Raw genomic sequence first — 70,908 nt, 5'->3', positions numbered from 1 at the left:
CAACTGAGCGACTAAGCACACATGCACACACATTTATATTAATTTACTATGTGTGTATTAACTTTTCACCTCCAAGGCTATGGATTTCTCAACAACAGTGGCTTTGTTTCACCACCCTAGTACCCTCAGTGCCTAGCATTCATTCTTTATGTATTGGACTACACTCGCTGAACAAGTGAATGCATGAATGAATCAAACATAAAAGTCATCCTGTGTTTGAAACTACTTGGTTTAGTGCTTACAGGACTCAGCCTCTAGGTGGCCTGTGTTTTGGGGGTCTCCCTTGGCCATCAAAACTTGGCTCCTCCCTGCCTCCAGGGAGTCTAGGGAGGAGAGGGGCAACTAATCTCTTCTCTCTCCCATGCGTCACCCGCTTGCACCTGAACCCCACCTTGGGACCCAAGCCTGCGGCCCCCTCTTCATGTGAAGCTGCAGTGCCATCTACTGGTGACTGGAAGACCTGCAGGTCAGGCTGAAGAAGGAAGAAGGGCATTAAGGGGCCCTACGGTTTAATTTGGATATGGAATCTCAGCTATTGAACCCCACACTGGGCAGGTTTGTCCACCTATGTGAGCCCAGACTTGATGGAGGTAGCCTCTTATTTATATTTCTCATTGACCAAAAACTCTCAGGCATGTTTCGGTGGTCAGAGCCCTTTCTTCAAACCTTGAAACTGGTACCCCCACACTCAGTCCTCCCAGAAGCTAGTAGCCCTAACCCCGGAACCCAAAATCCCTCCCTGGTCCTCTCAGAGAGTAGAGCCTCTCACTTGGACTCACTGACCACACTCAAGAGTTTGTGACCAGAGCCTCTTCTTCAGGTGTTGGTGACCGGATGCCTCTGCCAAGCCCCTCAGTAAACAGGGCCACTGACTCAGATGTCTCAGAGATGGGGACCTTTCCTCAGGTCCTCAGTGAGCAGAGCCCAGACTCAGCACTGTCAGTGACCAGGACCCTCACCGAGATCCCTCAGTTATCAGAGCTCTTGTCTCTGTTCCCTTAGCAGCTGGACCCCTCTCTCAGCCCCTCAGTGAGCCAAGGCCCCTCATTCAGATCTCTCCAGTTTTCACTCAGATCTCAGTGGCCAGGCCCCTCCCTCAGATTCTTCAACAGACCCACAAGAAAGACCTTATGGCATTACTAAAGCAAAAACAAAACCAAAACTTTATTTTAAAGAATTCAACATATGCAGAAAAGCATCAGCGGGACCATCATGGGATAAAAAACTGAACTGTAGTGACCTTTGCACTTATTTTGTGGTTTAACTGTTTTTACAGTGAATGACATATGAAGACCAATCATAATTTTTAAGATGTTTAGACCTTTAACTTCCTTGATCCAGCCCCATGCCCTTAGGGGCCCAGTGCCCACTCTCAGGGCTTTGTGGTTGAAGGGGCTTAATTAAGGTCTGGTGACATAACAAGAGCTTAGTGGGTCCCTTAAGGTCACTCGTCCACCTTCTGCTTCCCTCTGGTCCCTGGAGAAGCTTCCAAAGCCTCTTGTCTCCAGGACTTCTGCCTCCTGCATTCCCTGGGCCCCTTGTTCAGACAAGGGCCACAGCTGAGCCCAAGTCTCAGAAGAAGGTGTGGGCCTGCTGGGCTAATTGGTGCAGTCCCAAGGACTGTCCCCCAAAAGGCCAACTTTGGCCACCCTCCCCCCGGCCCACCTGCATCAGGAGTGATTAGCAATAATCCTCTTTGAAATGTTGCTACCACACACTAATCCACGTGAACCATGTAACAAACAAACCAACTTCCACTTTGACTCCAAATCCTCTGAGAACATAGCTTAGGGTCCAAAGTAAATATAATTATGGGAGAAACTGGTGGGTAGGAAATTGTGTCTGAAATTCCCACTCATTCTCAGCCCTCCCAGAGCCATTTATCCCCTCTATTTTGACCCAAGCTGGGCTCCCCTGCCCTTAACCAGGCTACCCATGGGATTCCTTTAAGCATTAACCAGTGCTTTGGTCTCCAACTGCCCCAAGGCCTGCTTTTCCCTTTCACAAACATCTAAGCTTACTAAGGCTTACTTTCAGAGAAACAAAATCATCCCCTGCTTATCAAAGTCATAACTGGTCATTCATTCAGTCTACCAATTCCTGTATTCACTCATTCATTCATTTATTCTTACCACACATTATTAAGATATGCTGTGTATTGGGTTCTGTGATAGATGCTGGGGATTGAGCAGTGAATTAAATAGAGTCCCTGACCTTGTGGAATTTACCTCCAAATGGGAGACACAGATGTTAGACAAACTACACGGTTAGTTTCTTAAAAATCACATCCATGCTGCAAAGGAGATGGGCCTAATCTGACCTAGGCCTGTACTACATTCTCTGGGTGACATTAAAGTGGATAAGACATAAATTACTGTCAAAGAGTCAAAATCTAGATGCAGAGCCAACTTAGAACTCCTGTTGAGGAGAGGAGAGTGTTGGACAAATCTCTCACTCTAAATAAAGCTCTTGAGAATACCTCAGACTCTTGATGACTGGAAAAAATTGAGACTTTTTTTTTTTCTCATTTATCTTAGGATAAAGGAGCGTAAGAAGCAGGACCAAGATGGCAGGCCTGGCAGGCTAGATGAGCACAAACAGGTCACCAGGAAAGCAAACTCAGTTTAGGAAATGTAGCAGCAAAGCAAAAACCTAAGAGACAGGAGTTGAAGGAGGATGGGTTTTTTAGAATCAGAGCAAGATGCAGACAGACTTTACAGCAAAAGGGGATGATTCACTCATTCATGCAATTACTGTCCACTGATCAATGTCGGGCACTGTGCTGAGCACTAAGGATACAGCTACTAGCACATAAGTGTAGTTGGGAAAATAGACATACAACTAAACACAATAATTGCTCTCAAAATATATGCAGGAGACTTAGTGGTGACCACTACTAAGGTTATCCCTATAATAATAATGTCACCCCCACTAATTTGGGTGAAGAAGAGGCAGCATCAGAGCCAGCACTCAGGAATGGCTTCTCCAAAGCCAGTGCTACATGTGCAGCAGACAACAGTGGGCAATCACTAACACACCAACGGTCGTGCTGATTTCAAATCATCATATTGCATGGAGATGTAATGGTTATTTTTACCATTGGCTTTCATTTCCTGCAAAAATCTTCCCAGGTTTAGATAAAATTGGGTTCGACCTTTGAGAGCGTGTGTGAATATGGATGTCATCCATCTCTTGTGGTGGGCAGAGATATGATTGAGAATGGCTGTTGCCTGCAACTGAGGATGAATCACGTTCTTAGACCAGAAAGGGAGCTGAGTGGGAGGCCGAGCGGAAGGGAGCTACAAGTATGAATCTGGGTTTTGCAGCCTGGAGGCAGCAGAGATGTCAGGAGACCTCTCCAGTGGGGAAGGAATCAAGGTTCTCAGATCTAATCAGGTCTGGTACTTGGAGAGGAAGCCAGCCCACAGGCTCAGAAAATCTAGCTGGAGGGGAGGGTCTCCTTACTGTGGAAATTGCTTGCTCTGCTTAGAAATATGACTATTGGTGAATTATTCATATGTTCAATTTTTTCTCTTTCTCAGTTCTTCAGAAAAACTTTCAGAAATGCCAGCTATATGTGTGCTTTCTCCAATGAATATGTATTGCTTGCTTAATTTTTTAAAGATATTTATTAAAAGTCATAGAAAGAAAGACTTTAAAGTGAAAATGCCAGTTTGAGGTGTGTTTCAGAGCAGTGAATGACACTTTTGTTCACATTCCCAGGAGAGTTGTGAAAAACGAACCCGGTTGGGTGTTGGGGGCAAGGGTGGACAGGCAGCTGTTTTTCTTAAATATCTATTTATTTATTCATTCATTCATTTGGCTGCACCAGGTCTTAGCTGTGGCATGGTCAGGCATTCCCTGACCAGACATCCCCTAACCAGGGATCAAACCTGGACCTCCTGCATTGGGAGCACAGAGTATTAGCCACTGGGCCACCAAGGAAGTCCCAGGCAGCTGATTTTTAAGTCAGAAAACTCCAAGGTTGCTACAGTAGATGAGATGGGGAAAGTTGGGGTCCTTGCCCATCTCCCTAAGCCCACAACCACAGAATTCTCCCTTGAGAACATCCCTGTGCTAGGCCTGCCTGAGTTTCCATGGTGGTTTGTTTTCGTGAGTAAAGTCCTTTCCGTTACTAATGGATAACAGTGGTCAGACCGACACTACAGAGACTGCCCAGTTCTCAGCCTCAGAAACCCTGCAAAGTCAAAAGGGAGCCAGGAGAGCCTAGTGAGCAGGAAATGCTTGCCAAGAGTATGCCATCTCCTCTCCATCTCCATAAAGTCCACATCCTCAAACATGCTCACACTCCACCTCACCAGCAAAATCTCCCCAACACTTGAGGCCACCACGGACCTCTGCCTCCTGGAGTTATCTTTCTTTATTAAGGTTGAGCATCATTGCATGTCTTTCCTTTTTGGAAAAACATCTGGTCACATACTATATTTATTCACTGGGGCCTCTGTGTATACTTTTAAAATCGATTTATGAAAGTTCTTGCTGCAGCTGACTGCAAATATTTCCCCAGTGTGTTTGCCTTTTTACTTGGGTTACCTTTTATTTTTTTAACTTGTAAAAGTTTAAAATACTTCGATAATCATCAGTTAACCTTTCCCTTTATGACTGCTTCTATTGCTTCTAAGATGGAAAATTTGCTCTTTCCAGAGATTTGATAAATAGGTTGGTGTTTCCAAAGTTTTTAAGGCTCTTTAGTCCATCTGGAAAGTTCTGGGTGTACAATATGAGAAAAAGATATAGATTATTTTTCTTTGATGCTAGCCAATTTTTCCAGACCATGTACAAAATAAATTTCTGCCTTTACCAATAATTTCTGATTCCAACTTTATGGTATATTGAATTCATTTCTATCAGGACCATCTTCTTTTTCCAGGCAACCTATTCGGTTCCAAACAACAACACTTTTGTCACTTGATGGTACATTCTGTACACTCTGTTAACTATGCTCAAAGTTGTTTAAAGGAAAAAATCATGTATTTTCCTCCCAAATTATTCATTCAACAAATATTTATAAAATGTCAAATACAGCCCAGGCACTTTTTGGTGCTAGAAATAGAGCAGAGGATAAGGTAGGATCAAGTTTCTGCCATTATTTACTTGTGATTGATTAAGCATTGATGATCAAGAGTAGAAAGTGTTGAGTGGCAAGCTGTGCTTCTCAGAGGTGATGAAGGGAAGGGCCCTGGAGGCTTCCTTTGAGACCTGAGGGATGAGCGGGCTCTAATACAAAGAGGAGGAGGCTGGACAATCTGCAATGAGATGGGACCTAGGCCAGGAAACCCCTCCCAGAACCTTGATTCTGGCTTCCTAGAGGAAAAGAAACAGGTGAAGATGGGGAAACCAAAGATTCTAGTTGGGCTGTCATGAGCAGGAGAAGGAAGCTCCTGTTCTACGCCAGGTATCATGACAATACTTCCATACGATTCTTCTTTCATCCTCAGACTCCTCCTTGAGCTGATATGTTATTTATCCCACTGCATACATGGGAGACTAAGGCCTGGAGTGTTTACATTACTCACTTGCTGAGAGCCTGGGTCACAACAAGGTCAGGATGAAGGGAGGCCCTGGAACATGAATCTCCTTCTCTTGGTTTCCTTCTCCTTGGCTGGGGAAACCTTGCCATCCTTGCCCCTTTGTGTGTCTTGGAGTCCTGTCATGCAATCCTAGATCTAAGTCATCCTAAGGCTATGCTGGGTCCTCAGACTGGCAGGGGCCTAGATCAGCCCTTGGAATCTCTGAGCCCATACACAGCGCTGCCTTTTCAAGTCCTAAATTCACTATCCAGACACTGGTAGAGCTCAACAAGCTAAAATACTCATCAGAACCAAAGGGTTGTTGCCAATATTCACTCTGAAGTTCCAAACAGTGCACACAAACGCAGGATCACAGCCTTCCTGGGTATCTTTTGAGACTTCTTTCCCCAAATCTTCCCATTCCTACTTGTTCCACACAAGTCATGCCCAAGGCCCACCCATCTGGCTGCCATCCTTCCTTCCTCTGTACCCTGTGCTCTAGTTGTTCATGCCAGTTGCCTCCCATCCTCTCACTCCCCTGATGCATCACAATAAATATGCAACTATTCTTTATACCTGGGGCTTTCCAGGTGGTGCTAGTGGTGAAGAACCATCTGGCAATGAGGGAGAAGCAAGAGATATAGGCTCAAACCTTGGGTCAAGAAGATCTCCTGGAGGAGAGCATGGCCACCCACTCCAGTATTCCTGCCTGGATAATCCCATGGACAGAGGAACCTGGTGGGCTATGGTCCATAGGATCGCAAATAGTCAGACACTACTGAAGTGACTCAGCACACATGCACACACATTCCTTATTTCAGTGCTACTCGAGGTGCGGCCAACACCCCAGTGCCAGGCCACAGATTATTACCAGTCCATGATGAGATTCAGAGTAAAGGCTTAGACAGGGAACTCTGCTCAATGTTATGTGGCAGCCTGCATGGGACAGGAGTTTGGAGGAGAATGGATACATGTGTATGCATGGCTGAGCCACTCTGCTGCGCACCTTGAACCATCACATTTTTAATTAGCTATGTTCCAGTATAAAAGAAAAAGTTAAAAAAAAGAGAGAGAGAGAGAAAAGAGCAAGTGCTTAGAAACATAGCAATTTGACAGAATAATTATAGGTCATTTGAACCTAATCATAAAAAGTATGCTAAGTACACTGTGATATCTTGGGTTTGATCCTGAAACAGAAAAAGTACATTAGCCAGAAAACTGCTGAACTCCAAAGAGAGTCCATAGTTTAGTTACGGTGCAATGTGAATTTGTTAGTTTTCACAAATATGCTTCAGTTATCTAAGATGTTAGCATTGGGGAAACTGAGTGAGAACTATACAGCAAGTCGCTCTATTCTCTTTGCAACTTTTCTATAGATCTACAATTATTCCAAAATAAAATGTCTTTTTTTAAATATGGGCTTATATTTTATATGATTTTTTTTTCTTTTCCAGCTTTTTTATTCCTTTAACATCTTAACAAAAGATTCCCCAAAGCTAAAATAAAACTTTGAAAAATATACAGTTTCATATTATTTACATGACATATTGAGTACGGATTCCAATATCACCCAGGCATTATGTCAGAAATACAGTGGGAAAGCATAATGTAACTCTCTTTGTATGACTTTTTTCTATTTCATTTTTCTAGCAATATAATTGTACTTTACAAAAGTGTCAGTTTGCAATGGATTCAAAAGGGAAATTTAAAAAATGAAAGTGGTCTTCTATCATAGATAGTTGGTGAAGCAGTGCTTCAGACATTCCGTATCCTCCTCAGCAGTTGTCGCCATGACAGTTACAGATGCTAATCATGAATTCTTGGTGATGACAGCCAGACTCACAGGTGCAGCTTTTGAAACCAGTTTCTGCACTCTCTGAGTAAAGTCACAGCCCAGGGCCCTGTCATCACTCAACTCCAGGCACATTTCAGAGTTTGGTCATGTACCCCATATGTCACAGCTCAGCTGTCACATGGCAGATACTACCACACCTCAGGGCCAAGCACGGGCTGTGACAGGACCTTGGGAAGTGCCAGTGTATAAAGACTGATGGCTCGGGCCCCAGGTTGTTCTATTCCTGAAGGGTGACAGGGCCCTGGGATGTGCCTTTATCTGTGAGGTGGCAGAGCCCTGCTCTGTGACTGTATCTGGGGTATGACAAGGCCCTGGAGTGTGACACGGTTCTGGAAGGTGACCCGGCCCTGTGAGGTATGGTATCAATCAGTTCTGGGCTCTGACCATGACAAGGTGCAGGCTCTATTTCTGTCTGGGTTTCACAGGACACCAAATGCCCTAGGAAACAACCTCTCTAGTGTTCAGGTTGGATCTTGGTGTGTCTTGGATCTGCGGACAGGACGGCTGAACCAATCTAGAGGGGAACGTGTGCAGCCAGATTTGGAGTAGAGTTTGTTCTGAGCTCCGGAGCTGTTCGTCAAACCTGTCCTGGCTCCTGTATGAAACAGACCCAGAACTCCTAACCCACAGCACAGAATCTCGGCTTCCAGGGAAAATGCCTTGGGCCATCACCCCAGGGAGGCTGGCCAGAGTTCACCTGACTCCCCGCCTCCTCCGCTCACCCCCCACAGCTCCTCAAGCTGGTGGAGGAGGCTGCACCTGAGCCCGTCTCCCCCGAGCTTCTCCCCCCTGCCCCCCACCCCCCCGCCCGCAAGGAATGCCTCCGCGAGGCCCCCACAGGGTTGAATTCAGGCCACACGTGAGGCCGCAGTGCCATCTGCTGGCTGTTGCAAGCCATGCTGGTCAGGCCAGGAACATGCTGGACAGATTAGGGGCATCTGGAAGCCTCCCCCACGCACCTCAGCTCAGGATTAATAGAGTGGCCTCCCCCTTAAGCCCTCAATGACCAGGACCCCTCCCTCAGACTTTAGTCATCAGAGGTTCCCCGCCCAGATCCTTTAGTGGCCATAGCACCAGTACAAATCCTCAGAGATCAGGCCCCTCACTCAGCCCCCAATCCTGCCCCCCCAACCCCCTCACCCGCCGCAGTGACCAGGGCCTCCTTCTCAGGCCCCATAATGACTGGAAACCTTCATTTGGGCCTCAGTGGTCAGAACCCTTCACTCAAGCCCCATAGTTACTAAAGCCTCCCTCTCAGTCCACTTAATGACCAGGACCTACAGCTTATGACTCCCAGAGGCCTGTCAAGCCCCAATGACCAGGGCCTGTAGGTGACCTTGAGTCCCCTCATTCAGGGCCCTCTGCCCCTCAGTAACTAGAGACCCTTACTCAGAGCCCAGTGGGCATATACTACTATTACTACATCGCTTCAGTCGTGTCTGAATCTGAGTGACCCTATGGACTGTAGCCCACCAGGCTCCTCTGTCCGTGGGATTCTCCAGGCAAGAATACTGGAGTGGGTTGCCATGCCCTCCTCTAGGGGAATCTTCCAGTGGGGATATAGAGTGGTACTGGGGGGCTCTTGGCCCCCTAAGAGCCGAGCATGTCCCGTCTGGTTCCCTCATCTACCTTCCGCCTCCCACTAGTCTCCAGAGAGGCTGAGACAGAGGCCTCTGGTCACCAGGGCTTCCATCTTGTTCTGCCTGTGCTTCTGGGTCCCTACATCAGACATGGCCATGGCCATGCCCGGGTCTCATGAGGACAGTAGGCTTTGCTGAGGCATTTGATCCCATCCCAGAAACCCTGACCTTAGAAGACCAGATTCTGTCCAGAGCAGGGCAGCCCACTTTCCCCCACCGGGGGCTCAGAACCGCTCACCCTCCAACACTAGGTCACTCTCTGAGTCCATCTCCCTCACAAACAGGGCATCTGTCCCATTGTAGTCCTGTCACACAAGGGCTGAGCACTCCTCAGACCCAGCCTCCCACCAGGCCTGACACCCACCCCAGGCCCTGGTGTCACTTGGCTTTCTCAGACTCTTGGACAGAAATGCCATAGAAATAAGTAGCGCTTCCACAAGATTCTTAGCAAGCAAGTCTTTTTACTAAACTAGATCGCTTGTGCACCAGAAAAAAATGGTGGGGGGAAAAAAAATGCCAGCTCCCCAAGTTGAAAGGGCAAGTTGCCTTTACAATGAAAGAGAAGGTTTGGGGACTTCTCTGGTGGTCCAATGGTTAAGACATTGCCTTTCAGTGCAGGGAGAGTGTGGGTTCAACCCCTGGTCAGGGAGCTAAGATTCCACATGTCTCAAAGCCAAAAACTCAAAACATAAAACAGAAGCAATATTGTAACAAATTCAATAAAGACTTTAAAAAATGTCCACATCAAAAAAAAAAAAAAAAAACTTAAAAAAAATTTTTTTTTTTTACTTTTTTTCCAAAAAAGGGAAGATTTGTCTTGTGATCATTGATAATTTCCAGAAATTGTCAATTTTTTCCATCAGCAGCAGGGGACTCAATGGCGGCTATTGGGAATAAGGAGTGCTTCTGTGAGGGGAAAGAATTGTATGACCATTTTCTACAAAAAGCACAGGAAAGATAAGGTTAAAATTTATAGTTGAGCTTCTTGTCTTGGGGCAACAAGGTATACTGGTATAACAGAGATAAAGTTAATCTTTTACTGCTGCACGCCTGGCTTTTGTCTCTGGGGCTCCAGCCCCCAGAGCCTTTGTTCTTTAGCTCATAAGGCCTGTTTTGCCCGAAGCTGTTCCCCAGTTCTTTCTCAAAATGGCTGTACCTCTGTCTTCCTGTTTCTCCCCATCTCCCTTCCAGACTCCAGCACAATTCAGGCCCTCCTCTCCTCAGTCCTCATACTACTCAGGTCCATATATTTATTCAAACAAACATTAAAGGAACTTCTACATGGCATCACATAAGGAGGGTTAGGGAGCTGAGGTGCAGTGGACAGCAGCACAGAAGAGGCATTTGGGCTGAGATTTGAAGCACACGTAGGAGTTTGCCTAAAGGCCAAAGGACATGAAGGTATTTGAGCCCAGGTACCTCTGTGCAGGTACAAATGCACAGAAATGGCCAGGGGGTGTTTTGAGTGCTCCACAGTCCTGCAGCTGAGCACGAAGTGGAAACAGGCAGAAGGGAGTAGAAAGACTGGGAGAGAACAGCCTGTGGGAAACCTGGGGTTGGGGGCAGTGGTGGAAGTGGGGCCACTTGTTAGGATAGCTTGAAGAAGTCTAAGCAAGAGATGGTAGTGGCTTTGGTTAAGAGAGGAGCTGCAGAGGTACTTAGCTGCAGCAGGTTTTAGGACAGACTTTGGAGGAGAAATAGACATGACTTGGTGATGAATAAAAGTTAGAGATAAAGGGAGATAAGAAGCCAAAGATGACTCAAGTTTCTTCTTCGTTATAAATAATGAAGACTGGAGCACAGCCAAATGCAGGAAACAAGATCAGAAGTTCTATCTTAGACATAGTTAAGTTAGAGATGTCTGAGCTCAGCAGTAGAAACTGGATATGTAAATCTGGAATCAACAGAGAAAAACTGTGTGAGGCCGAAGATGTGGCAGAAATCACCTGGCCCTCAGGGGATGCTGGACTGTCTTGCACTAGGTCAGGTTGACCAAAAGAAGAATCCCAAATAGGCAGCAGATCTTCCTCATCACTTTGTGGACAGTTTGATTCCCCATATCTTCATTGTTTTCTTGATCAGAAGTGAATCTCTGCTTTCTAATATGGCCTTGGTTATTGTTATTGTTGTTGTTCAGTAGCTAAGTGGTGTTCGACTCTTTGTGACCCCGTGGACTGCAGCACACCAGGCTCCTCTATCCTTCACTCTCTCTTGGAGCTTGCTCAGACTCATGTCCGTTGAGTTGATGATGCCAGCCAACCATCTCATCCTCTGCCGCCCCCTTCTCCTTTTGCCCTCAACCTTTCCTAGCATCGGGGTCTTTAGACAATGACCTTTAGATTCCTACAAACAAGGTCCCTGCCCCAACCCCACGACTCGGGGGATCCCTACTTTGGAGGGCCTTGCCCAAAGTTTGCTGTCTCCTCTGGTGCCTGAGGCTGGCTAACACTTTGAGTCACCCCAAACCTGTATCAGGATCTCTGTGCTACAATCCTTATTTTCTCCCTTCAGAAAAAAGCACAGGATTTCTCTAAAATGAATCCTGGGGTATGAAAGATCTTTCTAGGTAGGTCCCAAAAATCATACCTAAAAGAAAAGATTAAAGTTTTCACAATGTAAAACAGAAACTTTATTGCAAAAAACCACTGTAAGCAAAAGAAAAAAGATTAAAAAAAATCAAACTGGAAAAAATCGAAACTTTTAATGGTGACAAAGGCTTCATTTCTCCAATATAGAAGAATTTCCAAGAAATAAATAATACTAATACTAACAGAATAGTGGTAATAATCCAACAGGAAAATGGGCAAAGGAAAAGTGTTCAGATAAAAGAGTATACAACTGGCCCTAAATACAAAAAGATGCTCAATTTTACTCATAAAAGTACAAAGTACAAATTAAAACAACTCTGAAATATTTTTTATCCAATCAGATTAGCAAAAGTAAGGCTTTGTTATGGTGAAATTGTTAAAAGATGGACAGTCCCAGATATTTGTTTTTATATTTGAAGATAATCTCTGGAAAGATAACAAAGAAATTGGTAATAATGTTTGCCTCTGGGAAAGAGAACAGAATAGGGAGAAGATTTATTTTTTTTAACTCTGTATCCTTTTGTCCCTTTTGAATTTTTAACTATGTGAATGTGTTACCTTTTTAAAAATTAATAAAAATTATTTTAATTAATAAAAAATATAGAGACTTACCCAGTGGTTCAGTGCTCCCAATGCGGGGGTCCCGGGTTCAATCCCTGGTCAAGGAAATAAATCCCACATGTCATAACTGAAGATCCTTCATGCCCCAATGAAGATGAAGATCCTGCATGCCACAGCTAAGATCCAGCACAGCCAAATAGACAGATAAGTGAATGTCTTTAAAAATATAAGTTGCAGTAAATAAATACAGTCACTATCTGAGTCCAAATCTAGGTTTGCAAACTTGCTTGGAGGGTGCTGACCCTCTGCTTGTGTGTGTTGGTCACTCAGTCATGTCCAACTCTTTGCGACCCCATGGACTATAGCCCACCAGGCTCCTCTGTCCATGGGATTCTCGAGGCAAGAATACTGGAGTGGGTTGCCATTTCCTTCTCCAGGAGAACTTCCCACCCCAGGGATCAAACCCGGGTCTCCCACATTGCAGGCAGGTTCTTTACCCTCTGAGCAACCAGGGAAGTAAACACTGTGGAGCCTCCGCTTGGTCTATCCAAATCCCGTAAGACCCAGTTCAGGTACTGCTTTCCTCCCAAGTCTTTTTTTTCTAACCACTCCAAGTGGCGAGAAGGATCTCACGATCAGAGATCAAACCCTCGTCCCCTGTGTTGGAAGCAGGCAGTCTTAACCACTGCAGTACCAGGGAAGATTCCCCCTGAAGCCTTTCTTGATCACTTAGCCCACACTGACCTCCCCCTCCCCTGCACACAGTGACCAGACTTATACAGTCTGGATCAGGTAAGTACAAGGAGTTAAACACAGGAAGCTTGAATTCTGATCTAAGCTCAAGCTCTCAAATTTAAAAATTCAGACAATTCTCTGAGGTTATGTGGGCCAGACACTTCGCAGGTGGGTGAGCGCAGAGGGACTATCCAGATAAGTTTAATCAGACCTGACACGGAGGAGCTCCACATTGTGCTCGCCAAGAGCCCTGTTCTCTCCTTCCTTGGCCTGCAGCCAAGCTAGATTCCCCCAGCCTCCTTGTCCCTCTTACTGCCAAGGGAATCTGGGCAGTAAAGCTGGGTACTATTTCCAGACTTGGTGCATGAAAACCACCTCCAAGCCTGGATCCTCTGCGTGATCCTCTCCCCTGCCCCCACGCCCACCCTGCCACCCCTCCCCACCCCATTTGACGTCTGGATTTCAGCATTTACAGCAACTTCAGGAGTCATGAGTTGAATATGATTGAACCTCTATCTACCTGGGTCCACCTCACATCTCTTTTACCACAGACCCACACTGGACAGTGACAACCTGCGTGAAGTCACTGATATTTTAGGATTGTTTCTTAAAGCACATAGCGTTACTTATCCTGACTAACATACGAGGACAGAAATAGAAGCACATTACTGTGCTTCCTGAATCACAGTGTTCCACAGCATTATTTTTTTTTAACTTGCCTCAAATCATTGACTTCCCATCCACATGCTCTTCATTTATGTCTTCATACTACAATGATAGAAATCTGCCTGGCCAAAGAGAGAGAAGCAAAGCCCCATCCTTGAGCTAAGGAATCAGACAGACATCGAGAAGAAACGTGTGGATACCGAGGGGGAAGGGCTTCCCTGGTGGCTCAGTGGTAAAGAACCAACCAGCCAATGCAGGAGACGCAGGTTCAGTCTCTGAGTCAGGAAGATCCCCTGCAGAAGGAAATGGCAACCCACCCCAGTATTCTTGCCTAGAGAATCCCATGGACAGAGAAGCCTGATGGGTTGCAGTTCATGGGATCACAAAAGTGTCGGACGTGACTGAGGGACTAAACAACAACCCAGGGGGAGAGGAGGGGATGGGATGAATTGGGAGATTGGGACTGACATATACACTACTATGAATAAAACAGATGACTGATGAGGACCTGCTATATAGCACCAGGAGCTCTACTCAGCATTCTATGGTGACCTAAATGGGAAGGAAATCCAAAGAAGAGGGGATATATGTATACTTATAGCTGACTCACTTTGCTATTCACTGTGTTAGCAGATCCTAACGCAACATTGTAAAGCAACTCTGTGTGTGTGTGTCCTAAGCAGCTTCAGTCATGTCCGACTCTTTGCCACCTTATGGACCATAGCCCACCAGGCTCCTCTGTCCATAGGATTCTCCTGGTCAGAATACTGGAGTGGTGTCCCCGGATCCTCCAGGGGATCGTCCAGATCCAGGGATGGAATCTGCGTCTCTCTCTCTTTAAGTCTCCTGCATTGGCAGGCAGGCTCTTTACTAGTGCCACCTGAGAAGCCCAAAGCAACTATACTTTAACTGAAAACAAAATTTTTTTTAAAGATTGTAGAGCCCGGCTCTAGAATGTGAATTTGCAATCCCCTCCAGGTTTTGTATATTAAATTTCTGAATGAAGCAAACCAAAATTAGAACTCCACCATTGTGCATCCAAAGAAATGGTGAGAGGGATAAACTGGATTTCAACAGAAAGAATGTCACAGGCCTGACAAGTTCTAGAAGGTCACCTGTGCTGTCCACACTGCACCGCTGCCTAGGTCTGGGCAAGCAGCCAGCTCTGTACTGAGGTGGGGCCCACAGGTTTTTGGCCACAGCGACTCCCAAGTATCTTTGTGTGAATCATGTTAAGGTGTCTGCTTTAACACAGGAAAGTTAAAGCAGGAAGCCTGCTGTTAGCTGGAGTTCTACAGCAGGTAGAAAGCAAAAGAAAGTCAATTATTGGCTCCTGGGAACCTCTCAGTGTCACAAGGAGGAATAGATAAAAGATATTTATTTAAAGAAAGAACTGAAAAGGAAGAAAACAGGGACTAGTTTACTACCTTCTTGGCTTGGATTCAAGAAAGACAAGAAAGATAAGGTAAATACCAAGAGGTACAGTTCTGAGGCAGGCAGGCAAAATACCCTGATATAGGATGTGTCCTTACATTAGACAGTGGGCTTTCTTATACTTCTAGGTGACAGAGGCTGAAATTAACTGCCTTGCTCAAGAGAAAGTGTCCCCTGCCACCCCTCAAGGCAAAAAGCAACTGTATTGAAGGTTGGTTTTGTCAGAATTTGGTGGCCTAAGGAGAAATAGTATAAAGCCAGGAAGTGGGAAAGTGAAAGTGTTCAACTCATTGTGATCCCATTGACTGTAGTTCACCAGGCTTCTCTGTTCAAGGGATTCTCCAGGCAAGAATACTGGAGTGGGTAGTCATTCCCTTCTCCAGGGGATCTTCCCAACCCAGGGATCAAACCCAGGTCTCCCGATTACAGGCAGATTCTTTACTGTCTGAGCCACCAAGGAACCCCCATAAAGCCAACAGGGTCATCCTAGAGAAGGGTAAGACAGGGGACCAAGTGTCAAAATAAGATCTAAAGTTTGTAGTTCTATTTGAAGCTGGGAGCAGAACCATGATTTTGACATCAGCCCAGGTTACTTTTCTTGCGTCTTTAAGTCTCCACTGATGCTAGGCTGGATTAGCAAGGAGCTTGTAAAACCAAGGTCCTTTGACCCCTCAGGTAAAATCCGAATATGGGTGAAGAACACGTGTCACCTTGTGTTTGTAGATCTTTCTGTTCAGCCAGCTTCTTGTGCAAGAACAAGAAGTCAGAGTCGTGAGGGCTCGGGAAGGGGTGAGAGGAGACGCAACAGCAAGGGGCTGAGAAGGATCAGACAAGGAGGGGAAAAGGAGGAATGTGAAAACTGCGGTGACGGAGGAAGAGAGAAGATAGTCCTTGAAGACAGAGGGCTCAAATGTGACCAATTATGGGACTTCCTTGGCAGTTCAGTGGTTAAGACTCCGTGTTCCCAATGCAAGGGGCATGGGTTCAATCCCTGGTCAAGGTACTAAGATCCCACACATCATGTGCCCCCCCCCCCAAAAAGTGTCCAATTCTGCTGGCAGATCCAGAAAAGAAGGACTGAAAGTATCCATTAGCTCTGTTAATGTGGAGGTCACATGTATTAACTGTTTTGGTAGACTGGTGGGGTCTAAATGAGATTGGAGTGTCTTGAAGGACAAATAAGTGAGAAAGTGGAGACAGCACACACGGTGAGTTCTCTTGAGATGCTCCCTGTTTGAGAAATCAGAATAAGGATGGCCAGAGATCAGGTTAGGTCCAGAGAGGGACTGCGTTTGTTTTGTCTGGGTTTGCATCATTTTAATTTTTAAAGTTGGGAGCATCAGTTGGGCTTTCATGAGAAGGAGTTGAAGATGTCAGAGAGGGAATGAAACAGAGTCCCCCTAAAACCTAGTTCCTCTGCCAAGTTTATGATTAACCTCTCTATCCAAAATGTCATTCCCTTTCTTGTCCAACAACTGTTTCTGCAAGATTGAGGAGAATCAATGAAAAGGGAGGATTGACAGCGAGCTAGACTCTGTGGGGACCTCCCAGGCACAAAAGCCTTTCTGTGTTCCCCGTTTCTTATGTGTAGCAAGCAGACTTTAGCCTCCTAGGCCTTCCAAAGGAGAGATTCAAGCAGTTACTAATTAGGAGAGTGGGGGAATGCAGAAAAAAACAATAGTAGTGCAGTGGGGCCTGGTCCTGGCTGCTCTTCAGAGGGTGTGCATAGCAACCTGATGCACATCTCTGAATTCATCTGAAGGAATAAGCGCCCCTGCCCCCAAGGGAGGATGGTAACTTCAGGTTGAGCTCAAGCTCATGGACTCCAGATGGTTGGAACCAGAAGGCTGATGACTGAGATTCCTGGAACACCACACAGTTACTTCACAGCAGTCAACCAGGGGAGGATTACAAACCCTGCAGCTCTTCCCCCAAATTGTGCCTATAATAACTTCCTCCTGGGACTTCCCTGTGGTCCTGTGGCTAAGACACCACGCTTCTAATACAGGGGGCCCAGATTCAACTCCTAATCAGAGAAATAGATCCCATATGCCACAACTAAAGACCTAAATAAATAGATAAAAAAAATAAGTAAATAAAACTTCTTCCCTGAAACCCATGAGGCGTTCAGACTTTTTGAACATGAACCATGGTTCTCCTTGCTTAGCCCTTACAATAAACCTTTCTATGCTCTAAAATCCAACATTTCAGTTTGTTTTGCCTCACTGTTTGTCTGGAACATAAACCTGGGTTCAAAAACAGGAAGAGCATGAGAGTGTGGCTGAAACTGTTATTGTCCTCTGAACCACTCTCCCATAGTCTGTGGTGGTTAAGTCTATAGATAGGATTAGATTTCAGTTCAGTTCAGTCACTCAGTCGTATCCGACTCTTTGCAACCCCATGGACTGTAGCACACCAGGCTTCCCTGTCCATCACCAACTCCTGGAGCTTGCTCAAACTCATGTCCATCAAGTCAGTGATGCCATCCAACCATCTCATCCTCTATCATCCCCTTCTCCTCCTGCCTTCAATCTTTCCTAGCATCAGGGTCTTTTCTAGTGAGTCTGTTCTTCACATCAGGTGGCCAAAGTATTGAGTTTCAGCTTCAGCATCAGTCCTTCCAATGAATATTCAGGACTGGTTTCCTTTAGCATTGACTGGTTGGATCTCCTTGCAGTCCAAGGGACTCTCAAGAGTCTTCTCCAACACCACAGTTCAAAAGCATCAATTCTTCAGCACTCAGCTTTCTTTATAGTCCAACTCTCATATCCCTTACATGACTACTGGAAAAACCATAGCTTTGACTAGACAGACCTTTGTTGGCAAAGTAATGTCTCTGCTTTTTAATATGCTGTCTAGGTTGGTCACAGCTTTTCTTCCAAGGAGCAAGCATCTTTTAATTTTATGGTTGCAGTGATTCTGGAGCCCAAGAAAATAAAGTCTGTCCCTGTTTCCATTGTTTCCCCATCTATTTGACATGAAATGATTGAACCAGATACCATGATCTTAGTTTTCTGAATGTTGAGTTTTAAGCCAACATTTTCACTCTCCTCTTTCAATTTCATTAAGAGGCTCTTTAGTTCTTCTTTGCTTTCTGCCATCAGGGTGGTGTCATCTGTGTATCTGAGGTTATTGATATTTCTCCCAACAATCTTGATTCCAGCTTGTGCTTCATCCAGTCCAGCATTTCTACTCTGCATGCAAGTTAAATAAGCAAGGTGACAATATACAACCTTGACACACTCTTTCCCTATTTGGAGCCAGTCTGTTGTTCCATGTCCAGTTCTAACTGTTGCTTCTTGACCTATATACAGATTTCTCAGGAGGCAGGTAAGGTGGTCTGGTATTCCCATCTCTTTAACAATTTTCCACAGTTTGTTGTGATCTACACAGCCAAAGGCCTTGGCATAGTCAATAAAGCAGAAGTAGATGTTTTTCTGGAACTCTCTTGCTTTTTTGATCATCCAGTGGATGTTGGCAATTTAATCCCTGGTTCAAAAGCCTCAGAACCATTAGAAAAAGCACTGGCCTTTGTTAGAAGGAGAAACACTTCCTCTCTTCAGAACTGGGCTCTATCACTTGCTTGCTGTATGATCTTAGACAAGTTCCTTAACCTCCCTGCACCCAAGTTTCATCATCTCTAAAATAGTGTAAAAGTAGATGCACACAGTAAGAGCTACATAAATATTTGCTGTGGTTGTTAGGACACAACAGAAGGCAGAGGGAGAGGATGGCTACAGATGTGAGTAGACCTCATTTGTTACATCAAAAACAAGGTGTTTCCTTGTGGCTGCTCCTAAATTATTTGTTAAATAGAAGGCAAAATTCTTAAATGCAACTTTGTGATATGGGGGCAGAGGAATCAGAGATATGAGAAGATTAAAGTCCACAAACAATAAATTCTGGAGAGGATGTGGAGAGGATGTGGAAAAAAGAGAACTCTCCTATACTGTCAGTAGGAATATAAGTGGGTTCAGCCACTATGAAGAATAGTATAGAGTTTCCTCAGAAAACTAAAAGTAGAGTTACCGTATGATACAGCAATCCCACTCTTGGGCATATATCCAGACAAAACTGTAATTCATAAAAATATTAATACATGCACCCCTATGTTCATAGCAGCACGATTCACAGTAGCCAAGACATGGAAACAACCTAAATTCCCATCAACAGATGAATGGATAAAGAAGACGTGGTGTATATACACAGTGGAATACCACTAAGCCATAAAAAGGAATGAAACAATGGCATTTGCAGCAACACGGATGGACCCAGAGATAATCATACTAAGTGACGTAAGTCAGAAAGAGAAAGATAAATATCATATGATATTACTTATATGTGGAATCTAAAGTGTGATTCAGATGCCTTATAAGACAGAAACAAACTCATAGACATAGAAAACAAGCTCATAGTTACCAAAGAGGAAAAGAGGGGAGATGGACAAACTAGGAATTTGGCGTTAGCAAATACAGACTACTATATATTAAATAGATAAACAACAAAGACCTACTATGTAGCACAGAGAAAATACTGAGCTATATTCAAAATCTTATAGTATATTGAACTATATTCAAAATCTTGTAATAATCTACATGAAACAGAATATGTATGTAACTGAATCATTTTGCTGTTCACCAGAATCTAACACAATATTGCTAAATCAACCATACTTGAATTTTTTAAAAAAGAGTAACAAAGTTATGAAACAGTTATTATAGAAAAATTGGAACAAGCCAACTAGAGAAGAGCAGAAAAATTGCCAGGCAGCACTGACAGCTTATGTGAAGCTGTGGATTATGAATTTATCATCATATATATCTTCTCACCTATAGAATTTTCTGTAACAATTTCAGCCGCTAGGATTCAGCATTAGAAAAGCCAGATGAAAATGACAGAGGAAAGAGGAGCAAGGGAGCTACAGGTATCTGTGGAGAATCATTGTAGTGTTAGATTACAGAATATGATATAGAAAGGATGTGAAGCCAGGACAGGTGGATAAAAGGGAGAGAAAAAGTGACAGGTTTAAGGTATTGGTGAAGTCAGAGAGTCATTGCAGTGGTGGGGATGGAGAAAAGGGCGCATCCAGGCTCACCACTCACGTGCACATGTCTTCACAACTATACCTGTTGATTTTCTAGGTAAATTCCTGTTTTCTGGCTGAAAAGTGCCACCAGTGCTTTACTTCTATGGATAGTAGAGATGCTAATAAATGTAAATGATCCACTGCTTGTGCAGTGGATTCCACCCCTATTCAACACCACACCAGTACATGATGATCCCTCTGGCATCACACTCCACCCATGGAGTCAAAGGCCTGATCACATGCTTCAGTGGAGTTCAAAATATCTCCATCGTGCAATGTGGTTGGGGTGCAGCCCTGTCTCAGGACACACACAAGTAACCTTCATCATTAGTAACAAGTAAACACAGTGGATAGAGAGCCTCCTCCCAAGAATGACTGGGGGAACATCAGTCAACATTAGTGACGTGGGGTCATCATGTGACTGCTGACAGGCGGTCCAAAGGAAAGCAGACAAAGGAGACCAAACAATAATGGTTTATTCATTGACCAAAGTCAAGGACCTCTGGTTCCTTCTCAAGTGCTATAGATAATATTCTGAGTCATATCCTGTGAGCTGTCTTGTAGGTACTGAAATCCCCACCAGGTGGAAGAAGTTAACTACAAGATGACCAATCTGTGGCCATGTAATAGAAAGTTAAGTCACTCAGTCGTGTCCAACTCCTTGCGACCCCATGGACTATAGCCTACCAGGCTCCTCAGTCCATGGAAATTTTCCAGGCAGGAGTACTGGAGTGGGTTGCCATTTCCTCCTCCAGGGGATCTTCCCAACCCAGGGATTGAACCCAGCTCTCCCACATTGCAGGCAGACACTTTACCAGCTGAGCCACCAGGGAAGCCCATGTAATAAGCTGACACAATTACAGAGAACTGGCCTCAAGGAAGTGGGAACACACTGAACCTGGAACTGAAGACTAACTGTACCTAAAACAATCAAGATGATGGTGGTCAGACCATCAGTGACCAATTTCAGACCATCAGTGACCAATTTCTAAATGACTGTCAGAGCTGACTGTGCTGTTTCTGCATGTAGCCCCTTCTCTCTGTCTATAAAACCTCTTGCCCACTGGTTGTCGGTGGGAGAGAGTCAGCCTTTGGACAGAAGTCTGCCCCCTCTCACCCTAGGTTGCAGGCATCCAAAATAAAGCAAACTTTACTTTCCACCAACCTTACTTCTTTATTGGCTTTTGAGCAATTAGCAGCTGGACCCCACTTTCAGTTACAGATTCAGTGGAGTACAGTCAAGTCTCCGCTTTCTTTCCAACCACAGCCTTCAAACATGCTGTCCTGAATGCCCTATCACACCACCCTCCCCATGATGTCTCAAGTAGATCTCATAGAGTTCTGGTTACCTTCAGATAGAAAATGTCTCAGATTGGCAACTTAAACTCACACTTTGATGTATTAAAATGATTCTGTTCTGCCTAAATCAAAATCCAAAACATTTCCAATTCAGAGCTTTCCTCATTAACCTTGCACTTCCAGCTCAGACCAGTTCTGTGTCCTGGGAACTTGTAGGATGAAAAGAGATGTGAATAGCTCTTTCATACTCCATCCACCTGCTTCACCTCCGGCTGGCTCCTCCAGAGTGTGTTTGGTCATGAGTTTTTTCATGTAGCACTAGCCTGTTGTAACTGAGCTCTTCATATCTTCTGCGTAGATATCTGGCTCTCTCCTGGGGACATTTGCCGATTCCAGAGGCCCAGTAGGGATATCAACCCTGTACTGTTCCCTGGCCTAGGATGTGGCAGAAAAAACAGGCAGGAAGTAGGCTATCCAGATGATCTTCTGAGTCCTCATCTCAGTTCCTCTTCACAATCTACATTCTCTTAATGCGAGTACCAAGTACCCCTTTGGACAAGGCTCCTTCACATTTCATTCTCTTCCACGGCATCCACTTGACTTCACCACAACAAGCTATGAGCATGCAGACTACTGCGCTGCTGCCTCCTCCTTACTCTAACATTGAGGGTCACTCAGCCAGCCTCCCTGCTTGAAAAGCATAGCTGGAAAGAAGGCAGCAGACACTGTGTCACATATCAAGCTCTTCCAAGAACGGTCTCACCATACTTTGCCCTGGTAACTTCATTGGGATTGCCCTGGCTGTATGTTTCTGCAACTCTCCCAAGTCTTTTTCTCCAAGAAAGGTACCAGGTTCCCAATCATTCTGAGTGGTTTTCTTGGAACATCTCCCCCACCCCCACCCTGCATCTGATAGCACTGGTGCTTATCCTTTAACTTTCATAGAATTTCAGACTACTTTTATATAGGCTGAAAGTGGATATTAGAGTAAGGGTCAAAAGATCTGTTCAGATAACTTTTAAGTAATCCTTTGGGTATGTGTATTTTCTAAGGCTAGGGCATTTGTCAAAATACTGAGATATCAGAAGTCACTTTCAACTTTCTGTCACCCACGCAGACACACATACACATATTATGATAGAAACATTCTACCCACACACAGAGATGTAGTCATGGTTCTCTCCAGAGAAAGGCTCAAGAGTATGGGGTAGGAAGAAAGCAACCTTTTTCTTAAAAGTACACCCTTTAAGGTACTTGAAAACAATTTTTAACGTGTGTTCATATTACCTTTTCACTTTTTAAAAAAACTGGGCTTTAAAAACATTGAAATCTTCTCTATTCACTCTTTCATCTCCAAGACAATCTCTGAAACACCTTACTGGGGTGTGGTCCCTACAATGGTGTAACAGAAAAGTGTGGGTGGTATTACACAAAGCCAAGCAATGGCTTTGTTAAAGCAACTTCTCAAACAAGCTAATTTTAAGGAAGGGTCAAAGTTTTATTTCAAGGGATCTAGGCTTCCAAGAAACCAGGTTGAAAAAAATTTTTTTTCTTTGGAGCAAAATGAAGAATATTGATAAAATTATTAGATAAGATGCAAGAAAAAATATGTTTGATTAAAAATCATTTGGCTCATCATAAGACTAATGGGCAATTGGGATGGTTAAATTCTAACTTTCTAAAAGGGACTGTCAATCAGATTGATCTGATCAAACAACAAAGTTCGTTCCCATTTAGTCTATCCAGATGGTTTGACTTGGTTATCTATCTGTGCAGTAGTATAAGATTTCATGTTTTCTCAGATTTTAGATCATTTGTCTTTTTTTTTCAGTTTTATTGAAATATAATTGAAATATAGCTCTGTGTATATCTCTGTGTAAGTTTAAGATGTACAGCATAATGACTTGACTTACATATACTGTGAAATGAATACCAAAATAAGTTTAGTTAACATCCATCAACTCATAGAGATACTAAAAAAGAGAAATAAAAAAAAAATTTTTTCCCCTTGCAGTGAGAACTCTTAGGATCTACTCTTAACAACTCCAAATATCCCAGACAGCAGTGTTAGCTACACTCATCATGCTGTACATGACATCCTCAGTACTTTATCTTATGATTGGAAGTTTGTACCTTTTGACCTGAATTTCCAGTCTTGCTTGTCAAGAAGGTTGGTTGTTTCTCTTTAAATTCTTTGTCATTCTGCTCATCTCTTTGTCAACAGTCTCCTCCATACCCCAGTCCCAGTCCCACTCCTTTCTGGGAAACAAATGAACAGTGAGTGCCATTCCAGGAAGTGGGGACAAAGTGGAGAAACGTAAGCTCCCCTGAAGACCACACTTTGCTCTAGTAGGGCAGACATCTGGTAACTGGGTGTCTGATGGGTGTGTTATGGGAGGAGCATGGGGAGGGGGTGCCCAGTGAGTGTTGGAGTGGCTGAGCCGAAACTTGAAGGATAAGCTGTTAGACAGATTGAGGAAGGAGGCAGTACAGACCAAGACCTGTGTGACCTCAATTCCTAGCTGACAGAGATCACAGGGACTTTGAAATCCCTTCCCTTTCTCTCCTCCTCCTCCCCCTACGTGAGTTTGAAGTATACCACCTTCAGCCTCAGAGAAAGCTGTATCTCTTTTCTTGTCCCAGCCTGACACTTTCACTTGTGCTCCATCCGCCTATCTCCCAAGCCAGAAACCCTGGTGTCTTCGACTATTCACTGTTTTCACTTGTTTTCTTGTGGCTCTGAGGTGGCTACTTGGATGGTGTCAAGAGTCCTCTCCCCACAGCCTACAGTTATTTCTTTTTAGGCCGCTTTCCAAATATCTCTTCTCTCCATATGCTCTGAGGAATACCCCACTTCCATCCCACTTTTCAAAATTCATCATCTCTAACTTGATCTAGCACCATTATTTATTTTTCAATTATTTATTTATTTATTTACGTAGTATTTTGGGTGTGGGCTTTCTCACAAAGCAAGCTGGGAGCTTCTATTGTTGTGGCATGTGGGCTCAACAGTTGTGGCCCACATGGGCTTAGATTCTCCGAGGCATGTGGGATTGTCCCGGACCAGGGATCGAAACATTGTCCTCTGCATTGGCAGGCAGACTCTCAACCACCGGACCACCACAGAAGTCCCCCTATCACCATTCTTTGCCAGCTGATCTCCCTGGCCCTACCTCATTGCATCTCCATACCCCATTAAAAAATCTTTTTAATGACTCAGTTGTTTAGATGGTAACTAAATTCTTCAAGATCTCCCTGCCCACCCACCTCTCTTGCATCTCCTCTCAAATTTCATCTACTCTTCACCTAAACTTTTGAAAAATTTCCCCTCATTATATAATATTTCATACCTTTGGTCTTTTTGTTATACTCTCACTTCTAATTTATTTAAGCAACCATTCTTATAGAGACATTGCCAGACTCCATGGTGAGTACTGGGGATATGTATTAGTGGTAGTGGCTCAGTCGTGTCCAGATCTTTATGACCCCGTGGACTGTGTAGCCTGCCAGGCTCCTTTGCCCTTGGAATTCTCCAGGCAAGAATAGTGGAGTAGGTTGCCATTCCATTCTCCAGGGGATCTTCCTGACTCAGGGGTCAAACCCAGGTCTCCCACATTGCACACAGATTCTTAACCATCTGAGACACCAGAGAAGCCCACAAAATCAGACACAGTCCCCGCCCTCATGAAGCTTACAGTCTACAGGAGAAGACAGGCGTGAATCAAAAAGACACATAAATAAACATAAATTTATAGCTGTAATGGGACCTATGGTAGGGGAAAAAGACAGGAAAGAGAGAAAGGAGAAGGAAGAGAAGGAAAAAGAAGGAAAAGAGAAAAAATAGACCAGGAGAAATGTCCCCAAGGAAATAACAATTTGGCTAAAGAATGAGTCGAAGTTAACTAAGTGAAAGGAGAGAGAAGATCCTTTTAGGCAGAGAGAACAGCACACACAGAGGCCCTGAGAAAGCTGAGAGCATGTTGTGTAAGCTCTGAAAGGTTGCTGCATCTCAAGCACTGAGAAGAAAGGGGAAACGACTTGCCAATTGTGTCCTCCAGACAACTACTCTTATTTCAAGACTGACCTCTTCTGGAAAAAACAGTTCTCATCCCCTCCAACCCTTACTGTCTAGTCAACAGGAATCCACCACTTCTTCCTTTGACCTCTACTGGACCAAGAAGTTTCATTAAAATATCTTTATTGTAAGGCCTGTGTTTCATGTCTGTTTCTTCCCACAGACCCAGGAGCTGTCTGAGGGAGATGCTGACGTCCTAGTCATCTCTGGGTTTCATGGTTCCTGGCACAACACCCAGCACAGAGCAGACATCCAAAAGTGTTTATTACCTTAATGACTGGCTGGCTGGATGAATGAAGGAAGAGAATTAATAATAAATACACCCGGTCCTTTGAGGATTAACACTAAACTCTTTAACGTGATCCTCCTAGTCCCGCTGGTGCCAGCCTCTGCAGCTTCAGCTCTTGGCACTCTCCAACTCCGACTCAGGGCTCCCATCCTCTCTCTCAGTTTCCAAACCTGCCCGGCCCTCTCCCGCCAGAGGACTGTGCAAGAGGTTCCCTGTGTGGGGCATCGGTCCTCCTACATCTAGGCAAACAAATCTCTTTCTCCATGAGGACAGGTGACTCTCCTCTATGCTCCCATGACTCCTCTCAGCAGCTGAAGCACTCATGTGATTGATTATGATTGCTCGGTTACTAACATGCTCCAAATGAAAAAATCACTGCAGATGGTGACTGCAGCCATGAAATTAAAACACACCTACTCCTTGGAAGGAAAGTTATGACCACCCTAGACAACACATTAAAAAGCACAGACATTACTTTGCCAACAAAGGTCCATCTAGTCAAGGCTATGGTTTTTCCAGTGGTAATGTATGGATGTGAGAGTTGAACTATAAAGAAAGCTGAGCACCAAAGAATTGATGCTTTAGAACTGTGGTGTTGGAGAATACTCTTGAGAGTCCCTTGGACTGCAAGGAGATCCCACCAGTCCATCCTAAAGGAGATCAGTCCTGGGTGTTCATTGGAAGGACTGATGCTGAAGCTGAAACTCCAATACTTTGACCACCTGATGCAAAGAGCTGACTCATTGGAAAAGACCCCGATGCTGGGAAAGATCGAGGGCAGGAGGAGAAGGGGACGACAGAGGATGAGATGATTGGATGGCATCACCACCTCAATGGACATGGGTTTGGGTGGACTCCGGGAGTTGGTGATGGACAGGGAGGCCTGGCGTGCTGTGGTCCATGGGGCCACAAAGAGTCGGACACGACTGAGTGACTGAAGTGAACTGAACACAGTCGGCCCTCCCTATCTGCGAGTTGAACATTCATGGAGTCAATCAACTGAGAGGTTGGTTGAATCCACAGATGACAAATCCGAGGAGAGGAGGGCCAACTGTACTCTTTGTGGGATGCCATTTTAAATAAGGGATTTTAAGCATCTGTAGATTTTGGTTTCTACCTAACCAATCCCCTGCGGATACCAACAGATGATAGTATAACAATATATAAAATTTTCTAATTATATTTTTCTTAATGCAGAATTTATCCCTCTCCTTTCAGAGGAAAATTGTTTGTATTGAATGAATCCTTTGATGAGAAGTTCAGGGGTGGGGAGATTGAGGCCCCAGGAAGCTGTATGAATAACAATAGATGACTATACAGTAAGGCTTTTCTAGGGAGGCTGAATTCAATGAGGGTTTTGTTTTGACAAATCAGTGTGTGTGTGTGTGTTTTGAGTGAATGAATGTATGACTGCCTGACAATAAAAGGAGCTGTTTGTTACTGTCTGTTAAATAAATGCTACCTATATCTCAGCGGGGGCAGGCATTTGTTTCCCGCATTCTTTCTTCTGGCCTTCACCTCACTGCAACCAGAGTTCCTTTCCCCTGACAGTGAACACCGTGAATAGGGTGTGGAAAGCCAGGGAGGACAGGAGTCAGACCTCATTAAATTACATCAAGGATCGCCAGTATAAATGGCAGATGCAGACACTACATATTATTCCAACTACTCTTTATCTCTAGTTAGTTTAGTACTGACAAATCTAGACAACATATTAAAAAGCAGAGACATCGCTTTGCCAACAAAGGTCCATCTAGTCAAAGCTATGGTTTTTCCAGTGGTCATGTATGGATGTGAGGGTTGGACCATAAAGAAGGTTGCTGCGGCTGCTGCTGCTAAGTCGCTTCAGTCGTGTCTGACTCTGTGCGACCCCATAGATGGCAGCCCACCAGGCTCCCCCGTCCCTGGGATTCTCCAGGCAAGAACACTGGAGTGGGTTGTCATTTCCTTCTCCAATGCATGAAAGTGAAAAATGAAAGTGAAGCCGCTCAGTCACATCTGACTCTTAGCGACCCCATGGACTGCAGGCTACCAGGCTCCTCTGTCCATGGGATTTTCCAGGCAAGAGTACTGGAGTGGGTTTAAAGAAGGTTGAGTGCCTAAGAATTTATGCTTTTGAACTGTGGTGTTGGAGAAGACTCTTGAGAGTCCCTTGGACTGCAAGGAAATCAAAGCAGTCAATCCTAAAGGAAATCAGTCCTGAATATTCATTGGAAGGACTGATGCTGAAGCTGAAACCCCAACAGTTCGGCCACCTGATGTGAAGAGCTGACTCATTAGAAAAGACCCTGATGCTGGGAAGGATTAAAGGCAGGAGAAGAAGGAGACAACAGAGGATGAGATGGTTGGATGGCATCACCGACTCGATGGACATGAATTTGAGCAAGCTCCAGGATTTGGTGATGGACAGGGAAGCCTGGTGTGCTGCAGTCTGTGGGGTCGCAGAAAGTTGGACATGACTGAGCAACCGAACAACAATGCTTTATCTCATTGAATCTTTACCAAAATTCTGTACTATTATTTCCATGTCACACAGGAAGGAAGAAATGGAAGTTTAGAAGGTGACATGCTTTGCAGGGTCACACAGTTAGCGAGTGGCAGAGCAAGGATTCTAACACAGGAAGCTGATTCTAAAACCCACCCCTTAGCCCTGGAGGGGTCTGTGCACACCTGGTTGGAACTGCCTGTCAGAAGATGCCATTTGTTCAAGGTCTCATGTACTTTCTAGAAATTCCACAAGAGGGAGACCTTTCCCCATCAGTTCTTGGTTGCTGACAACAGATTTAATTTCCAGTTTCACAGGTAGCCCAAGAATTATTATTTCTAGTTATCTGAACAGAATTTGAATAAGTTTCCTAACACAATGGCACATAGGTACCCCAAATTGGATCAGACTTCCCAAATTAACTAGGAAGTTCACAGTCCCAACCCATATTATCCCTCTGCCAATCACTGTTCAAAACTGGAACCCCAACTACCCTGGTGGTCCAGTGAATCTACCTGTCAAGGCAGGGGACATGGGTTTGATCCCTGGTCAGGGAAGATCTCACATGCCAGGAGCCGGTGTGGGGTGGGGGTGGGGGGCAGCACAGACTAGTCCTATGCACCACAGCTACTGAGGGGTTGCCCCAGAGCCCGTGCTCCACAATGAGAAGCCCGTGCACCTCATCTAGAGAGTAGTCCCGAGTCACTGCAGCTAGAGGAAGCTTGCATGTAGCAACAAAGGCACAGCATTGCCAAAAATAAGTAAATAAATAGCATTAAAAAAAAAAAAACTTAAAATTCTCAACTCGAATCCTGATCACAGCAACAAGGGGAGGCAGGATGGAAGGGGCAATTTCCTGGCTGTCCAGTGGTTAGGGCTCTGTGCTTTCATCGCAGAGAGTACAGATTCAATCCCTGGTTGGGGAGCTAAGATCCTGTAAGCTGTGCAGTGTGGTCATAAATAAATAAAGGGAGATAGGATAGCTGTTACCAAAGGAGACATAGGGGGATATGTTTGGCACCAGCTGATTCATTTGGGAGCCTCTTGATACTCTGCTGCTTTGCTCTATTTTGATGGTCATGACAAGTGCAGCAGCTCTGACTTAGGACAGCATGGATACTGGGGCTCAGATTCCTGAAGAGAAAAGTCTGGGTCACACTATCAGGCAAGCCACTGAAATCAACAGAGGTGCTAGCTAGGGGTGAAGGAAATCTAGAAGGTATAGAAGAGGAAAATGATGGGTATCAGTTGCTATTCTGGGATCAGTTACTGGGATTTCCCCAAATTAAGCAAGCCCCTCGCCCTATTTCAGAACAACTCTGAAGGGTCATCTCAGCTTCAAAACTCCCATGAAATCCACTGAAGCCTCTATGGAGACAGCATCACAGTTCAACTTGTCCCTCTGCCCAATGCTGCTACCTTCCCTTTCTTTCCACAGAGCATCTCTTAATAAGCCTCTTACATTATTTGGTTTGTTTGTTTCATTTTTGTTTTTGTTTTTGCTGTGGGATCTTCTTTCCCCCACTGGGGACTCAACCCAGGCCCACAACAGTGAAAGGGCAGAATCTTAACCCTTGGATGACCAGGGAATTCCCAAATCTCTTACATGTTAATCTCTTTCTCCGAATTTGATTTCTGGAGAACAATGTCATCCATATCAGGGAAAGAGAGGTTTTTGATCACGTGTCCATAAGAATAAGGACGTTAAATATGTAGCAAGTGATGGTTCTATCAAAAGCAACAATATATGTGAAATCATTGTGAAAAGGGGGACTGGGCAAATGAAAAAGGAGAGAGTGATCAAAAATGATGTTATTAAGGAGATGAGACACAAGTGAAAGATAAGATTGTCAACTGAAAGAAAAACACACAATGTAAATTTGTGAGTTAAGTTTAATTGGGGATCTTTCTGAGAACTAAAGAGCCTCTTGATGAAATTGAAAAAGTGAAAAATTTGGCTTAAAACTCAACTTTCAGAAAACTAAGATCATGGCATCCGGTCCAATTACTTCATGGCAAATAGATGGGGAAACAATGGAAACAGTGAGAGATTATTTTTTTTGAGCTCCAAAATCACTGCAGATGGTGACTGCAGCCATGAAATTAAAAGATGCTTGCTTCTTAGAAAAAAGGCTATGACCAACCTAGACAGCGTATTAAAAAGCAGAGACATTACTTTGCCAACAAAGGTCCATCTAGTCAAGGCTATGGTTTTTCCAGTGGTCATGTATGGATGTGAGAGTTGGACCATAAAGAAAGTTGAGCACCAAAGAATTGATGCTTTTGAACTGAGGTGTGGGAGAATACTCTTGAGAGTCCCTTGGACTGCAAGGAGATCCAATCAGCCCATCCTAAAGGAGATAAGTCCTAGGTGTTCATTGGAAGGAATGATGTTGAAGCTGAAACTCCAATAGTTTGGCCATCTGATCCAAAGAACTGACTCACAGGAAAAGACCCTGATGCTGGGAAAGACTGAAGGCAGGAGGAGACGGGGGAGACAGAGGATGAGATGGTTGGATGGCATCACTGACACAATGGACATGAGTTTGAGTAAGCTCCGGGAGTTGGTGATGGACAGGGAAGCCTGGTGTGCTGCAGTCCATGGGGTCGCAAAGAGTCGGACACGACTGAGGGGCTGAACTGACTAAACTGAGAGCTATAGCGCAGGAGTCAGAGTCTCAAATAATTCTGAGGAACTGCTCCAAAGAGGTTAGGGAGGAATAAGAATACATATGAGGTTTTTGCTGGGAAAATAGACATTTGGTTGAACATCAAAAGTTCTGCTAATCACAAAGAACAGGTATTTCAAGTTATTTTCATTCTTTTCCATGTATGGGAAGATGCAAGAATATGGACTCATTGAAATTATTCTTTAGCTCTGCTTCTTAACTATGCAGGCAACTGCGATACATGAACCTTGTAGATCTGGAATGATATATATATATATACAACATTTTTTGCTTATAAGACCTTAGAAAATAAGGTCTTGGAGAACAGATAGAATGTGGGCCCTAAGGGTCATCAGTGTCCTCTGTAAGTAAGGACAGAGACTCAGAGCAGAAACAGGTAAGGAGAAATGGGGCTACTTGAACTCCCTTTCTTGATAACCATCTAAAGATATCCACCCGTTGGGATGAGTCCCTCGATTCTCCCATCCGCATCTCCCCATTCTCCTGTTAATTAATATAATGTTTTTATTAGCATCTGTAAGATGGATGAGAAGGGAAGACAACGGATCCAATAAGAATTCTTGGACTGGTGACTGATTATGTAGCAGTAAAGTTACATGGGGCGTCAATGCAACAGTGGTGTCCATGCAAAAGGAGCCTGCTTAACCTTAGCATTTACCGTGTCCTGGGTACTGGGCGTAGTCAGGGTGAGGCAGGGCATGGATGGGCTGCTGGCTGAATACTTTACCTTCTATGGACAGAAACTCCATGAAAACAGGATGATGGAGGAATCTGGGCCCTGCCCAGGTAAGAGATAAAAGACCACATATTTCTCATTCTCGAAGTCAAGGAGACCTCCCCAACTACATATGCACAGAAAGGCTCCTTGGAGGTCAAAAAGGGAGGGGATGTCACTTCACAGTAAGTAATGCCAATTACCCATTAGTCTCTTTACTAGAATCCATCTTGGCAAAGAGATGAATATGCACATATGGGAGACTCCTGAGGTAAACCAAATACGGACTCAGAACCAGTCAAATTGAAATGATTGGCCAAAGGAAACCCAGAAGAAATGCCCCATAAAAGTAATTCAAACTGTCACGAGGGTGCAACTCAGAGACTCTGCAAGTCCTCTCAGGTGTCTATCCTCCTGTACTGTACTTTTCCCCCCCTAATAAATACTTTACTGGTTTCACTACTTTCCATTTTTGTGGGAATTCTTCTCTGCAAAGCTGAAGAGCCAGGGCCTTGTCACTGATCACTGGTCTAGTGGTTAGGATTCAGTGCTCTTACCACTGCGACCCGACCTCAATCTCTGGCTGGGAACCAAAGGCCCACTTTAAGCTGCTGCAGGCCGAGGTCACTCAAGATCAAGGGAGTGAATATCCTGGTCATCGTAAAATCCATTCCACATGGCCTGCACATAAAGCAGATCAGCTTCTTTATCTGAAGTATTCTATTTGACATTTAACGGGGGTTGCTGAATGGTTAACCTTACCAGGGTAAACAAACATTACAGTGGCTTTTATCCAATCCAGCAGGCCGGCCATTTCCTCAGGAACAACTTTCTGTGTGTCTGGATCATGTATAACCACTGGTGATTGTTCCATAGTAAGCTATAGGTCCTGTATCTACCTAAACATGCTCTTTCATTCTGTAGCATTTAAAGAATACTATCCCCAAATTAGTCTTTCTCACAATGCATTTCATTGAAGGCTATTTAAGAAGCTGATGATACTAATCTTTAAAATAAAACAACTCCTTCACATTATATCCCCTGGTTTTAGTAGTTTCTTGGTTTTGTCTTCTCCCAACACAGACTATCTTCTTGGTGACCAGAGTCTTACTCTCTGTTGTCCCCACATAATATTTTCCCTTTGCTGGTAGCTTTGGGGCAGTTGCTGAAGCTCAAATCAATCAAGGTCCAATCCAGCACTCTCTCTTATTTCATTTTAGCTACTACAGATATCAATAAACAAGAGATTGTATAGTTTGCTTTTTTCTTACTAGTTCCCATTTCCTCGAGATTCTAGTGATCAATGCCCCAGGAGTTGGATGTCTCTCTAAATGTCATTGGTAAAATTTACCTTTGGTAATTGATTACAGCACAGCTGCTGTTTCATACCATGAGTGACTATGTGGCCACTCAGAAATCTAAGGTTCCTCATCCCCCGCTCTTCCATTCTATCTCTTCCTGGATCACAAGATTCCATGAGCTAGAGCCAAGCTAGCAAATTGTACTTCTGACACCAATTCTGGAAGAGTTTTCTCTGACACCAACTAATTCTCCAACACCAACTAATTTTACAACAATTCAACTAAATTATAATACTATCTACCTGGAGTTAGGATCAGAGCCCACAAATTAAACAGGTCAGTCCCAGAAGGTTGTCCCCACTCCAGATGTTAGGGAAACACTGACTGAAATCACCTGCCCTGGCCAGGCAAGGTAGTAGCCCCTTGCATGAGTTATCTTAACAACAGGAGGTCCTGGTAAGGAAAGAAGAACTAACAAGCTACCACCAATTAGAATTCAAGAAAGGTCAAAGGGAGAGAAGAGACTCCAGTCCAAATGTCCTACCAATCTCCCAGAATTCTTCTCAATGGAATCCATCTTGGCTCAGGGATGCGCATGCCACCAGAAAAGACCCTGAGTGAGAATGATTGGGCAGAGACAACCTGGAAAGTAACCCAATTACCATAAAGTGAGATGGTGGGCCACGTGGCAGAGCAGTTCTCCTGAGTTCCCTTATCCTGCTGCTCTCCACCCCTTCCCACCCCTTCCCACCCCGTCTTGTTTTGTCAGTACCTGTGTTTCCTCCAACAGTTCTTTTCAGAGTGTTAGACAAGAGCCCACTCTCAAGTCCTTCCTGAAACGTAGCCAGTCACAATGTTACCAGAAAACTCAGTTCAGCTCTTCCTGGGTGTCAAGCCAAAAGATACAAAGGAGACAGAGATTAGGAGAAAAAAAAATTATTACTTGTAACAAGTAAGATGAACATCAGGAATCATTCCCAAAGTAGTATCTCCCTAAACAGCAAAATTGGGGAAGTTTTAAGCTAAGGATGCATACATATACAAGAAGGGGCTTGAGCAGGAGAATTCTGCAGGGAATAGAAGCAGAGCATGACAGAGTTCCAGCTTTAGTTGATTGAAGTCCCAAGGGTCAGAAAAAGTCAGCAACAGCATCATTTAGGTTCCAGTTCATCTAGGAATTGGGTACTCACTCACAGAAAGGGTTTAAATTCTAAAAAACAGCTCAAGAAAGTGCTTCAGGCTAACATTTACCATTGAAACAGAACTGGAAGTCTTTACAACTGGTTTATTACCCTTGCTTTGGTTACTTCTCTTGCTTGAAGTCTGGTGTTTTTTTTTTTTTTCCCTTAAGATCTTTATTGGAGACTTCCCAAGTGGCTCAGCAGGTAAAGAATCCACCTGTCAATGCAGGAGACATGCAGTCAATCCCTGGGTCAAGAAGATCCCCTGGAGAAGGAAATGGCAATCCACTCCAGTGTTCTTGCCTGGAGAATCTCTATGGACAGAGGAGCCTGGTGGACTACAGTCCATGGGGTCACAAACAGTTGCACACAACTTAGCACACAGCACAAGCCCTGTTCAGGGGCAGACGTTGTGTGAGACTAGAGCACAAAATGGCTTAGGCCTAAAATGGCTTCTCTTACGTCTAAAAGCTATATCTGATTCTTTCCTTCTGGGGACCCCCTTCCCTACCTGCTTACAAAATGTCTCAGATTGCCACTTATACTTATGACCAACCAGCTGTGAATTCTAGGATTCTATGACCCTCTACTCAGGTTTGATAATTTGCTAGAACAGTTTCCAGAACTCAGCAAAATACCTTCTTACATGTTCTGATTAATACTGAGAGTACAATGGAGGAGTGGCCAAATGAAAGAGACACACAGGGCAAAGCATGTGAGGGGGACCGCCACAAAACTTCCATGCCCTCTGCAGGTATACCATCCTCTCAACACCTCGATGTTCACCAACCCAGAAGCACTCTGAGAGTTTTTATAGAGCTCAACCCCCAGCCCTCTTCCCCAACCTGGAGACTGAGAGTGAGACCAAAACATCTCACTCTGATCACTAGTTCTTCCCAGTGATCAGCCCCATCCTGAGGCTAATTAGGGGCCCCACCTTAATTCACCTATTGACATAAATTCAGGTGTGATTGAAAAGGGCTTGTAAAAATAACAAAAGACACTCCTATCAGAAAATTCAAAAAGTTTCAGGAGCTCTGTGCCAGAAACTGGACACAAGACCAAATATATTTCCTACTATAATTACTCTATCTGATATGATGCTCATAGAACTTGGGGGCAAGGGTCACTTGGAAAAAAATTCTCAAGACTTCGCTGGTGGTACAGTGGATAGGAATCCACCTGCTAATGCAGGGGACACGTGTTCAATCTCTGGTCTAGAAGGATTCCACATGCAGCAGAGCAACTGGGCTAAAGGGCCACAACTACCAAACCTACTCTCTAGAGTCCATGAGCCAAAACTACCGAATCTGTGTGCTGCAACTGCTGAAGCCGGTGGGCCTAGAGCCTGAGCACCACATCAAAGAGTAGCCCCAACTTGCCACAACTAAATAAAGCCCAGCACAACCAAAAATAAAAATAAATGAATTTTTTTTTTTAAAGAAAAATTTCTCAAAGGCAAGAACTGACAGGAACTTGATAGTTCTGTGGATCTGGAGAAGCACTGAGATACAGTTCAGGTTTTAATCACTATTCTGCCACTTAACTACCCCGTGCCTCAGTTTCCCCATCTGTAAAATGGAGATAATAACAGTATTATACTAACTTTTTAGAGTTGTTGCTAGAACTGAGGATTAGTCATTATAAAATGCCTGTTTCAGTGCCTGGGACATCCTATAGCACCGGTAAATGATAGCTTTCACCATGAAGGATACAGGAAGGTGGAAGACCCAAGTTCTAATTCATGTTCCTGGGTGTATGGTCTTTAATCTGTTCTTAGCCACAGATTGTCGTGTCTTTCTGAGCTACTTCATTTAGTATAATAATCTCTAGATGCATCCATGTTACTGAAAATGAGTCGGACACGACTGAGCGACTGAACTCAACTCAACTCAACTAGCCACTTTACCATCTCTGAGCCTGCGTTTCCTCAAACATATAATGAAGGCATGGGTAAGCCTAGGGTCCCTTCCGCTTAGAGAAGTCTGAGATAGGGCGACTAAAAACAGGGCGACTCACGGGTGCAGGGACTAGTGGCAGAACACAGGAAACTGAGGATTGGCACCTTCTGGGCAGAGGGGTAACAGACAGTGTAAGCATCCCTGCCTCACTGTGCTCCCCGCCACCAACACCAGCTCTTGCCCTCTCCGCTTCGAGTTTAAAGCCCGGTGGGCCTGGCAGTTAGCTATTCCAGGAATTTGAGTGAGAGGAGTTGCCTAAGGGGCCTCGGAGGAGCCTCTCAGCATCCACACTAGATGGGCTCCTTCAGGGGCTGGGCGGCGACAGCGGCCTCCCCCCGCCGTCCGGGCCGGGGTGGGATCGCAGGCGGGAGCCTGGGCAGGTCCCAGGCGCGCCCCGCCCACTCCGCGTCTACTCCGCCTCCCTAGCTGCGCCCTGGCTTCCAGCCACCGCGATCAGCTGCTGCGGAACCCAGAAAGAGGAAGGGGTGGAGCTGCTTTGTGGCTTTTCTCCGAGCAGTCAGCCGACTGCGCGGGGCGGGTAATCGGTGTCCCTGGCACCGCCTGGGATCCCGAGAGCCTACTGGGGCCTACACCAGCCGGGGCCGGGCAGGCGAACCAGCCTGGTTTAAGAAGCCGGGCGATGCCCCGCCCTGGAGTGTCTCCCGGCCAGGGCCGCCCCAGGTCGGGCCGGGAGCGGGCATCGGACAGGTCCTTGGGGGCCCCCTGCCTGAGTTTCCTGTGGTTGGCCTTGGCGCTGGCGCTGGCGCTGCCCGACTCCCTGGTCCTCTGGTCCCCTGTGAAGGCCCACCCTCTTCCTGCCCAAGGCCATCCCGCCAAGTTCATTCGCATAGCGCCCCAGCTCCGGGAGGCCTTTGGCTGGTGGAACCTCACCTGCCCAACCTGCAAAGGACTGTTCACCGCCATCGACTTCGGGCTGAGGGTGAGCGCTACAGGGGCTGCTGGGAGACAGGCCAGAAAGGCAGGCGTAGCTGGGCGTAGGGGCTGGGGCTAAGGCCGGTGCTCTGGGGTTTCCAAGAGCATCCCTGACGGAGAGGCTGTCTTCCACAAGACTTTGCTGAATTTACGCTTTGGCTGCACACCACCACCTCCACCTCCACTGTGACCTTGTGAAGTAAGGAAATAGTGCAAGTTTAATGCTGGGCACTGTGCTAGCCCTTTTATACAGGTTAAATGTAGCCTGCTAGGTGGTTTCATTACTGTTCTCTCTGCTTTACAAATGAATAGAGGCCCCAGAGCTGAAGTCACTTGTAGGAGGGCCAGCAGCTGGTGAGGGCGGGCCTCCCAGTTTGGTGTGCCTGACTGAATCCCTTCCACCTTACACCTAGCACCACCATGCCTAGGGCTAGCTATTACCCAAAAGGGAACCTGAATAAAGGAGTATCCAGAGATGTGGGACTGGTTGGGTCTGGGCTGCCTTGACTGTCCCTCATAGGGTTATGATGAGCGCTGGTTGGTGGGGGGGAGGAGGGGAGTTTTCCTTGGGAAATCAAGGTCCTATCCTCACGTGTGTCCCCAAATCCTAGTCAGGCTGTCATTCTGTCCAGTCCAAATTTCAGGGCCCTCAGCAGACAGTGTCTGAGAAAGTCAGCCGGGCAAGCAAAGGCCTGAACTGCCACTGAGCTTAAAAGGAAGTGCTGGCCTGGTGCTGCTTGAGTCACAGGGCAATGTCTGTGGGAGACAGGTGTGAACTGCTATCTCTTCACCATGGTGGAGTCTGTTCCAGCCCCACTGTGGGTATGGAAGCCCAAAGGGTCTTTCATATCCAGGGTTGGCCTGTTCCCTCAACTCTGTCTCTCACTCCTCACCACTGGTTTTCCCATGGCAGACTCAGGGCAGTGTGGCCTGGGTGGGCTCCGTGGCCATCAAGCTGTGCATACTGCTGAAGATCGCGCCGCCTGCCGTGTGCCAGTCAGCTGTCCATCTCTTCGAGGACGACATGGTGGAGGTGTGGACACGCTCAGTGCTGAGCCCATCGGAGGCCTGTGGTCTGCTGCTGGGCTCTTCCTGCGGGCACTGGGACATCTTCTCCTCTTGGAACATCTCTCTGCCGGCCGTGCCAAAGCCGCCCCCCCAGCCACCCAAGCCCCCAGCCCCAGGGACCCCTGTCAGCCGCGTCCTCTTCCTCACTGACCTGCACTGGGATCACGACTACCTGGAGGGCACAGACCCCAACTGTGAGAACCCACTGTGTTGCCGCCAGGATTCTGGCCAACCGCCTGCCTCCCAGCCCGGTGCTGGGTACTGGGGCGAGTACAGCAAGTGTGACCTGCCCCTGCGAACCCTGGAGAGCCTGTTGGCTGGGCTGGGCCCCGCCGGCCCTTTTGATATGGTGTACTGGACAGGCGACATCCCTGCTCACAACGTCTGGCAGCAGTCTCGTCAGGACCAGCTGCGGGCGCTGACCACCATCACAGCCCTTGTGAAGAAGTTCCTGGGGCCTGTGCCAGTGTACCCTGCTGTGGGCAACCACGAGAGCACACCCGTCAACGGCTTCCCTCCCCCCTTCATAAAGGGCAACCAGTCTTCCCAATGGCTCTATGAGGCAATGGCCAAGGCGTGGGAGCCCTGGCTGCCGGCTGAAGCCCTTTACACCCTCAGGTATTTGAGACCCACGGAAACCCAGGGAGGGAGGAGAAAGATGCATGAAAGCGAAGGGAGTGGGGAACTGGCATTATGCATGAGTGCTCTGCCTGAGCCCTCAGCTCGCTTCACTCCTCTCCCAGTCTGACCCCACTTTCCATTTCCACCCTTATCTCCAGGCACCCTCCTTCACAGGGCTAGCAGCTCCCCTTCTGCATGGCAGTCTATGTGTTTGCTCATGTTGGCCCTCTCTAAGATGCCTTCCCCCTTTAAATCCCAATTTTTCCAGCTCACCTAGGTAGGTCCAGGCCCTCTTCTCTCTGGACGACCTTGGCTTCCTGTTCTAGGCCACTTTCTGTCTCCTCTGAGCTCCTAGAGCCTCTAGTCCTCTGAGCCACTCTCCGGTCTCACAGGCCCTCTAGTCAGTGCTGTCTGACCTTCAGCCAGAATGTGAGCATGAGAGTAGGGATCATCCTGGGTGCCTCTTTCCTTCACCCAAGTTCCTGCACAGGACTAGGCACATAGGGCCATATGAATGCATGCTGACCCGTATTCACTTTGTTTCAGAATTGGAGGGTTCTATGCCCTTTCCCCACGCCCTGGCCTCCGCCTCATCTCTCTCAACATGAATTTTTGTTCCCGTGAGAACTTCTGGCTCTTGATCAACTCCACAGATCCTGCTGGACAGCTCCAGTGGCTGGTGGGGGAGCTTCAGGCCGCTGAGGACCGGGGAGACAAAGTGAGAGGGTGGTGGGAACCCAGCAGGTGGGCAGGTGCCGGGGGATGGGAGGGAAGAGCAGGCCCTTCCCAAGCAGACTCCTGTCTGGTGCTGGAGGACTAGCAGGCAGAGAAGCTCTGTTTTTCTGGCACTCACAACAACAGTGTTCCCTGGGGATTCAGCTCAGCTGTCACCCTTAGAAAGTCCTTTCACTTGCTCCCCCTCTCTCTGGCCAGGAATGCCAGCCCTTGTTGGAGACATGAACACCTGCTATCCTAGCTAGAGCTGCCTGGACCCCTCTTCTCCTGAAAACCTTCCTTAACCCTCCCCACAGGTGCACATAATTGGCCACATTCCCCCAGGGCACTGCCTGAAGAGCTGGAGCTGGAATTATTACAGAATTGTGGAGAGGTAGGAGGGAGGTGTGTTACAGGCAGGAGTGGTTTTCAAGAGTCTAAAGGTCAGAAATTCCCTCGGGCATCTCACCATCCCCCACTGCCCCATGGGGTGGGGAGGCTACATCCTTGAACTGGATGGACAAAGAAAGCACCCTCTCCTGTCAGATCCTCTTCTCCCCCTCACTAGAATCTTCTGAATGTGATTTGTGTCTTCTGGCCAGGTATGAGAACACCTTGGCTGGTCAGTTCTTCGGTCACACCCACGTGGATGAGTTTGAGGTCTTCTATGACGAAGAGACCCTCAGCCGGCCGCTGTCTGTAGCCTTCCTGGCGCCCAGTGCCACCACCTACATCGGCCTTAATCCTGGTGAGTGAGGCGGAAGCAAACTGTTGGGATGAAAGAGGTGGTTGGGAGAGAGGAAGGCGAGCTGGAGCCAGGGCCCCCCGGGGGACAGGCTGCGCCTCCCTGCTGGAGTGGCCTTGCCGTCTCCGTGTCCAGTCAGCCCTCCCTCCTCGCAGGGTACCGCGTCTACCAAATAGACGGCAACTACTCCGGGAGTTCTCACGTGGTCCTGGACCACGAGACCTACATCCTGAATCTGACCGAGGCCAATGAGCCTGGAGCCACGCCGCACTGGCACCTCCTCTATCGGGCTCGGGAAACCTACGGGCTGCCCAATGCGCTGCCCACCGCCTGGCACGACCTGGTGTACCGCATGCGGAGGGACACACAGCTCTTCCAGACCTTCTGGTTTCTCTACCATAAGGGCCACCCGCCCTCGGAGCCCTGCGGCGCGCCCTGCCGCCTCGCCACCCTGTGCGCGCAGCTCTCCGCCCGTGCAGACAGCCCTGCCCTGTGTCGCCACCTGGTGCCGGATGCGAGCCTCCCCGATGTCCAGGGCCTGTGGTCCAGGCCCCTGCTGTGCTAACACCCCGCCTGGGACCCAGAAGCGGGAGAGTGCTTGTGGAAGGAAAGAAGTGAAAACCCCAGAGGACCACTGCGAGGAGAAGAACGTCTGGTGGAAGGGCCAATCTCTGGGCCCAAGCACACCTCGAAAACAAGACCTCCTTTCCTGGAGCTGGTCAGCAAAATACGGGAGGGGGGTTGGCTGCTCTGAGGCTGCTGTCCTTCTGCGGCCAGGGAGCAGGGGTCTAAGTTGGCACTGACCTGGGCAGAGCAGACAGAAGCTGTCGCTCCAGGCCTGTGCTGGTCAGCCGGGAACCCTGTACTGCTGCTGCTGCCTGGCTGCCAGGCTGTTAAAATAAATACCAGGGACTTGGACTCGAGACCCTGCTGTGACTGTCCCAGTTTCTTTTTTTGAGGTGGGGAGGGCAAGGGAGCCCCAGGAACAAGATCCTAACGGAAGGAGGAGGGTTCTTGGAGTGATGGTGTGTTGCGGGCACAGAAAAGCACACAGCTCAGCAGGGCAGACTTTATTAGTGATATCAGTACAGCAGAGGTGCCCGCAGGACAGAGGGGAGAGGACCCATGCCTGGACCAACCCCCCCCCCCCCCCCTTCTGCCCCAGCAGGATCCTATGAAGATGGGGCCTGGCCTCGACCAGTTCCTCCTGCTCCACCTGAAACGTGGGGATGGAGAGCTGGGGCTGGCCTTGCTTCCTCTTCCTGCTCCTCTTCTCTCAATCCAATATTGTCACTTGCAGAATTAGATCTCCCTTCCCAGCCCCCAGGTGAGGAACCCCAGCTACTGGGGAGGGCAGCTCTTGGGTGGGGGACCTGAAGTCCAATAATAGCCTGCAGGGCCCCTCCCCACCCCACACCCTTGAGTTTCCTGGGGCCCAATGCAAGCAGGTGGAGGGAGCATGGACGGCTTCAGGGGGTATGGGCCCCCAGCCGTTTAGGCTTGAGGGAGCCCCACAGCGACTGAACGCCCCGGCGGACGGTCCACCCCACACGCCGGGCAACGGACTCGGCTGGGGGCGCTGGGAGGCAGGAGGTGGAGGCTTGGGAGCGGGCGTCCAGACACTTCTGGTAGCGGAGCTGCAGAGGCAGGAGGCGCAGTCACGCCGCAGCCTGCCCCAAGTGGGCTGGGCGCCACCGCTCCACCACCCTCCCCACTTACCATGCACGCAGCCTGCACGGCCTCCGAGAGGCTGGCAGCATTGGGCTCGCACCAGAACATGTGGCAGCAGAAGGAGGCTGGGCCGGCAGCCATGATGAATGCAAACGTGTGGACGTCTCTGCCCACGGCCAGGAAGGACAGGAAGCGCACCCGGCACTCCCCCAGCACTGCCTCCGTCTGCGGGGAGGGGCACCAGTTAGAAAGGGATGGCCGGACCCTCTTCCACTGGGTGCGTCCATCTTCCTGGCGGCCCTTCCCCTCATTGCCGGCCTTCCCCTCCATGGCAGGGCCCTGCCATACCTGCTCCACCCACATCTTTACCTGCTGGTGCAAGATGGTGAGGGTGGCAGGGGCCACGCTGACGTGACTTGGGGTCCACTGCTCACGGCTACTGGAGGACAGGACGGATTCCAGGGCCCCATTTATCACATCTACCCCTGAAAGATAAGGACATGAACATGGCACTACTAGTGGTGGACAGAGGACACCCCAGCTCTACGCTAGACTGTCCAGCTCTGCCCAACCAAGCCCGGGGTCTCTGCCCCATCCCCTACTTCACCTGCCCACAGCCCTGGACTAGGTGGCACAGATACCCTTCTTTGGTGCACTCCTCCACGGTTTCAGTGACCTGGCACTTTTCTAGTCTTTTCCATCTTGAATCCTAAGCTTGCTTTGCTTCATTGACTGTCTCTTCCTCCAGCCTTCTAAGCAGACTGGCCCCCAAAGCTCTATCCTCCCTATGCCTTGCTCTCCACATTCACACATTGCAGTGCTTTATACGACTCCTAAATCAGCTCCTATAGGCCAGTTCTCGCCAGTCCTTAAGACCCCAAGATGCAAGCTTTGCTTTTGGCTTTGTTTTTTTTTTTTTTTTAAGATTTCCATTAGAGCAATGTTGTCTCAGGTGTCACACCATGTTATGACATTAGCGTGCCCTGTCATACACAATCTTACAACAGATCCCTTTATCACCATTTTACAGCCAAGGAAACTGAAGCTTATATTGAGAAATCAGATAATTGACCTTAGGTCACAACTGAGAAATGAGATCTGAAGACAGGCAGTCTGATTCCAGAGCCTGGGTTCTTAGCCAGGCCTTTCCCCTGCCCCTTGTCTACAGTCCTAGTCTCAGAACCAGAGGGACTGTCAAAATCTTTCCCCACTCAGTAATTTCTATGATTTATGCAAAAGCCAAGGAATCCAAGGTTCCTGGCTTTTAGATCAATCAACTTGCCCTTGTAACAATGTTTCCGTTACCTCCCAATGTTAACTGCCACTAAACACTTCCACCCATAACATTTCCACCCATGCATCCACGCATCCCACTGCCGCTGGTACTCAGCAGAGAACCAGGGCAGGAGCACACGGCATGGGGCACAGGTTCTGCTCCCTACACTGTTCATGAGCTGGCTGTGTCATCTGTGTATGGTTGCAGTGAAGACATTGGAGTGACTGATGCCAACGCAGAAGCACACACGGTGGTCCGCTCTCAGGCCCGCTTGCCCCGTCAGTGCCTCTGGGCTCTCACCAGGAACAGAACACGTGGACCCTTTGAGGTCAGAAAACATGCCTTCCCCCAAAGTCCTCCCTCACCTGGGCCTTGCTCATCTTACCTCTGACTGGATCAAAGCCAAACTTCTCTCCTAGGCATGAAGTCCTCCAAAAACTGGCCTCATCTGACCTGTCAAGCTTCATATTTTACTGCCCCCTGAGCGTCAAATGATTTATGTAGCATTATTAACATCTAATCTTGGCTAATGCCCAGCTAGGCAGATGGGAAATACAAAGTAAAAGAAGAGAATGCCCTCGAGGGACAGACTGTAACTGAGGGAAAGCCCCCCTCCAGAGAGCTCCTCCCCTCTTGACTGTCTGCAAAACTCCCAGTTCTCATGCATCAGGGTTCACGTAGGCCCTCCTGTCTGGGAAGCCTTCCCTGCTGCAGGCAGACAGGGAGCTGCTGAGACAACTCTTGGCACATCTTGTAACTGCTAGGAACTTCTTTACACCAGGCTATGGCCATCTCAAAGACAGAAATCAAGCTTCATTGTTTGTGTCCCCAGTCCTAGCACAGGCCTTATCGACTGAAGGAATTCCAGATGTCTGAGAAAGGCAAATGGGCAAATGTACCCAAACTGGTATAATAACCCAGCAACCCGGAAGCTATAGAGGGTGATGACACAAGAAGGAGTGGGTGGGTGAGGGCAGCCCGCAGAGGGTTCAGATGTGAATGACACTGATGCCAGTCATGTGGAGACCAGACATCAAAGTCAGACTGCCTAATAAGCAGATGGAGCTGTTGGGGTGGCACCTGGCCCCAGAGTAGGGAGGATCACCATGGAGGCGGGGCCAACAGTGGAACTAGGTGACCTAGAAAGAGTCTGTAGTATTTGGTAACAGCTCAGGACTGAAACCTACACCCTGATCCCAGCCCCAAACTCCCAAGCCCCGTTATCCTTGTTCAGTTGCTAAGTCCTTCACTATCTCCCGGAGTTTGCTCAAACTGATGTCCATTGAGTTGGTGATGCTATCCAACCATCTCATCCTCTGTTGCCTCCTTCTCCTGCTGCCCTCAATCTTTCCCAGCATCATGGTCTTTTCTGATGAGTAGGCTCTTCGCTTCATATCTCAACTGTAGCCTTCCAACATACTATATAATTTACTTATTGCCCATCTATTCTGAATAGAATGTCAGCTACTTAAAGGCAGTAATCTTGGTTTAAAAGCAGTTTTGTTCCTTAACATATACCAAGAACCTAGACCAGTGCCTGGCACAAATCAAGCACTGGGTAGTCATTTATTGATGGATGGATGATTAACAAGTGAATATTGCAGCTTCAGGAGGGGTCAATGTTAAACTTGCGCAGGTTAAAAATGGAGCATAAATAAAGCATGATAAAGTGAGTTTAGGGACTACCATGTGAAACTCTTGGTTTCTACAGAGCAGACCTACTAAGCTGATGGACAGCAGAGGATCCATCAGGGGCTGCAGACAGTTTCTTTACCGTACTGAGAGGCTACGTGAATGGCAGGTAGATAGGGGAGTGATGCAATAACTGGAAGAGTCATGAACTTGAGGGTGAAAGGGAGGAGGAAGCAGCACAAAGGGGAGGGCGGAGTCACAAGGCCTTCCTGCTCTCCCACGCGCATTTTCTCACCTCCAGCTCCACAGCTGTGGCAGTGCCTCTGAATCCAGTCTACTCCTCTCTGCAAATCCAGGCCTTCCTTCCACCCAGCTCAATCCCCACCCTAAGAAGGGTTCCCTCACTGAATGTAATGGTGCTGATCATCGGTCAGCATGGTGTAAGGGGAAGAGCAGAGAACTGAAGATGACCAGGGTTAGAGTCCTCAGTCCAGCATCTCTTGGGCTCTCACCTGAGCATTCTTTCGTTTGTGTGTTTGCTTATACATTCACCAAATACTGTTGAGTTCTTCCCGAGTGTCTTTTGGCAGGACACCTGACCATTTCTTGAAGCCATCTCTTTTCCCCTGACCTCACACTTGCTCCTCCCCTGTCCACTAAATGTTGGAGGCGCTCACAGCCAGGCCTAGCCTAATATCCCTTCTCACAGTGGCTGCCTGTGTTCCAGGGTCAATCTTCAGACTCATGGCTTTGATTACCTCTCTAACCCAACGATGCCCACATTTGTATCTCTAGCCCAGTCCTCTCCTCTGTGAATCCAGCTGCCAATTTGAGTTTGCTACGCACCTTCCCAAAGACACACCAAGCTGGAGCATGCCTAAAATTGAATTCAAATCTCCAAACGAAAACTGGCCTCTTCCAGTACCTACTACATTTAGAGAATGGCACCACTATCCAGTTAGTGCCAAAAGCCAGGAAGCCAGGGGTCAACCTTAAGGCCTCTGTCCCTCACCCCACATCCAACCAAGGCATGTTGACTTCAATCATCTAATAACCTTTTGAATCCACACACTCCTCTTCAGCCCCAGTACAGTGCAAGATACTCTCAACACCAGCCACAGCTACTGCAAGGTCCTCCTGAGGTCCCCACATCCGCCTCCACCTGCTGAACATCCTTCTCCATGGTATCACCAAGGTGCGTGCACGTGTGCTTAGTCGTATCCAACTCTATGACCCCAGGGACTGTAGCCACCAGGCTCAACCCATGGAATTTTCCAGGCCAGAATACTGGAGTGGGTTGCCATTTCCTTCTCCAGGGGATCTTCCCAACCTAGGGATCAAACCTATATCTCCAGCATCTCCCGCCTTGGCCAGAGAGTTCTTTGCCAGCTGAGCCACCAGGGAAGCCCTTACAAAATTAAAATGACTATTCCAAGTGCACTCCGGAAAACTCTCTGATAGCTTCTTAACACTTGAGGATGAAGAACAAATCATAAACATGGCCTATGGGGTCCTGCAGGGTCTGACCGCTGCCGAGCTCCTGGCCTCACCTGGCACCGCTTTTCTCAATGCCTTTGAAACACTAACGTGTCTTTCATGATGGATCTTCACACCCAATCTTCACTCTGCCTGGAATGATCTTTCCCCACTTTATTCCTGTCTCCATCCCATTTGGGCACATTAGATCTTATTTATTTTTTGATCTCAGTTCAAATGTCACTTTCTCAAATCTTTTCTGACTTCCCAGACTAAATGAAGCTCCTCTGTTACTTAGTTCCACAGCATCTTGCTACTTTCTTTCAGTAAAATGACTCAAATTGTAATTATACATTTATTTGTGTGACTGTTTGATTTAATCCTCTTTTTTTCTACCGTAATCTCCTCTAACCTCCATGAAAGCAGGGCTGGGGCCATTGTTCTCTCAGGACCTGGTAGATGGTAGGCCTCATAGTTATTTGCTAAGTGGATGAACAAGTAAATAACAGGTACTGTGAAAGTACTAGAAATATCAGAGTGAACCTAACAGTCTCTACCCTCAGTTTCCTTAACTATAAAATGGCTATCATCATAATCCAAAACTCAGGACCCTCAAGAATTAAATGACATATAAGGCAGTACTTAACCAACACAAAGCATGTTGATAAATATGCTCACTGCTTCCTTTCTAGATGATCACAGTCCATAGTTGGTAATACCAAACACAGCTCCTGGATGCTCCGGCGTTTTAGTCACTGAAGACCTACCTCCCAACCTAACCAGAGCTTTACCAGGGGATTCAAGAATGGGTCTCCCTATATGCCTGGTTCACTGGTTCACACTCGGGGAAGCCAGGACACAGAGTGAAGCTGGGACAGAGGCACAGAAGGTGGGATGCGCTCTGAAGAGCAGGGTGACATCAAGCATGAGGAAGGTTTGGTGAAAGAGGTACTGGGAGGCGGAGGGTGGGGGAAGGGCTTTGAGATCAAGGTGGTGGCCCCTGGGTGACAAAGGACACACATACCAACAGGTTTAGCAACAGGCACGTTCCCCAGGTAATAGACTTGGAACTTTTGTACCAATTCATTCTTAGGTGCTGGGAATTCCACTGCAGGAGGAAAGAAGAGGATCAATCACAGGGACAGATCTTGCTTCTCCCAGTCCCCACCACCAGGACATAAGCTGAACACTGACCCAGCCAAGGCCCTACCTCCACCCCTCCCCTGCCTCCCTTTAACCAAAGTCCCTCCACTTATTTGACTCCAAGAATTGAATCTCCACTTTTCTTTTTTTTTTTTGGCCACTCTGCATGGCATGAGGGATCTTAGTTCCCTGACCAGGGGTCTCATTCACACCCCCCTCATTACAAGTATTAAGTCTTAACCACTGGACCACCAGGTTAAGTGCTGAGTCTCCATTTTACTATGGCGACTCTGCCCAGGAACTATTTTTACTCTGCCCAGGAACTTGTGCCTCTTCTTGTGTCCCCCCAACTTTGCCAACAAAACTGAGACAGACGTGGCGGGGTTGTGACACTGACCTTGGAAAGGGACGTCCACAAGTTTCGAGTGGTCCAGGGAGAGTCCGTTTACCAAGCAGCGGGCATTGCGCCTTTCGGCCATGATCTGAGGAAGGGAGGGGATGGGGGAAGAGGGAGGGCGGGTCAGTCAGGGCTTCGTAGCCCCGGAGCCCACCCTCTCCCCACTCAAAGACCCCACCCACGTCCTTGTAGAGCAAAGGTGGCAGCTACTCCAGGGTGCGAAGGGGGCCGTGCCTTAGAGCAGATCTCATGCAGGCTGGTGGCGATGTTCTTGGCGGGTGCCTCACAGCGAAACACGTGGCACTTGAGCATCTGGGTCAGCTTATCACGAGCTACGTAGGCAAAGTCCCTGTTGGGGTAGGGGCGCCTCAGTGTCTCCCAGTGACTTTCAGTCCGGAGCCTCACTCCCGCCCACCCACGCCCTCCGCATCCATGTGCCCTCGGGTTGCTGTCCTGCGGGCACTGCCCTCTGGCCGGAGGATAGACAGGCGAGCATGCCGAGGTCGGGGAGGGTGGGCGAGCACAGCGCGCAGGGAGGGGCGGGGCGGACTAGGGAGACTTGGGCGCTTTGCTGCATCTGGTCCAGGGGTGGGGAGAGGAACGGTCAGGGTAAATTAGGCATAGTACCTCTCTCTGGGTCCGGCAGCACAAGAGAGTCAAACAACAGAGTTAGGGAGGAGAGCCTCGCTCTGACTGCTGGCTGAGCCCCCACCCCAGAGCCCCGGCCCTGCTCCCACCTTCCGCTGTCCCGCCCGACGCCCCACACGCGGATGCTGACGATGGGCTGGGAGTGCAGCAGGGCCTGACTGTGCGGCTCCACCAGCTTCAGCGTCTCATCCTCCAGCTGCAGCAGCAGGTCCTTTCCCTGAAGGCCCAGGAAGCAGATGCTTAGCAGTGCCCCAGCCGGGAAGCTGGCTGATCTTTGCCACTTCCAGCTCGAGGCAGGTGAGCCACTGGTCTGGGGCCCTCGCTTTGGTGTCGGACCAGCTACCCTGCAGGCTTCACTCTAACAAAGCTCACATCTTTCATGTCCAATGTGACTCCTTTTATCAACCCCATCGCTGTTAGATAACCATCTCCCAATCAAGAGTCACACTTCCATCTCGCAGACTGTTGCCTGGTGGGTCTGCACCTCCCTCCCCAGCCCTGGCAGAGGGGCAGCTTGGTTCTCCCAGCTCTCCCAGTTTCTGCACTTCACCGCCGCCCTGCCACCCTGCCAGCTCACCTCCCCCCAACCCCCAGACATGGGGTCGTGCAGATTATTTTTGTGGTAGGAGAGCTGACGGATGCAATTGTTGACTGCCACGCTGCTGCGGCCAGGGGCCAGTTCCTCCTCGGTCATCTCCACCCAGCCTAGGGAGCGCACGGCGAAACACTGCCAGACACAAAAGAGGGGTGGGAGATAAAGGGTCTGGTCCAAACCCAGAAGAGCCCCCAGCCAGGACACAGGGCACTCTGCTGAGACCAGAGGAGTTCCCAACTCAGAGCACGGCAGGTGGGAGGACATTAGAGGCTCTACAAACAGGACAGAATGGCAGGAGGGCTGATGGTCTCAGAGGAGACCCCTAGGCAGGAGGCACCTGAGCCCAGCCAGGAAGGACCCCCTGCCAAGCCACAGGGCTGCCTGAGTTATAAACTGAAGTGCCTCCTGCTCAGACACAAGGGTCTGTGCTGACACAAGAGCTCAGGGCCTGGGGAGCTGTAAGACCAGAGAGACCCCAGAACCTGACCCAAGGGCTTTCCTGTTCAAGGGGGCCCAACTTGGGAAGAGGCATTGCCTTGAACACACCTTGATCCCTGGGTTGGCATTCCGTGGGGGCAGCTTCTCCTCCTCTTGGGGCAATGGCTCCGGGCTGCAGGCAGATGGTAACACTTGGTACAGGCCCCCGAAGAGGGAGCTGTCCCAAGGCCCCTTCCAAGCAGACCCATCCCACTGCCAGCCCACTCACCTGAGGCTCTGAGCTGGGAAAGGCAACATCCCCTCCTCGGGGTCCTTCAGCCCCAAATCCATCGGGGCCTCCTCACTGGGCTCGTCCTGAGGAAGGGGAGAGAGAAATCAGGACCCAAACGATGACCCGTCTCCAGCTCCCCCATCATGAAGGAGGTCCCCTCACTCACTTTCCAAAATTCTCCATCCTCAAAGCGTTCTCCGTGAGTGAAGCCGGTCCAGGTGAGCTAGGAACAGGGATGGGAGCAAGGAGTGGCTGGCTCATCTTGCTCCAGCAGCACCCCCCTCCACCCCAGGTCAGAACCATCAGGCCTGTGGGCTTCACCTGGGACTCCTCTCGGGGGCTGCTCCCCTGTGATGGTGAGGCCCGGCCCGGGGGCTCCCACTGAGTGGTCCCCGTTGGGATGTGCCAGTAGTAGGTCCCTGAGGTGTCCTGGACCCTCATCCATCCAGCCGGCAGGTCGGAATCCGTCTCGAAGGCGTTGGGGTTCCAAAAGGAATCTGCCGGATGGGGGGGGGGGGGTCTTGGTGAGGGTCTGCCTACCTAACAAGAGAATCGTGGGTGCTATGCCCAGTCCCCTCCTGAGACCCAGTGGTGGAGAAGGGGTGAGGGAAGGGCTCCAATGCAAGATTCCTGCTTCCACCTAGAGCCTGAAGTCTGGAGTCACAGCATGGGGGGGCCACCAGCAGGGGATGTGACTCAGGTCTCCTCCTGGGCCCTGCTCCTGGCTAATGTGGCCACACAGAGGGAAGGAGGGAGGCAGAGAGAGGGCAAGGAGGTTGAGTGACCCCAAATGACCTGTCATACATATCCATATCTCAAGTGCACACACTTACCAGCGCCTGCACACACATGCACACAGACACACAACATATACAAGCTCTGCTACACACCTGTGTAGCCCCCACAAACACAAGGGTGTGCACACACAGGAGATACCCACACAGATGGCCGGGATTGTGTTCAGGTACACACACATGTGCAGGGACACACACACACACACACACACACGCCAACTCCATCCACCCTCTAATGCAGCCACCATCCACAAAGGCGTGCGCACACACAGATGTATATTCCAGCCCCTGCCACACACGTGTGCAGAGACCACATCCACGATGCCCCCCAAAACATATGTGGGTACCACACCCACAGTGAATGCACGTTCAGACACGCAACATATGTCAACCTCTGCCACATGTGTGCAGATACCACAGACACCTTGACCCTTGCCACACACACGTGCAGACATTTCATGCACACGTGTACACCACACACCTGTGACATACCCTCCCCGCCCCGAGCAGAGCCACACCATTCCAGCCCCGGAGCCCAGCTCCCGCCTCCACCACGTCCGTGCTCCCGTTCAGCCCCGCCCCACATGGTGCTGTCCCTCACCTGGGCTACTGTCCTGCAGGAGGATTGCCAGGAAAAAGTCCTGGGAGAACATGGCGCTCCTTCCCAGCCCCTCCTGCTCCACCCTGCCTCCTCACAGCCCCTCCAGCCCGGCCAGCTGGGCTCACAGCCTGGTGCTGGGCTGCAGAGAGCAGCTCATCCCGCCCACTTCTCACCAGGGCAGAGCGCCTGCCAGGCAGGATCCTCCCCCACCTGGAGCTCTCCACGGAGGGGCCGGGACCGCAAGGGGAGGGAATCCCCTTGGAGTGGGGATGGAGGGTGCGGCTCGTGAGACCCCAGCCGTCCCTGCTCACATCTCTTCTTTCTGATCCCAGATCCCCTCCCCCAATCCTGAATCTCCATCCCACCTCCCCGCAGCAGTCACCTCAGCACCACAGTCAAGCCCGGCCTTAGGGATGACAGGAGGCTCAACCTCGTGGGAACACCCCGGCCACCTGGGGCCCTCCAAAGCCTAGAGCTCTCTGTGCGAACAGGGTGTGGCTTCCAGGCTCCCAGGGATCCCGCCCCTGCCCAGAATCTGCCAAGCAGTTCAAGCGGGAGAGTGGGCTTCAGGGGCTGGGCCCCAGCAAGCTTGAGGCTGGGCTTGGGGTTTCCCAGAACCAACCCCCCTCACCTGCCAGGGCCCAGCTAGGCTGCAGCGTCTCCTCGGCAACCGCAGCACCAGGACCGGCTGGGAGCGCCCAGACTGCTGACGTGCTTCCCGTTACCAGGGAAACCAGGAATCCTGACTGGTCCAAGAGGCAGCACTGAGGGACAGGCAGTCAGTCCCCAGACCCAGGCTGCTGGGCAACCAGGCGAGGAGGGCTGGAAGTGGGCGTGGCCACACCAAGGTGACTGCGTACCTGATGCGAGAGTCACTCTGGCAAGGCGCCTCACCGCCCTCAGCTTCCAATGAAGTGGCCTCACAGAGGAGGGGCTCTTCTTGCCCATGCAGCCTCCAGGTACCCGTTACTGCCTCCCTCCCCGCAGCCTCCTCTCCCCTCAGGCCCTAGGGAATTAGAATGCCGGCTTTTCCCCGGAGACCCTCCACCATCTTCAGGGCTTTCCCGCCAAACCTTCCAGGAACACCACACCCAGGGCAACTGTGTCCCCCAGAGCCACACCCTTCTTCCTGAAGGGTCTTATACCCCTGAATCTGAGGACCAGGTCACCATCTCCTGACTGAGTCACACACACCAATCCATCTGCCATCCCTGTCAGTCGGCACCTTCCTGCCTCAAAGAGCTTCATCCTTCCAATCTGTCCTGGAGGGGCCGCTCTCCCCCCGGACCATCTGGGAGGCCCTTCTGGAGCTTGGCACATCTCCCTCTGAGCACAGCCCCACCCCAGTCCTTGCTTCCACAAACACACATTTATTTAGAAATGCACACTTTCACTCCTGCACCAGTTCATTCAGGCGCTCCCCCCACGCACTCAAAGGTTCATGTATCATTCACTCACCCACACAGGCCTCCTTGGCTAAGCCAGATGTAGTCACCTGCTCTCCCTTTCCCCACCCCTACTCACTCCCGAAGTCCAGCTAGGTCACTGCAACAGCCTCCCAAGTTGGCCTCCCTCTTCCTATTTAGCCCTTTCCAATGCACTGAAATGCAGTGGTCATGTATGGATGTGAGAGTTGGGCTGTGAAGAAAGCTGAGCGCCGAAAAATTGATGCTTTTGAAATGTGGTGTTGGAGAAGACTCTTGAGAGTCCCTTGGATTGCAAGGAGATCCAACCAGTCCATCCTGAAGGAGATAAGTCCTGGGTGTTCATTGGAAGGACTGATGCTGAAGCTGAAGCTCCAATACTTTGGCCACCTCATGCGAAGAGTTGACTCACCGGAAAAAACCCTGATGCTGGGAGGGATTGTGGGCAGGAGGAGAAGGGGATGACAGAGGATGAGATGGCTGGATGGCATCACCGACTCGATGGGCATGAGTTTGAGTAAACTCTGGGAGTTTGTGATGGACAGGGAGGCCTGGCATGGTGCGATTCATGGGGTTGCAAAGAGTCGGACACGACTGAGCGACTGAACTAAACTGAATCTGAACTGCATGCTACAGGCCAAATGACTGTTCCAAAATGCTAACAACCTTCTCCAGTTGAATACTCTAATTGTTTTCTCTTTGCCCCCAGGACAGAACCCAATTCCTCCACCAAGTTTGTAGGACTTTATGAGCCCCTATTTGCCTGCCTCTCAGCCTTACCTCTGACCACTCCCCACACCCCTGGTCTCTCCCCCTGCCTGGGACATGCCCCTTATCCTCTCTGATCCCAGCCTCCATTCCCTCAAACTTCATCTGGCACCACCTACTGGGCATCAGTGTAATGGTCCCTTCTTAAAACTGACCCACCTCCTGTCTATTACCATGCTCTTCCTGCACCTCCCCAACCCCAGGGCTCAAACTACCTATTTACTTCTGTCAAAATACCAGACTGAGTGCTATGAGGGCAGGAATATCTGTCTTGTAGTATGTATTCTCAGCATTTAGGACAAGACCTGGCACTGAGTATGAACCCAACGCAGGTAGGAAAGTTCATTCATTCATTATTCGCTCATCATTCATCCATTCATCCATTCATTCATATACTTCGGCATTCAATTAACAACCTTGTGGAGATTCTAGGGTGGGAAAGAGAAAATAATGTTTGCTCAGTTCTACCACATTCCTATAGGAGACCAGACCTCCTCTGTGGTCTTCCTGGTCATAGCAACAGTCATAAGAAGAGTAGGCAGTGACGCAGCCTATTCTTAGATTCTCGATCTCCACTGCCTCCAGCAGACCTTGATCCTTGCCCATCCTCTCACCACACCAGCTCCCTTGCTGAGGTCACTGCCCACACCCAGCACACTCTTCCCAGCCCTTGAGCAGTTCTGTCCTCCCACTCTCAGAAGGCTCATAGGAGCAACCACCATAGTGACCATCCAGGGACCCCAGAGCAACCAGGATCTCCACTGTTTGGCCCCTGATTGACACCCCCTAAGGCAGAGATTGCAAACAAGCTGCGTGCAGACTGGTGTAAGCCTCAGATAGATTTTGTTTGGCCTGTGTGGTACTTTTTTAAAAAACAAACTTGGTTGCTAACATTTAGAAATTGGGATGTTTCACATCAATATCTAGTTTTCAGTTTCCCTTGAAGAACTGGCTCCACTGAGACGACATTTCCCCACACCTAACCCTATGAGTAACCAGCTGGAGTGGAGTAGCAGCAGTTCCCTATAAAGGGCATCTGGGCAATGATCACTGACGGTCGCTAACATCCCTCCAAAGACAGGCAATTAGATTTTGTCTTTGGTAGAAGTACTCAATACCACCTGTGAAGTGTCCTTTCAAACAAAATACAAACACAAACAAAAACTCTGAATTTGATGAAGGCTCCAGAACTCACTGCCAGTTTATGGGAAATCCAGGGGAAGTGGAACTTGTTCAAATCCAGAACAGGGAAAACCCAGGGCAACACAACACAGTGGCTTCAATTGAAACAACAAAACTTCGAGCAAAAATAGAAATGGAGGGATAAGGTACAGATCAAAAGAAGCTGTGAGACGTACCAACCATCAAAAGGTCTGTTCCTATTTGGATACTGATGAAATGAATCAAATTTTAAAAGGGCAGGGAGCACATTCATTAGACAACTGGGAAATGTCAACACTGACTAGATATTCAGTGATATTGAGGAAGTACTGTTAAATTTCTGTGCGCGTGATTTTAGTAGTTTGGATTTTTTTTGACGGGGGTGGGGGGGCGGGCAGGAGCATGCATGTAGGATCTTAGTTCCCAACTAGGGATGGAAACTGTGCCCCCGTGGAATGGAAACACAGAGCCTTAACCACTGCACTACCAGAAGTCCTTGGATTTTTAAAAAGTGTTTCATATTTTAGACATGCACGAGTTGGGAGACTTCTCTGGTGGTACAGTGGTTAAGAATACGCCAGCCACTGCAGGGGACACGGGTTTGATCCCTGGTCTGAGAAGATTCCACACACCACAGGGCAACTAGGCCCATGTGCCACAACTACTAAAGCCCGAGCATCCAAGAGCCCGTGTTCCACAACAAAAGAGGCCACAGCAATGAGAAGACGGAGCACCGTAACAAGACAGTAGCCCCCACTTGCCTCAACTAGAGAACGCCCACCGCAGCAGCTAGGACCAAGTGCAGCCAAAAATCAATCAATCAAGATTTTTTTTTTTTTTTAAAGAAATGCATGAGTGAACATTTACAGATCTATTTGCTTCAAAATAGCCTAGGTTGGGGCCCAGGAGTAGTAGGTGGGGGTATGGATGCAACAAGGGTAGCCATGTGTTGATAATTGTTGAAACCGGGTCATGAGTAATAAGTCAGGTTCATTATTCTGTTATTTTCGTATATGTCTGAAAATGTCCATAGTAAGTTTTTTGAAAGGGGATGGCATGCTGCCCTTCGCTCATCTGAACTGCCTGCTCCCTGCCAAGGTTCCCCAGTCTGGGGTAAGGTGCCTGCTGCCTGGAGTGGGAAGAGTCTTTCCTTACACTACCATCCAGCACAGGCTTGTGGCTGCAGCCCGTTATCTCTGCCCTTTGCTCCTCAGCTCTATCTGCATCTCCATGTGACAATAGCAAATGAACTTCTTTAAATGGGACCCACTGAAGGATCAATCCTTGGAGTCCTAATATCTATCCCCCCATCCCAACAAAGCATTCTCTTATTCTTCCTTTGTTTCCTTTTAGTCAATATCCTCTTCCTGACAAAACATTACTCTTGCAACATCCAGTGTGGTGCTCTGTACATAACACTCCAGTCCTTCCAAACAGACCTCTGTGGGGAGCTGCCGCCTGTTCAAAACTGCCTAGAGGGCACCTAGGTTTGTCAGGCTATAGGCATCGGTGACAGCATAAGGGCCAAGAGCTCGGGTCTGCACTTAGACCTGGTTTCGATCCCAGTTCTACTGTGACCTCAGACTGTGGGTGACCTTGAAAGTGGAAGTCGCTCGGTCGTGTCCGTCGCTTTGCAACCCATGGACTGTAGCCTGCCAGGCTCCTCTGTCTATGGAATTCTCCAGGCCATAATACTGGAATGGGTAGCCATTCCCTTCTCCAGGGAATCTTCCCAACCCAGGGATGGAACCCAGGTCTTCCGCATTGCAGGAGGATTCTTTACCATCTGAACCACCAGGGAAGCCCGTGTGTGACCTTGGGAGAGGACTAAATCTCTCCAGGCCCATTTTTTGTCACCTGTACTATGGGCATACTAATGATATCTACCTCCTATTGGCGTGTAGATTTAATACCATAATACTGAGCAGAGAGCCAGTACTTGGTAAGTGCCTCATAAACAGACCAGTCCATCATTCATCGGGGATGTGTGACGGAAAGGTCTATCCACTTGTTCAAGCACTCTCAGTATGTAGGGACATTTCTTGCCGGAAAAGCAGGGCATGGCCTGCTGAGGACTGAGGCCCCGGGCTCGGTGACCCCCACCCAGGCGGACCCCGGCCTCTGTACGGAGGGACCCACCCTCTGCCCTCTCCCCCTCCCACGTTCCCCACGTCAAGCTGCACAAGATACCTGTGTCCTCCGGGGAGCCATAAGAGGGGCTGCCCTGGGATAAGGTGGCCCAGCTCGAGTCCTCGTCGCTGGCTGCGCTGTTCCGCATGCCAAACAGGAGGCTGGCACTCTTGCTGTGCTCTCGGGGGCCGTCTGCCAGGGCTTGAGGCCCAGGGGGCACCTCCGCACTCTCCAGGGGCTCTGGCAGCCCTGGGGGAGAAGATAAGTCCTCCTCCTCTTCCTCCTCCTCTTCCTCATCATCCTCCTCGGCCTCCCCCGCCGCCTTCTCCTCTCCCTCGTCCGGGCCCTGCTCTTGGGTGCTGATGATCAGGCCGGGTCCTCGCGGCCCTCTGTTGGCCGCATTGTGGGCGGAGAGCTCCAGCTCAGAGTACAGGTGCATCAGGCCTTTGGGGCCCAGGGGTGCCATCTCGGGTTCCTGGCTGGCCTCCTCAGCCAGGGTCAAGGTCACATTGCGGTTCTGGTCGCGGTGGGCTGTGGCGGCCCGCCGGAGCTGGTTCTGGCCCTCCTTTAGCCACTTGGCATTGGCGGGGCCCGGCTCAGGCCCACCACCCTCCCCCATGGCGCTGCGCAGATCCTTGGGTCCCACGGCCGTGGCCTGCAGCTTGGCGTTGAGCAGCTGGTTGTGGGCAGCGTGCAGGGGCAGGGGCAGGCTCAGTGCGGGGCCTCCGTGGCTGTTGGCATTAATGGCCGACTGGCTCAGGGATGATGGAACAGACATGGCCTCAGCAGATCCTGCAAGTGGGAAGAGGAGACCACGCTGAGCCTCCAGGTCAGCAGAGCAACACCCCTGCTTCAGCCCCAGGCCTGTGCCCTGCACCTCCTCACCTCCCTGCCCTCAGTAGGCCAGCACATACCACTGTGTCCTGTGAGCTGTCATCCCAGGAGAGTAACTGGGCTCCACCTTGTCCGTCATCCCCACCACACCCACTCCACCACCACCTGCAGCAGCCAGGCCCAGGCCAGGTCCACCCCCTCCCTAAACCCCCAGCCCCGAGCTTCCAGGGCTAGCACAGCCAGCCCCTGCTTTGCCCTCGCTCCCAATGGCAGAGACTCCATAACAATGGCTCTCTGTGCATCCCCACCCCCAACTCATCCAACTGGGGCTTATTGTACCAGGAGTGCGGCTGGTGAGGAGCTAGCTCCTGTGTTCTAGACACTAGACACTGCCTGCTCCCTGCCTCCTGCCACACCGCTACCCACAGCCCCAACACTGTGAGCTCCCCGGGCTCCGTTGCTCTCATCATAAATCACTGGGCCCAAATGGGCCCCAAGTCCACCCCGTACGAGGGACTGGGAAGACAAGAGAGAACGAACTGCAGACCAAGACCCCAAGGGCAAGGTCCTGAGCCCTCAGGTCACAAAACAAGGGCCTCAAGCTCCAATTCATGGCTCCTTTGACCAGTTGAAGCTGCATTTTAGGGACTGTTTCTATAAAGTATCTCTTCTCAGGTACCAGTTCCTCTGCCAGCACCTATAGTGCTTCTGGGTCACTGCAAGAGCCTTTGATCTGGACCATCAGCCCCTTAGGTCTTTGCCTAAATGTCACCTTTTCAGGGAGGCCTTCCCTGAATACCCTAAAACTGTAGGCCACCATGCCCCCTCCCAGCCGTCCCCAAACTCCCCAGCACCAGTACTGTCTAACAAGCTAATTTATTATTTACTTGGTTTAATGACTGTCTTCTCATGACTCTAATTTGAGTTCCATGGTGGTGAGGAATTTGCCTTTTTTTATTCAATGCAGTATGCCTACAACTTAGCTCAGTGCTGACACAAAGCAAGAACTCAATAAATACTTGTTGAATCAATGTATGAATCTGCCCTCCCATCTCCCCTGGCCCCATTGAGCATCCCCTCTGCCAGTTTCAGAAAACACACAGTGGTCACGTTACCATGTGTCAGCCACTGCCCACGGTGCCGCAACCAAACTCCACTGGCTCTTCTGGTGAGGGGCTCACCTGTTCCTCAGTGACAGTCCACCCCTCCTGGCCCCCTGAACCCCCTCCTGCATCCTCAGAAGCCCTTTGTGGATCACCTTCTCCACCTATCAGGCTTCCCACCCCATCACCCTAATGATTGATCCCACCCTCACAGCCCCATTCCACCCTCCCTATCTCCCTGACCTTCCACTCGAGGCTTCTCCCCTGCTCTGACTCCCACTATAATGTGCTCACTCCCTGGATGCCCCCCTCACAATTTGTCCTCCCTCACCAAACTACTCAATTTTCTCGCATCCTGACCCTCTTAGATGGCCCCATCACACTCTCCTCCCCTCCCCGAGAGCCTCACTCAGAGTTCTCTCTTCCTACCTGACCTCCCCCAACAGGCAGCTGACCCCACTGTTTGCCCCCAATGCACGCCTTCCTCTGTGATTCTCACTGCACAGTTCTTTCTCCTCAATTTCTCACCTGAGAGTTCTCAGCTCCCTGTTCACCCTGAGCTCTTTGTCTCCCTGAACCCACGGCCTCAGTTCTTCCTGCTTCCTTGGCAGAGCCCTCAACCCTGAGCACTGGCTGTAGGGAGGTGTTTAGGCTGCCTGGCAAGGCTTGGCCATCTCCTGGGTGCAGTGCCCCGCTTGTGAGGCGGGTGCCATAGCTCACCTCTCCGTCATATCTAGCTCCTCAGACCCTAGCACGATGCCATGCACACATCTGTGAAAGAAATGAGAAATGGTTCCTGTCCACGTGTCTGCCTCCCACATAACTGACTGCTGGTCTGCTCAGTATGGCTTCCCCTGGGCGATGAAAAATCTCATGGCCACTGGCACCAATGAGAAAAATAAACGGCTCTGCCTCTATCCAGAACCACAGTAATCTTCCAAAAATGGAAACCAGATTGTGTCACCCTCCAGCTCAAAAAATTAGATGGCTCACCGCTGCCTTTAGGATAAAGTCTGCGCTCGTTAGCAGATCACCAAGAGCCTCCTTGAGCCAATCCTTGGGACCCCTCGAACCCCCTCCCCATCCTGCCTCCTCCTCAGCTTATGCCCCAGCCACAGGAAGAATGGTGGACTCTAGAACGTGTCACACCCACCGAACCCGGGCTCTGTTTACACTGATCCCTCGGCTTGGAATCCTGTCTCCCTTTGTGAGGACCTCTGATCAGGTTTCAAAACCTGGCTTAGCCAACGCAGCTCCTAAGCAGTAAGTCTTTCCCGGTTGGTCCCCTCTCCCCTCCTCACGTGCCCATTCCCTCCTCTGCATCTCACCATGCCCAGCACCACCGCATTCCAATGGAACATCTGAGACTGTGTCTTACTCAACTTCACACTCCATGACCAAAGAATGTGTGCCGGGCATCTGCAGGGTGGGCCCCTGGTCAGGATGGAGGGGTAAGAGGAACAAAGAACTAGGTAGCTCAGAACTAATTGGAAATAGATACTGAGACAGGCTTGTGTGGTCACATGGGCCGGGGAAGGAGAATCAGGAAGGGTGCTGGAGAATGCTGAAGGGTCCCTGAGAAGGAAGTAGTATGGGGTCCCAGGCAAGCAAGGTCTGAGATCTAGGGAAAAAGGGGGGAGGTTGGCTTAAACTGACATCCTGGCTCAAAGGCTGTTCCTCTGAGTTTCAGGAGATGAAAGACCCCATGACTGCGCCACGCTCGGAGCATCACAGGGATGACGGGCCCTCCTCTAAAGCAGGAGTGTGTGAAGCCGGGTTTCTCAGCACTCGGCACCGACCTCCTTGGCATCTGGAGGTGTGGTCTAAGAAGGGCACGTGTCCTGTGAGGCTGGGACTCCGAGGAGTCAGGGTGACTTCAGGACAGCCCTGCCCATCTGCTCACGGGGGCAGAAAGCACTGGGGGAGGGAAGCGGGTGTTCTGCTGTGATGGCTGAAGCCTGAGTGCCTGTCCCAAGAAAGCGCCATCACCTTCACTTCATTTCTTAAGGTCAAAGAATGACCAGTTGCTCAGTATCTTCAAGAGGGGGCACAACCCAACCTCTTCCCTCCTACTGGTGCTACTCACACCTGGGACCTCTCCAAGGATGGAAGGAGCCACATGGATTCTGGCTCAAGGCAGGGAGCAGGCAGGCTCCTCAGGGGAGGAAATAAGAGTGGCCACTAAACCTGAACGGGCTGACAGGAGACCACAGGGGTAGGGGGTGAATCCTGCTCAAGGTCAATGATTTTTTAGCCTGACTGCTTATTGTATGGGTACTACAGGATGCCAAGGTTTACTTTAGCCAAGACATCAGTGAAGACCTGCCTGAGACAAGAACACAGCTCTCCTTGGACCAACCCCTTCACCACCCCTCCCTCTCAGAGGATAACGCCGCCCTCCCCCACTCCTAATTCATTGAGGAAATGGGAGCCATCAGCCAGAGAACATCCTCAGACCCAAAAACGTACTGACTCAGCATCTATTCATTTCTCTCCTTTTCTCCAAAACCAATTGCTTCACCTGTCATTTAAATTCCTTTCATGCCTTTCTAGGAATCTTTTTTTAACCACTGTTGATCCATTTCTTCTTCCATGTAGTCAATGGTTCCTCAATGAGATCCACTCTCTCCCAACTTAAACACAGAATCTTTCCTGACCTGACACCATGAACTTCGTGAAAGAGCCGTCTTTTCTCACAGTTGCCATTTCCTGACCTGGGTCTCACTCTTCAACTCTTTCCAGTCCTGCTTCCACTCCCAACACACCTCAGTAACAGCTCCTTCCAAGGTCAACATGACCCCAGTGTCATTTACTCCAACAGACACTTGGAGTCCTCATCCTGGTTGTACTTTCAGCAGCATCTGACACCATGGCCTCTCATCCAGCTTTTGGCCAAGGCTTCCACACACCGTATCTCCTGGTTTTCTTCCAACATTCTTGATACTGTCTCATGGTTTCTTACACTCCTTTGCTGGCTCATCTTCCTCTGCTGGAGTTTCTCATGGCTTATTCTCATGCTGTTTTCTCATTCTCATCCAATATTCAATACAAGTATTCATTCATGCCCATAACTTCAGTTGCCCCCTACAAACCGATGATTTCCAAAAGTATACCTCCATTTTGGAACATTCATCTGAGCTCCAGACAGATACATTCAACTTTCTACTCAATATTTCTAGCTGGATGTCTCGAAGGCCTCTCAAACCAACATACTCACTCATGTTTCTCTCCCACACCCTAACTGGTCCTCTTTCAGGATCCTGGCTCATGGAATAACATGACCATCCAACCTGTTCTATAAACCAGAAGTAGGAATTCCATCCTTGACACCACCTTCTCCATCTCTCCCCATATTCAATCTATCCCCAAGTACCGACGATCTTTTATCCAAGAAAAATTTCTGGATTTGATTGACATTCTACATCTACTACCATCAACAGTCCACACCAAGGACAAAGGCTTTATGATCAAAATTCTTAACATGCCCTAAATTATCCATCTCAGCCTGGCCTCCACCTTCCTTCCACGTTTGGCACTTTGCCATCCAGCATCACTGGTCTTCTTTTGATTCCTTGAAGACATCATGCTCTCTCCTTCCATAAGGTATTTACACACGATTCCCCATCTGCCCAGAACTCCCTTTCCCTACCCTCCCAGCTTAACTCCTACTCATCCTTTACCGCTTAGTTCAAATGTCATGCTCTTAGCCTTCCTCAGTCCTCTCTCGCTACCCTCCAGTACAGTTTAGCTTGTGCTCCTGTGTGTTCTCAAGACACCATTCACCTTTCCCTTCGTGGTATTTATTATATCTGTAATTTTATTCTTATCTGACTTTCCCCTTAGACCATCAGCTCCATGGGAACAAGGGCATAGTGTATTTTGCTCATCATTAATCTTCAGTGCCTAACAATACCTGGTATATACTAGGTGCTCAAAGCACACTTGCTGAATAAATAAATGATTGGATAGATTTTTTTTTAGTAAAGAAAAATTATGTTAGAGTATTAAGGGGAAGTAAGCAAGAGGGTATGTTATCAAAGCAATCAAGGAAAAAAGTGGGTGTGTGGCCTAGATTAAGTTTGGCAGCAGTGGGTGAGATGGAGTGAAATGAATGAATTTGAAAAATACTTAGGTAGGGGATGTGGCAGAACTTGTTGACATAAGATATAGGGTGAGAGACAGAGATTAATCTAGAATGTTGCCCAGGATTCCAGCTTGGGTAGCTGATTGGAAAGTATCCATTTCTGAGAGTTGAAATTTGGAGACTTGAGAGTGAATAAAATATGAGAAGGAAGTGCAGAATGAGAGGAGACAGTCTAGGAAAGAACCAAGAGCGTCACCAGCAACTAAAGAAAGGGGAGGAGGTAGCAAACGAGACTGAGAAGGAGCAGACAAGGCTGCAAGAGAGAAACCCAGAAAACGTTTCAGGAAGAGTCGACCCACACCACTGACACCAAGAAATGGCAAGGAGGTGCAGGAAAAGTGGCCATTAGATTTGGCCACATGGACGTCTCCAGTGACCTTGGCTTGAGCAGTTTCCATAGGTGCCAGAGACAGAAGATGGAGTGAAGTGGTTTTAAGAATGAATGGGAAGCGAGGAAATAAAGATATCAAAGCGTAGAGGAGGTTCTGGCTTTAAGGAGTGTAGCCAGCTGGGGCTCGGAGGGGCTGGGAAAGCAAGAAACACACAGGCAGGTTCAAAATAGATTCGAAATATCCTCTGAATCGACAATGGGAAAACTGCTTCTAATGAGTGCTCCAGCCAGCGCTAGGCCTCCAGGCTGAGCTGGGGCCAGCCGGCCCCAGGGCACACCCCTCGGTCGCCGAGGGCAACAGAATGCGGCTTGACAGATTTCAGGCCTGGGTCCCTGCAGGAATTCATGCGGCCTGCTGGCCCACCTCGCCCCAGTCCCCTTCCCAGTCCTCGACCACCCCTCCCCCATCCCCTAATTCCCCTCCCCCAACCCCCACCGCCCCCAGCTGCCCGTTCCTTATTCTCGCTCCCTATTCATTCCGGAGGGGCAGCAGGTAAAGGTCGGGGAGGGAACGGCGTGAGGACCTTAGCAGAGTCGGACCTTGAAAGGAGGGGACAGGAGGGCGGTCGGAATACGCGGTGGGAGGGCCGCCCGCAGGGATGGGGCCTGGCCGGGGGGACGCAGGCCGCCGCGAGGTTCGGGCTGCAGGATCCGCGGGCCGCGGGGGACAGGGATCCGGCAGCCCAGGTTGGGCGCCGTCAGGGGCAGCTCCTACCTGCGCGGGGAGGCCCCAGGCCCAGGTGGCGGAGGTGGCTCAGGCTGCGGGGCTCGGGCTCGGCGGCAGCCTCTCCATCACAACATCCCCCGCCCAGGAGCGCGCGGGCCGCGGGGCCGCGCCCGGAGCGGCGGAGGCGCGCGCGGGGCAGGGGTGGGGGAGGGGCGCCATCTTGGGCCCCTCGGCGGCCGAGCGGAGGGCCCCTCCCTACGGCGCCCTGCGGCCTCGGGGAGCCCCGCGCCCCCAGCCCCCTCGCCGGCCGCCGTCCCTGCGCCCGGGTGGGTCCCCAGGTCCCAGAGGGCGGCCCCAGCATCCGCCGACCCCCGCCCAGCCCGGCACCGCCCTCCGCCAGGGGACCCCGGACTCACCCTGCGCGCCCCGCAGGGCCCTGGCCCCGCACCGCCGCCGGGCGACGCTCAGACGAGGTTGGAGCGGGAGCGGCGGTGGCGGTGCCCGGGCCGCGGCCGCGTGGGGAGGGGCTGGAGGAGGCCGCCTGCTCGGCTCTTGCGGCAACACTCCCTGACGTCCTGGTGGTAAGCGATGAGGACACAGCGCTGGTGATAATAATAGCTCGTATTTATTGACCGCTTTCACGGTGCCAGGCTCTGTGTTAAACCCTTTGTACGCATTCGTGCTCACACCAGCCCTGTGAAGTCGCCGCTCTGATTATCCTCAGTTTGCAGCCAAGATGCTGAGGTTCTGAAAGGTAAAGCGACTTGTCTGCGGTCACAGGTAAGTGGGGGAAACAAACTGGAACCCGGATGTTTCTTCACACCCTACCCCTGCGGCTGGACGTTAGACTGTGACTCCAAGGCCTTGCAGACGTGAAGAACGAATACCTCCCTGGCAGAAATTCCCAGGAGGGCCAGAAGAAAGGGAGAATGCACATGAAAAGTGTGAAGGAATGGTGGAGCTCAACACTGCAGACTCCCTGGATAGTGGGGTAGTCCCACTGGTCAGGTCAGTGGCCCAGAGGCCATCAAAGCCAGTGAGAGGGAGTGTCACCATGCAGAAACCCTCCCCTGACTCATTCCTCTAAGGCAGAGGTTTAATTTATTGTACCTGCGAACTATTGAGCAACTGACTGAAGATGCCTTTGGGGTGCCTAAAACTAAAAATGTCAAAATCTAAACTCATTGTCTCACCCCCCCCCCTCTTTATTTTTTTGCCTTTTAAGAAGTTTCACTGGGATGAAAAAGAATTCTTTCCAGTACATGTATCTGAGAACACACACACACACACACACACACACACACACACACACACACACACGACTAGACGCAGCCCCACTTCATCCATCCCAGTGAGTGGCATCACCATCTACTGCTTGCCTAAGCCAGAAGTCTCAAGATCATATTTGACTACACTTTCACTTGACTTGAGGTGAATATAAATGTTTTTAACGTTTTGTTATGGAGATTTTCAAATATATACAGAAAGATAACAGAATAGTATAATGAACTCTCATATACCCATCATTTGACTTTGGAAATTATCAACTCCTGGCCAAGAGTTTATTATGATTTGACAAACTTCTATTATACCAACCACGTACCAAGCCTCAGGCTAGGTCCTAGGGTCCCAAAGATGAATCAGATTTGACTGTCACCCAACTTGGAGGGTATAACATATGACTTTTATCTTTGAAAGATGAGTAAGAGTTACTCAAAAGAAGAAAGGTGTCCTCATTCATTTGATAATTCTCTCTCAATAAATAATTATAGTGTGGGAGGCACTGTCCTTGGTGCTAGGAACTTGTCAAGAGACAAGATTCAGTCCCTGCCCTCATGAAGCTTGAATAACAAAGGAAAGTGATACTAAATATATGATTAGAATTGTGATGAGTGTTTTGAAGGAAATCTACAGAATACTATGTGAGTGGGCTAAATTTTACCTGGGGACATTTGGAAAGACTTTCACAAGGAAGTGGCACTTAGGTGAGGGGAAAGGGTGAAAAAGAGAGAGGTCATCCAGGAGAAGAGAAAATGATTCCAAGTCAAAGGAGAAGTACAAGAAGGCCAGGATGGGTGTGATAATGTAGAAGAATGGCATGAGGTGAGCTGGAAAGGTAGACAGGTGCCAAATCAAGGAGAACCATGGTGTTAGGCTTAGGGTTTGGGACTTTAATTTAGGACAGTGGGAAATCATCAAAAGGTTTGGGGCAGGGGAGGGACATGTTCATTCACCTTTGCATTTTTTTTTTACGTCGTTGTCATTGTTCAGGCACTCAGTTGTATCCGATTCTCTGCAACCCCATGGACTGCAGCACACCAGGCTTCCCTGTTGTTCACTATCTCCTGGAGTTTGCTCAGATTTATGTCCATTGAGTCAGTGATGCTGTCTAACCATCTCATCCTTTTGCTGCCCGCTTCTCCTTTTGCCTTCAATCTTTCCCAGCCTCAGGTGGCAGAAGTATTGGAGCTTCAACTTCAGCGTCAATCCTCTTTTTTTAAGAGGTAAATTTTTTAATAGATTTTTTTGATGTGAACCGTTTTTAAAGTCTTTATTAAATTTGTTACAATAGTGTTTCTGTTTTATGTATATATATATATATATATATATATACACACACACTCATATATATATATATATATATATATATATATATATATATATAAGCTGTGTGGCATGTGGGATCTTAGCTCCCCAACCAGGGATCAAACCTGCACCCCCTGCATTGGAAGGCAAAGTTGTAACCACTGGACTGCTAGGGAAGTCCCACCCTTGCATTTCAGAAGATCACTTCTGGCTGCTAAGTAGAGAACAGATAGGAAGAGAGCAAAATTGGCAGGATGAGGACCAGTTAGAAAGCAATTGATGTAGTCTAGGAGATGACTATGGTGGTGGGATTAGGGATGGAGAGGATTGCATAGGTTTAATAAATATTCAGGAGAAAAAACTCAACAATTAGTGATTAATTGATTGATTGGCTAAGGTGGGATGAAGGAAAGGATGACTTCCAGATTTCTGCTTGAGCAAATGAAAAAGAAATCCAGGAATAGCACCCATTTACAGACAGCCCACTAGAATACTTGTCTTGCCAATCCCATTAAGCAGGATGGCTGTAATATCCAGGGATGTCTCTTCAGGTAGTCACAGGTAGATGGTGAAGATGGGGAGAGGCATCTAAAATAATTAGTTAAGATGCAAACATACTTAAGATGTACATATGGGCCTCTCCTTTGGGATCTCCACCCTCTTCACCCTCACACCTGGGGGGTGTACTATCCTTTGTTTATTGAATAAAACTTTGAGCTGTAACCAAGCTGTTAAAAAAAAAAAAAAAAAAGATATACATACAGTGCAGTTTGATCCACACACAGTTTTCCTGAAACTCTGCTCTCCTACTTCTGCAAAGCCTCCTGATTGGTGGGGAGTCAACCTGTACCCTTCATCCATCCTTTCTATGTTGTATCTCATCCCCCTTCTGATGGTTTCCGGAACAACCAGTAGCTTATGAGCCATCTCAGATACTCTGTGTGGTTTTGACCAATATGGGTCCCTCTGAGGCAGCAAATTTTTCAAATTATTACCTTGAACTTACCAGGAAAAACTGATTAGAAGCAAATCCACCCAGACTCATTTACCAGGAGTACTGACTTTATGCTGTTTGGTTAAATAGATCAGCCTGGTGAACATCTGTATCACCTATAGGTGACTTGGCAACCAAGTCACCTATAGGGAAGACTAGACCTTGCAACCCTATTAGCTGCAAAGACACTTTTGGAGCAAAGATGACCTTTTCTACTAATACATGTAAATATTGCTTTGATATTGTAATTTTTCTTATAGTTGATACAATAAACCCTCTTTCTTCAGATTGGTTGTTATCATTTGGGAAATCCATGAATAAAATCTTACTACATATTATATGCAGTGGATCTCAAAAGTCAATTGCTAGGTCTAGAAAGGACTTCCTCAACACCATTCTTCGACAGGACTGTTCTAGTACATTCCTAGGAAGACCAAGTAGAGAATGAGAAAAGGATGGAGGACTGAACTCTGGGAATGCTAGTATTTGGAAGCCAGCAGAGGAAAAGAAGGCCCGAGGAAAGCAGAGAAGAAACAGAGAATAAGAGAAGGTTAGGAGAGATGGGCGGAGGAGCCTGGTGGGCTGCCGTCCATGGGGTTGCGAAGAGTCAGACACGACTGAGTGACTTCACTTTTTCTTTTCACTTTCATGCATTGGAGAAGGAAATGGCATCCCACTCTGGTATTCTTGCCTGAAGAATCCCAGGGACAGAGGAGCCTAGTGGGCTGCCATCTGTGGGGTCGCACAGAGTCGGACATGACTGAAGCGACTTAGCAGCAGCAATATCATGGGAGAAATCCAAGGGAGGAAAGATTTTCAAGAAGGAAGACGTGATCAACAGCATCAAATGCAACGAAGATTTCCAGCAGGTCAAGGTCAAAAAATGTATACTTTGAATTTGGCAATATGGAGGTCATGGATCCCTGTATGATCTATATTAGCAGAATATAGACGCAGAAGCCGCAATGCCACAATAGTACTTAAGCAAGTGAAAATGAGGAAGTAAGATAAGTAAGTGCAGACCCCTCTTTAAGAAAGTTGGGAGAAAGAATAGACAGTAGCTGAAAAGTGGTACAAAGTTGAAGATTCTGGTTTTATCTTTTTTTTCCCTTAAAGATGACAGAGACTTGAATATGGTCTGTGTGCCTGAATATATACTAAGTCGCTTCAGTCGTGTCCAACTCTTTGTGACCCTATGTACTATAGCCTGCCAGGCTCCTCTGTGCATGGGATTCTCCAGGCAAGAATGCTGGAGTGGGTTACCATGCCCTTTTCCAGAGGATCTTCCCAACCCAGGGATCAAGCCTGCATCTCATATTTCCTACATTGGCAGCGTTCTTTACCACTAGTGCCACCTAGGTATAAACTACAGAAAGATACCAAGGAGAGAAGATAGATCTGAAAGGAAAGAAAAAAAAAAAATGAAAGATAGATTGAGATCCTGGAGGTGATGAGAGGAGGTGGGATCAAGGGCTCAGATAGAATTGGACACCTGAGCTTTATAGGCTGAAGGGTTGGGGTGAGGATAGAGGGTAGATAGGATAATTAATAAGGTGGGAGCCAGGCAAGAGATTAAGGCATTTCACACCTAGTGATATCAATATTTCTGAAGTCTCTAGCTGAGGAAGGGAAGGAGGATTGGATGGAGAATATGGAAAACCTTATAAGTATTATCCTGTCACAAACGAGTTATTGTTGCCTTTGTTGTTACCAGTGCAGCATCTTTTCCTCCTCTAATTGGTAACAGCACATCAGTTTTCTTTGAGGACCCATCTCCTCCCCAGTCTTACTGTGGGGTTCAGATGGAAATCATTCGAACTTGACAACCCATTTCAGTGCTGGGCTTTTATCCAGGATCAAGTCAAAATGATCAATTCAGAGATAGACACATGACTAATCTGAACCAGTTAAACTCAGTTCCAGGAATTTTCCTTCAACTTTTGGGCTAGCGGTGCTGGTAGAATATAAGCCTGGTCCTTGTCTTGCCACCAAAAGGGATAAGCCTGCCTGAGAATGAAGCCAATGTAAAAAAAGCAGAGCTAAAGGATGGAGAGAGACAGATGCTTGATAACTTCCATTTAACACCTTTGTTTACCTTTTCCTGAAGTCACATAAGTTGATCAATATTTTTTGTTTACACCACTTTGAGCCGGGGTTTATAGCTTGCAACCAAGAGTTATGACACATATATGAGGTCAATATTGCCTGTTGGTACTCAGCCCTACATCCATTGTTCTGTAATCTCCCTTGTACCAACAAGGCTGGAGATCTGAAAACCACATTTCTCAGGTTCCTTTGTCACTTTGTTCCAGTTAGATTGTGCCAGTGGGAACCCTCGCTTGAAGAAGGTGGGAGGAAGGAAAGAGTCACTCTGCTTTTGGCAGGGCCTCTTCAGGAGGAAATTCAGGAGCAGTGGCTCCACCCTAGCAAACAGGGAGGCTGTTACAGCAGCATCAGCAATACAGACTCTAGCTGCATTAGCACCCAGTGCAGATTTGTGGGTTCCACCTCCTTGTTCTTTGGGCAATACCTTTTCTGCCTTTTGTTCCTTTAAGTCAAGATCAGTGGTAGTTTCCTGGTCTCTGGGTAACTCTGTTTTCCTTTTTATGCTTCTTCAGACCTCCCTCACAATTTTGTTACAAATTCCTTGCTGTTAAATCCTCCTCTAAGGTTGATGTGTGGCAGAAACCAGCACAACATTGTAAAACAATTATCCTCCAATTAAAAATAAGTAATTTTTTAAATGCAAAAAAAAAAAAAAAAGAATCCTCTTCTACTTGGAATATCTAGAGTGCTCTCTCTATCCTTATGGAACAGTGATCGATACATATTTTCCTATTTTGCATACACATATACACCACACACAAGGCTCAGAAAGGCTGAGTTTCTCAAATCTACAGAGTTAGGAAGTGGGCCAACTGGGACTGGAGTTCAAACATGTTTGACTCAAGCTCACACTCTTTCTCTGCCCTAAAGTTGGCTTTTGTTGTTGTTGTTGTTTTTTTTTTTTTTTTCTTTTCCATGGTTAGATTAAATAGAAGTTAAAGGGAACAGAGAAATAAAGCCATTGTGAAGAAAATTGTTCAGTTGGTCAACCTTGATGTTCAATTTGGATGGGAAAAAAGTCAGAGAGCAGTGAGAGAGAATGAAGAAGGATAAAGGTAGGAGGGTGCTGGAATTTAAGGAATTTCTTCACAGGTGGAGCAGTTGTGAATGAGGACTAGGGTCTGAGTTTGGGTGACTGAAGTAGGGTCTTCAGTAAGTGAGGACATAGTCAGGAGGTTAGTAGATGAGAGCCATAAGGATACTATGGCTCATTTGCTTGATGCCAAAGAAAAGAATTTAACATGCATAGAAAGAGGAAGAAAATAGCATATGTGTGTATGGGAGTCTTGCCAATCCTGAGCTGCTTCCCTTCCACTGGGACAGTTCCAGGGGAAGGAAGAAGTCCCTGGGGCAGAGCTCGATCTCTTTGTTGGAGAGAAAGAGAGAAGCATATTAACCACGGAGTGTGTAAAGAATATAGAGAAGCTTATTGACCATGGAGTGTGCATTTGAGAGGGCACCATGAAAAGTTTGGGAAGAAGAGGC

General features: G+C 48.4%; 2 protein-coding genes across 3 annotated transcripts; one reads left to right on the top strand and one right to left on the bottom strand.

Annotated features, from left to right (window-relative positions):
- The first annotated feature begins 36,552 nt into the window (after positions 1 to 36,552).
- On the top strand, positions 36,553 to 41,096 carry SMPD1 (sphingomyelin phosphodiesterase 1). Its single transcript, XM_061148475.1, has 6 exons — positions 36,553 to 37,032; positions 37,939 to 38,711; positions 39,261 to 39,432; positions 39,746 to 39,822; positions 40,031 to 40,176; positions 40,329 to 41,096. The coding sequence occupies exons 1-6, from the start codon at positions 36,733 to 36,735 to the stop codon at positions 40,736 to 40,738; spliced, it is 1,878 nt and encodes a 625-aa protein (XP_061004458.1). The 5' UTR covers positions 36,553 to 36,732; the 3' UTR covers positions 40,739 to 41,096.
- A 132-nt stretch (positions 41,097 to 41,228) lies between these two features.
- Positions 41,229 to 64,246, bottom strand: APBB1 (amyloid beta precursor protein binding family B member 1). 2 transcript variants are annotated; one of them, XM_061148463.1, is made up of 14 exons: positions 64,154 to 64,246; positions 56,659 to 57,390; positions 50,042 to 50,217; positions 49,887 to 49,943; positions 49,718 to 49,803; positions 49,558 to 49,621; positions 48,994 to 49,143; positions 48,506 to 48,633; positions 48,003 to 48,117; positions 47,769 to 47,853; positions 47,253 to 47,336; positions 42,214 to 42,329; positions 41,893 to 42,069; positions 41,229 to 41,810 (listed from the first exon to the last, which is right to left on the bottom strand). In XM_061148463.1, the coding sequence occupies exons 2-14, from the start codon at positions 57,374 to 57,376 to the stop codon at positions 41,643 to 41,645; spliced, it is 2,124 nt and encodes a 707-aa protein (XP_061004446.1). In that variant the 5' UTR covers positions 57,377 to 57,390; positions 64,154 to 64,246; the 3' UTR covers positions 41,229 to 41,642. The 2 variants fall into 2 exon arrangements, with proteins under 2 accessions (XP_061004446.1, XP_061004438.1); XM_061148455.1 differs by lacking the exon at positions 64,154 to 64,246 and adding an exon at positions 63,786 to 63,897.
- Between the last annotated feature and the right edge of the window lie 6,662 nt (positions 64,247 to 70,908).

The sequence above is a fragment of the Dama dama genome, chromosome 1 (genome assembly GCF_033118175.1).
Source record: "Dama dama isolate Ldn47 chromosome 1, ASM3311817v1, whole genome shotgun sequence".
NCBI classification, from domain to species: Eukaryota; Metazoa; Chordata; class Mammalia; order Artiodactyla; family Cervidae; genus Dama; species Dama dama.
Note: the sequence above shows the minus strand (reverse complement) of the source record. Positions and strands in the feature narration are given on the sequence as shown.

Bases quoted from the DNA above. Each gene is read 5' to 3' on its own strand.
- APBB1 (XM_061148463.1), bottom strand. From the start codon at position 57,376: ATGTCTGTTCCATCATCCCTGAGCCAGTCGGCCATTAATGCCAACAGC. The intron at 49,144-49,557 runs GTGTGTTCAAGG...TGTGTCTGGCAG, and splicing joins ATGCCAACCCAGGGATCAAG to TGTTTCGCCGTGCGCTCCCT. The intron at 48,634-48,993 runs GTGAGCTGGCAG...CTGGGCCTTCAG, and splicing joins TGTCTGGGGGTTGGGGGGAG to GGAAAGGACCTGCTGCTGCA.
- SMPD1 (XM_061148475.1), top strand. From the start codon at position 36,733: ATGCCCCGCCCTGGAGTGTCTCCCGGCCAGGGCCGCCCCAGGTCGGGC. The intron at 39,433-39,745 runs GTGAGAGGGTGG...CCCTCCCCACAG, and splicing joins CTGAGGACCGGGGAGACAAA to GTGCACATAATTGGCCACAT. The intron at 40,177-40,328 runs GTGAGTGAGGCG...CCCTCCTCGCAG, and splicing joins CTACATCGGCCTTAATCCTG to GGTACCGCGTCTACCAAATA.